The sequence below is a fragment of the Neolamprologus multifasciatus genome, chromosome 22 (genome assembly GCF_963576455.1).
Source record: "Neolamprologus multifasciatus chromosome 22, fNeoMul1.2, whole genome shotgun sequence".
Lineage (NCBI taxonomy): Eukaryota > Metazoa > Chordata > Actinopteri > Cichliformes > Cichlidae > Neolamprologus > Neolamprologus multifasciatus.
In genome coordinates this window covers 11,899,506-11,954,376 of record NC_140459.1, presented here as the reverse complement: position 1 = coordinate 11,954,376, position 54,871 = coordinate 11,899,506, and the positions used below count along the sequence as shown (strand labels likewise).

At 40.4% G+C, this 54,871-nt stretch overlaps 1 protein-coding gene across 3 annotated transcripts; it reads left to right on the top strand.

Moving 5' to 3' along the window:
- The first annotated feature begins 3,517 nt into the window (after positions 1-3,517).
- med30 (mediator complex subunit 30) lies at positions 3,518-51,200 on the top strand. Of its 3 annotated transcripts, XM_085149422.1 has the most exons (6): positions 3,518-3,631; positions 4,182-4,465; positions 6,508-6,666; positions 12,326-12,433; positions 48,649-48,732; positions 49,545-51,200. In XM_085149422.1, exons 2-6 carry the CDS (start codon positions 4,280-4,282, stop codon positions 49,614-49,616), a joined length of 609 nt encoding a protein of 202 aa, XP_085005548.1. In that variant the 5' UTR covers positions 3,518-3,631; positions 4,182-4,279; the 3' UTR covers positions 49,617-51,200. The 3 variants fall into 3 exon arrangements, 2 of the variants coding, with proteins under 2 accessions (XP_085005548.1, XP_085005547.1); XR_014872089.1 differs by lacking the exons at positions 48,649-48,732; positions 49,545-51,200 and adding an exon at positions 26,185-44,908 and having other exon boundaries at positions 12,326-25,846; XM_085149421.1 differs by having other exon boundaries at positions 48,649-51,200.
- Positions 51,201-54,871: the final 3,671 nt, after the last annotated feature.

The following is a 54,871-nucleotide window of genomic DNA, read 5'->3' as shown; positions in this document are numbered from 1 at the left end:
AACGTGTGAAAAATGAAGAGCTGAAACTAATCAAAGGCAATGGGACAAGAGAGGTAAAACTAACTATAAAGCACAAATGACTATCAAAACAGCACAGGAACCAACATGACATAAAAACAAGTACCACAAAGACAAGATACAAGGGAACATGGGGGTACCAGTAAAAACGGAAAATAAACTACATCTCTAACCGCAACAGTCTTACTTTAAAAAAAGGTACCAAAATTAAGAAACTTAAAGAGTAAACTGAGAAAACAATTAAGGAAATTATACTGGAAATCATTCAATCATCATTCAAAACTCAAAACGTAATGAACACAGAAGTCTACACTCGCCTAGAACGGAAGCACAACTAAGAACAATGAAACTCATCCCAGGACCTACATATTAATAGAAAACCCTTAGACAACAGCCACAAAACCCCAGGTCCATGATAGTTTGTGTTTCTATCTTCCTCTATGCTCCAAGGCTCCTGGGTCTTTTTAGTCTTTTTAGGACGTTTGCAGCTCAATAAAGTACTCATTTTTTCTAATGTCTTACGCCTCAGTGTCCTACATTTGGGTCCTCTCTTCTCCTTACGTAGCTTTTTTATTTTCTGGTCTTGGCTCTGTATGATGCCACTGAGATGAGATACTCCAGATCAGCTCATTTCAGGCACATAGCTCTGGCAGTAAAACCTGCTTACTGTTTGCACTATCACTGTTTAAATATTTTGCTTCCAAGAGGCAGCCAATCAAATGAAAACAGCCTTAAAGGGAGGGTGGCCTAACAAGGATTGATTAAAGGATTATTATTTTGAACTCTAAATCATCAAAACTATTATGGCAGAATCCATAAAATATATATTTAGATGGAAAAGAGAGTACCCCTTTAGATTGTGTTTACTCAAAGCTCTTTGTGATGTGTCTCAATCAGCCTCATGGTAGCAGGATACTGTACAATGTACTGGCAGTTTGGGATTCAGTGTGTTTCTGAAAGACACTCCAGTCACCAACCCTGTCATTGACACATAACCTACTCGGCCTCCTTAGCCACAGGTATTGTAATACCTAATGAAATGGCATTGGTAATAAGACTATAGCTGCTGAGTGGAGTGCTTCTAACATGCCTGCTTTGGCAACCTCACTCACACCCATAAACTGTCCTGCCTCTCTGCTCTTGTAGCGCCGAGTGTACTGATCTCATTCTTTGTAAGTGAATTTTCTGAGAACAGCTGAGTGGACTTTACATGCTGCTGCTTTCAGAGCAAGCCATTCTACTCCCTGCTCTCCATCTGAACTTAGCCCTGCAGGGATCAGATCAGTGTGCATTTAATTAAAGCATAGGTAATGCACGAGGTGGATAGGTAATCCATTTTAGTTACGATACCCCCTCCACTCATAATTATTACACTGTTTCTATTTCCCTATAAGGGGTGATCAGGTCGCCTGTTGGCCTTCCTCTCCACTCTATCTGTCTCCATCTTTCTGTGGTGCATTATCATCAGGCTTCTGCAGAACTGACTACATGATGCGGTACTGCAAGCCTGTCGTCACTTTCATGGTAATCTGTGCTGCTTGATTGTGTGCTGTTGCATGTAATCAGTCTCAGTTGTGTTTTCCGTGAGTTTTCCTCCTGCTGCTCATCAGTGACGGTTGAAACTGTTCAAACAAACACACAGTTGAGCAAATACAAAGTTGTTAAAATTTCTGAGAGCCATGCCTTATGATGAATGAAGGTCTTTTATATTTGTTTTGTTGCAATGAGGTTTGATTACATCAACAAGAGTGGGCCCTTTGGAATCAATACGTTTTTCATCAGCTCGTTTTGATGTGATCAATACATTCAGCTGTTTCTCTATTCACTTCGAACAGTGAGGACAGATGAGCTCTTGGTTGGTCAGGGCCTGGAGACAGCTGTCTTCTTTAGGATTTGGGACACATTTACGTTATACAGTACTGTGCAAAAGTCTCAAGGCACCCTTGTTTTTTGTATTTTGCCAGGAAAGTGGGAAGGAGCTGCAGCAGTCACAGTCAAACATACATGGAAAGGTTGAAGGTCAATATTTGGCGTGACCAGCTATATTCTTCAATACAGCCTGAACTCTATTAGGCAAGCTTTCTTGTCATTTCTTTAAGCAGTCTTCAGGCTTCTTGAAGGATTTTTAAAGCTCATATTTGGATGTCGGCTGCCTTTTGTTCTGTTCTGTGGTGGGATGATCTCACACTGCTTCAATAATGTTGAGATCTGGGTTCTGCCACTTCTTCTTTTTGAATTTTTGTTGATTCAACTGAAGAAATAAGAACAAATGACGTGATTTTAAGACAAACAAAACAAGCAAAAAAAAAAAAAATCTGTCTCCTCTGAAGCATAATATAAAGAAGTAAGGGCCGACTCAAGGGTTTTGCACACTCACTCACACTTTTACATTTTCCATCCTTCTCCTAAAGTTGCATCGTTAATCAGCAACATAGCAATATGGGAAAACGTATTCATCTCGCTACCTGCCTCCACCCACTCACCATCGCTGCTTCCTCTTTCCAATTAAGCTCACCAAGACATGCTGGATGATTATGGAGGAACTTATTTCCAAAAGGCATGCCTCAGTTAGTCTGGCACTACAGCAGATGGGGATTGTGAGAGTAACACTCATTCATCCTGGCAAGCTAACCAGCACTCTGTCTGCAATTAAGAAGTTGTGGGCAGTCAAGTGAACTCAGTGTTTTTCGCATCAGTATTGCATGTTGCTGCTAAAAAGAGTGGGAAAAAAAGACTCTGGGTTACCATTACATAAAGTGTGTTACTGATAAAAGAAAATTGAAATCCAGCCCATGGCCCTAAATTTCAGTGAATGGTGTATATTAAGTAATAGCATCCTAATCTACTTTTTTCAGCCTCATTCAAGCCTAAAGGTAAAACCTTTCCTTTTTTTTCCTTCTTTTTAAAAAAGAAATAAATAAAACTCTTATTTCTAGTGTCCGTAAGTCACTAGTAAGGGCAGTAATTCTGCAGCACATGCTGAGGAAGCAACCTTGTACAGCTTGCTGTCTGTTCGTGACACCTCTTGTATTTCAAATTAATTTGAATTCTGATGGCTCAAAAAACAATCCAAGCACAACTGTACAGTAGACTATAAATAATGGATGGGTAGATGCACTGAGGGATTTAATTTAACACAGAGTAAGGGAAAGAGAATGACCCATGAGAAGCAATCATGTGGCGTAAATTGGCCCGGGGGCTGATGAACTCAGATGTGTGGTAGTGATGCTGTTATAAAAAAAATGAGCCAGTATGTGTCGCTCTTACCCCAAGTAGCCCAAGCACATTTTGGTGTGCGCGTTGCTTTACCGTAATGTTTTCATGCCTTAGAAGCACTCAGAGGGAAGCAGTAGATGTCCAAAGGCATATTTGATATTAGTACATGTCAGTTATAACATCTTATTCTCGTTAAAGTTATACCAAATTTAAAAAAAAAAAAAATTATATATATATATATATATACATTTTCACGTTTCGCTTCTATTACATTATTTACAACCCAAAAATAACGGCGTCAACTTAAGACTTCTCGCGATAGTTGCAGCAGCAGCTGAGATCCCTGGAGCAGAGGGACTTAACATGTCAACAAAAGAGATAAATTATCACCACACAGGTAACCTAACATGTTGTAATTGTGCCGGTGAGCAAACATGAATACTCTCTGTGACATGATGTGGTAGAAAAATTATATATATATATATAAAAAAAAAACAACACAAAAATAAACGTAGAGAAAGCGAGAGTGTCGTATGGTGTGACTGTCTACTTAGCTTTTGTGACAATCACTGTACTTTTACATGAGCGATGATTAACCCGTTACTCTATTTCATGTATCTGGGTGTGTCTTTTAAAGCTCGGGGCGGCATTTGAGAGACTTGTACTGATGTGAGTTATCGTTTAAATAGATTCAAACCCGCGTAGATAACTTATTTTAAAGGCTATAGCGTTAGCACAGAGACTAACGCGTTGTTTTTGTTACTTTTTAGCACTTGTGAAGTTTTTATATAGCTGAAAATATGTTTTTATCAAACTTTAGCCTAGCTAAAAGCTAAGCTGATATTGCTAAACTCTATGCTGTTGAGTATTCACAAAGCAAGCGCAATGACCAAGTTTAACTACTCTAAATTTCCTTCTCTTTATCCCCTTTAAAATGCTCCCTAAAGGCATGTAAATGTCTCCTGGTGTGGAATAACCTGACAGGGAAACACGTGAACCCCCCTGCAATCCATCCTCTCCATCAGCATCTTCACCTGCAGTCTCCATGACGACCCCTCCTCTCGTGTCACCTTTTGGCGGGCAGCCGCCACCTCAGCAGCAGCAACAGCAGCAGCAGGCTCAGGCAGCACGGGACGTCAACACGGCCTCGCTGTGTCGCATCGGTCAGGAGACGGTCCAAGACATCGTCCTCAGGACCATGGAGATCTTCCAGCTCCTCAGAAACATGCAGGTATGGTCACGTTTGTAGCTCTAGAACCAATGTGAGACTCTTAAGTATGACACAAGATGAGTAAAATTAAAGGTTTGGACACGCTGTCATGAAAACAGACCAGCCAAAAGATGTGAGGGGGAAAAAAAAGAGATACTAACATAACATGATGACTATTATTCTAACAACAAAGCAAATGCCAGTCAGGAAGGCAGTTCTTTATCAACACATTTTGATGCAGGATTTAAAAACAACAGGATGCCTGCAGTCTTGATGGTAAATGGGAGACGACCACAGCCACCAAGAAGCGCAGTGCAGTTAAAAGGCCAAAATCACTTGATTTGAGAAGCCTGCAGAGGCAGTTTAAGGTTCATTAAAATAATATGGCATGTAGATTGTATTCTGAAAGAATTTGGCAGAAAGTACAAAGATGTAAGGAAACTTTTAATCAGTGTCTAGGCTCCAAATATGCCTTTTTCAGAAATTACATTTTGACAACTAGGAGCAGGAAAAGTACACGCGCTTTTTTATGCCTTCAATCATTAAGGCAGGGAAAATACATATTAGCATAAGGCAGTGGCTCTTAAATCTGGGGACAGGAACCACAGCATAAAACTGAAGTTAAATTAATATCACTTAAATTTTTTTATTTTTTTTTTACAAAATAAACAAGAGTTTGCTGATGCGATTCCAATCACCTTTACTTCCCAATTTTCAGTTGTTAATGATAAAAATGAGGCATGTGGGGGCCTGCCACGCAAAAACTGAGAACTGCAAGCAGATCTTGTTCGTCTTTCTTGAGATAGGAAGTTTCTTTTGGTTAATTTAATTGCTCAAAGTTCAGCTTACTGTCAGGAATTTATGACCAAAAGTGCATTTTTCCATGCAGCAATGTGATATGACAACCATTGTCAAAGTGTTTGCGATAAATCCAACACTGGCTAAGCAAGGATGTTGCCTTTGTGTGATTTCCTCCTGTGTTTGCAGGGCTTTGTTTATGTTGTCATAACAAAGAAGGAGAGCTCGTAGATAAGACTCATGAACTCATCCTACATATATCATTGAGCTGAACGTATTGCTTTTATGTCAAATGTGTTAGTGCACTTTCCTTCCAAATGTTTTCTTTTATTTCCAAACAGTGCATCAGTCTTTACTGCATTTAAGTGCCAGCGGATGCTTGTTATTATTCCTTGAGATCATTTATTTGTGCATTAGCTTGGTCTGCAGTTCACATGTAGTTCAGCTTTGACCTCATCTTAAAGATGCAACTGGAATGAGTTTATCGTGGATGTCTGCCTGCTCCTCCGAGACGCCGCTCCCGCACCTTGTTAAGATCACAGCCAGCGAGATGGGCCGAGCGAGCGCGACCTCAGCTGCAGAATGCACAAACAGCATTGTTGTGACTTGTTTTTTTTAGATCACAGGCCGCCTTTATACTTGTAAAAATTCCTCATGTGTCTTCTCCTCCCTCCACTCCTTCCGTCTCTCTCTGTCTGTCTCCCTTCTGCTTCTCTGTGTGTCTCTCTTCGCTTTGCTTGCCCTCAAGGCAGGCTTGTTTCATGCTATGCAGGATGTTTATAATCAGACAGTGCTGCTCCAGAGGCTTGTCGATCCTCTCAATAAAAAACATGTCATGCTGCTCTTTAACACCCATTGTTGTTGAAAGCCAGTTTTGCAGCCTCAGTATGGGAGTGAGTGGGGAAAAAAAAAAACATTCAAAGAGCTTGAGCTGAAGCTGTTTATCTTTTGATGCTGCGCAGTTTATATTTGGTGCTTTAAATTGTGATTATTAAAACCACATGCCATATTGTTGCAGGATCACAAATGTGTTAAACACATTTTAAAGTATCTTTTCAGACTGATGGCTCCCGTTCTTAAGTAGAAAGAACACTATCACTTTTTTATCCGAGGATTTTCTAATGCTTTCTTATCAGCTGGGGAACAACAGAGGCTTCGTGATGCTTTGGCAGTCAGTGAGGATCAATAAGTTTTGCTTTTTTATTAGCACTAAGAAAATTCTAGTACTTTATTTAACACAGAGTTTCCCCTTTGGTTCTTCTTAGCTGCCTAATGGAGTCACTTACCACCCCAACACCCACCAGGACAGGCTGGGGAAACTCCAGGAGCATCTACGAACGCTTTCTGTGCTCTTCCGCAAGCTGCGCCTCGTCTACGATAAATGCAACGAAAACTGTGCCGGCCTCGACCCCATACCTCCAGAGGTGAGACATGAGAACGCTAAGAAATATGCTAATGACAGCTTTCTCTTACTGACGTTATTGAATTTCTGTTAAAAGTTGGTAAAATAGTCAAATTTGTGAAACTTCCTTCCATCCCTAAAGGAAACCCGCTGTGCTTTCTGTCATATATATATATATACACACTGTTATATTAGTTATATTATACCACCAGCGGTGCACTTTCCATAGTTATTAAAAATAAAGTTGTGAAGTTTATTAATGAAATGTTTTTGCAACATTCAGCAATACAAAATATTTCAGAAGAAACATGTAATAATGAAGAATGTGTCAAAATACAGTCATACAAACGGGGCAAAAAAATTAAAGAATATTAGAAAAGCATAAATGTAAGCTCCAAATGATTGAACAGTTGGTGTATTAATATAAAACAGAGTCATCAAAATGCGGCATCAAGAATGAAAATACAGTGCAACTCAGTAGTTAACAATAAAATAAAAAAGCCTTAAAGGTTTAAAAGAAAAGTAAAAATTTATAAGGAAGCCTGCCGATATATTTAAATCTTTAAAAGAGGTCTAAAAGGAAATGGCAGCAGTTCGTTACATAACAGAGGAGCTCTAACAGCTAACGCTCAGCCGCCTTCAGTCCTTTAAGTGTGAGGTGGGAACAGTTAGCAGGTTCTTACATTGGCTGGTTGGTTAGGTGCACAACAAAGTGCACTTATAAATCATAAAAGGATTGACGAGGAGGGAAAATTAATCGTAAGATGAGCCTGACACATAAAAAGTGGAAAACTTTGAACTTTCCAGAAGGGCTTCTAACGTTTCTTTGATCCGTATTTGCTGCACACACCGGTCCTGTTGCAGAGAGTGAAGCAATATGACGCACGCCTACAGTGGCGGCACGCACTGGTTGCATAACGCAGACAAAAGAAGCAGTTGGGGTTTGTTGGCTGTGATGTGGAGGAGAGGTGATGATATTGGTGCAAGTTGATTTAAGTATACAAAAGATTGGCGTGCACCTGGGAACACTGAGATTTAATCATGGGTTGATGCATGTCAGTGCACTCGGGTAAAGTTAAGGTAAAGTTAGCTGAAGAGCTCTGTCTGATTACACACATGTACTGCTGCACTGAACTTTCCAATGCATTACCAGCATGGATGTGTGTGAGGACATAAATGTCAGACTCAGTTGGACAATAAATAGTTTTTAAGTCATTAGCTCCATATTACAAAGTCTGTGTGATATGTGATATCAGGCTATGATCTGATTAATTCACCCTGAGTGAGCGAGTGTAATGTGTCCGGCTTCCTGCAGGCTCTATACAGGCACCACCCTCACCAAAAGTAAATAAAGTATTTGCAGTAGTGAGACATGTTGATCGTGGATTTTGTGTGTTGCTGACATACTGTCCGGAGTCCAGAGTCCACCCAGCCATGCTCAGCCTTAGAAATAACTCCTCTCCCCACCTTAAAGGCTGAGCCCGGCCAACCTATAAAGAAAACTCATTTTGGCCTCTTGTATTCGTGGCCTTACTCTTTTGGTCATTACCCAGAACTCATAATTATAGGGAAAGGTTGGATTTGTAGGTTGACTTGTAAAGTTCAGCTCTCTCTTAACCACGGCAGTCCAGTACAATACCTATATTTCTGCTCAAACCATACCAATCTGCTGGTCCACCTCTCACTCCGTCTTCCATTCACTCATGAATAACATACTCTCCCCCTCTTCACAAAAGATTAATGAAACAAACAAATAAAATTCTCCCTATAGTGGGTAACCAGGCCCGGATCATGTTACAAACATTCTGCTTTGGATTTGGTTAAGTATTACATGCTGAAAGGAGATTAAATGAAATACACATTACTCCCAGCTTAATATAGTTGTTACCTGATAAAACACATTGTATTATACTTTGTATTTTACATATTTTGTCCATTTGTTATTACTTTTAAGATGCTGTCTTACCTCAAATCAGGTCATGCTTTTATTATATAAAGCACACCTGCAACTGCATTTAGGTTTTACATGATAAGCGCGGAAGTGCTGATACTACATTTTAAGTTGACTGATTGATCTTTTTAGATGTGAACGTCAACAAATGCTTTATGTGCTTGTCAGGATTTTTTTTTGTGCTTTCAGCCGTCGCCTCACATAGTCCGGCTTTTCGTAAAAGCTGTCTGCTAAATTAGGAAGCTGTTGGTTTAAAGGAAGTAGGCCATTGTAACTTCCATATCCCCTTGCTCATGCACACACACACCCTCTCACAAAGCTGCTCACACAAACACACACATATTTACCCTGGGGAACTCTTATCTCACCTACTCCCTCTAGGTCTGTCTTTTCTCTGCCTGCAGCAGATTCATTGGTCGTTCCAGGTGAGTCTCCAGAGCCTCTTTACTGCTGGTTACAGTCACCATCCACCTTCAGGAGCAACAACACCACTTTGCCTCTTAGCCCCGCTCCTTCCCTGCCTGCCTTCACAGAATGATTGCACAATTGTACCCGCCCCCCCCCCCCCCCCCCCCCGACACAAACACAAATGTACAACATAAAAATGCAAGTGGTGCAGTGTAACTTGGCACAATAGCATGTTTTCGCCACATGTGCAATTCCACGCGCACTGGCTCGCTGGGGGTGCACTCTGTGAGGCACCATGCGGGGCTTCGGCACGGCTATCCACTACTGTTTGATTGGATTTATGACTGCGGCAGTCCCTTCCCAATTTCTACAGATTGGCTCGAAGCTAATCTTTCTCACCAGACTCCTACTGAGGATAAAGGAGGATGTGGGAGGAGACCAGTCTTAAATTGGAACAAATTTGTGATGGCTGCCACCACGTACGTTTTCTGCATTGAGGAGTACAGTCAGCGAGAGGCATTTCGAATAATCTGTTCAAAGTGACTCTCGTGCGCAGTTGTGCCCTTAAATCAAAGCCGGTGACGGGCTTTCTTTGACATTTTCCTTTTGCCGTTCCTTCATTGAGTCATTACACCATCTGGCTATTTTTTTTCCTCCCCCTGCTCATTCCACCTTATTTAAATGTTTATTCATTCCCCCCCGAGGCTGAGACCCAGTCCGGTGCTGACCAGCCAATAGCTCCTCTCACCATGTTTGTCTGGGGCTGAGGGGTTGTTGATTTTGGCCCAAGCATGCATGCCATTTATCATCCTAGAGAATTCAGGTGGCTGCCTGACAGCCGCTCACTATTGGCTGCCTGAAACAGGAAGTGGAATCAATGACTCGGGCAGCGTGACCTCATCTCAGCCTAATTAGCAGCAGACCCGTTTAATGAACAGCTGGACCAACTGCACACGTCAGCGCTTTCCCCCCTTTTTCTTTCCACTTGTCGTTCGTTGCAGCTTTTTGCTTGCCCCTTCTCAGACTTTAATCTGCTTTCTTCCTTTTTAGATGCATTTTTCTTCCTCCTCCCCACATTTTCTACCACTTTCATCTTCTTTTCTCTGATATCTGCTAGATATTGGATCTCTGCTCATTTCCTTCTTTCTCTCGGGCCGGTCTGTTTGTCCTCGTTGGCTTTGTCTCTCTGTCTTTTTCTACTTTTCCCATGTTGTTCTTTCCCTGTTGTCCCAAGTCTTGCTCTCCTCTTGTCATTTCCTGTAGTGAACAGCCATGCCATTTCATTTCCCTCTCCTCTTACACATTCACCCTGCTGTTTTTTTCCCAGTCTTTTTTTACCCTTTTCTTTTTGTCTCACTGAGGCAACCTGGAGAACTTCATTAGGCCATTCTTCTCTGTCAGCCAGGAAACCACATCCATCTTTCTGTGGAAGAGGCAGGGGTTATGACTCACACTTTGACGTGCACGTGCTGCATAGCTACACGCACACACACACACACACAAAATACACTCTCCATCCATCTCTCCCAACCTACTCAGCACATTTCATTTTCCCCCCGCGGGCTGCCAAACTGAGCCCACCACCTTTAAAATGTGATATGTCGTTGGCTTCGGTCTCAAATTATCTAATGAAAAAACTTTCATCTTTTCCTGCTCAAAGTTGAAGGCGAGCTCATAGTTTGTCTGGTATAATATCCTGCACATGTCCTTGCTGTCTTTTCTCCCTCCAAGAGTCAGAGTTTACAGTTTGGCGCAGAGCTAAGCCTGGAAACTGACAGGAGTAAAGAAACTTTTTCCAGACCTTTATGTCTTTTTGTCATTCTTTATTTTCTTCTTTGTCTGCCTTTCTTTTTCCTGTGCCCATTTTCTGTTCTCACCTCTCTCTGGCTCTTTTCCCACGACTCTTGCCCTCTTCAGTGCTATCCTACTCTATTAGTCTCCTCTCTCTGTCTGTATTTTATTTTATTTTATTTTTTTATAACTTCCTTTGTGCTAGTCTTGATATTGTCTGGCTCCAACTCTACTCATACACTAGTCAGTCATTGCTTCCAGATGAATCAGGTTACTTAAATCAGCCGTCGACTGTCTGCAGGGCCTCTGCTCCAGCTGCACAACACGGGCCAAAATCTGTAGTCAGTCATAATTTACTGCGTTGCCAAGTCATTATTGGAGGAAGGTTTGCTATTCCACCATATGGGATATTTTTTTTATTAGCTAATGTTGCTTGGAGACTGTCCTACCTAATCTATGTTTGTGATCTTGTCTGGTATGGCAGTATTGTTTTGGAAAGGAAAACAATGTTTTTCTAGATGTTTTTTTTATAACAGGAACTTCTTGCTTCCAGTATTACAAACCATAGCAGAGTCGTCCACAGCCTTTATTAAAACCCATAAAATGTCATGCTATATAAAACTGTTGCTGTCTTTTGAGAATATGAAACTCAGGTTTGACTCCATTTTCACTGCGTGTGCTTTATAGTCTATTATTTTGTTGTTGACAAAATTCAATTTTGTGCAGTCGCTCCGCAAAGATAGCATAACATCAATCACACATTGTCAGTGCAGGTCTTTTATATCCTTGCTGTCTGTGTGTTATGAGGAACAGTGTGTTCTCAAGACATTCATAGATTACTTGATGTGTGACTGCAGCAAGCCTCCTGCTCCCCTACCCACACCGAGGTGGCCACTAGGGGGCAGTGCGATGCAAAGCAGCAGGCAGTGACCCTGTCGGCTCTCGGGAACGCTGCCTCGCCTGAAGGCTCTTGCACATCAGCCTCACTCTAGTGTCAAGCAGACAAGGTCAAGCACACAGAGCGTTTAAAAATGAATTAATCTCCCACTCGCTTTTCCCTCTCACTCTTTTCCTGTCCCTGTCTTTCCACGTCGAAGAGAGTGTTCGAGAGCTTACACACAATCCCCATTTTCACCACTTCGTGGGAACAATCGTGCGAGAAGGCATAGAGATATGTTATTATAGCTTAGTTGAGATCTCCCATACACATGTAAATGTGGCCTATAACTGCGCTCAGTGGGCGTATAGGAAAGATGTGACTAGGCAGCACAATGCTTTTAATTTATTTGGACCTTAGACGTTAGATTGGGGGAAAAAATAGAAGTAGGAAAGAGAATAATTGCATCAGGAGGTGAATCTTTAAACAGATTTTACTGAAAAAACTATGATATGGATCTTACTGTGCGACTCCAAGCAGGGGAACACGATCCAGTTATCTGAATAAGTCAGCATTTTGGGAGCGATCCTCTTACGCTTGTCTTGCTTACAGTAAGTAATACAGCCACATTTTTTTGTTTGCTGTCCCTTCCAGCAACTGATACCCTTTGTGGAAGATGACGGCTCCAAACATGAAGACCGATCAGGTGGCCAGAGCCGCTCTGCTAGTGAGGAAAGGAGAGAAATCCTGGAGGTCAACAAGGTATGGTGTTCTGGATGAACAGCACAACACTGACAGGCTTACAGGTTTGATTTCCAGCCTGTAACAACACGAGGAGGAGAAGCTTATTAGAGGAAAAATGGGAAAGGTTTGAAAAGGCTCACAGTGATATCTCAGTCTCTTTTTATTTCAGCTATAAACATGGTGTTATTTCAGTGATGTTTCAGGATCATCCTACAGACAAGAAATGATAATTAGGCGTGCAATTTATTCCAGATGAATAATTTTACTCAACATCATTAACCCGAATTTTTAATTGCAGGTTTGCTCTTATTTGAATTGCAACCATCCAGGTTGTACAGAAGGTTTGTGCAAAAACGAAAAATTAAGAGGCCACACTTGATAAACTTTGTCTGATGATAGTGGTTGTGTGTTTAAAGGAGGTCATGATACCACTGGGAAATCCTATTAACCACAAATACATTTTCCTGGGGACTAGATTCATCTTCAGCTATCTTTTTTTTTTAGTTTAATTTTTTATCAAAACCTGAATCTCCTGGTCAGTCGGGGAACTTGAGGAGCAGTTTGAAGACCCAATATTTGAACCTAATGATATTTTTCCAACTGTGCAGGAGGAGCGTACGGTTAAAATGAAGGAGACTCATCTCATATGAGGTTTACTGTTGATCTTATTGAACCGAGCAGATATTATGTTGTGACTGATTCAAAATGAACTCAATTTGATATGTTGTGCAGCTGATTCTGTTTTAATGCGCACCACTCAAGCATCACCTCCACATTTAATCCAGCACAGTGTGGTATACAGATTTTATTGTAGTAATTATTATTGTTATTATTATTTTTGGGTTTTTAAAAATTAATTTGAAGTTGTTTAACTTAATTCCTAAATTTTTGAAAAGGCTTTGTAGTCGTGTTGCACCTCGGGTGTCTGAGAGTCGTGTTCGATGTTTGTCTGTCTGTATAAAAGTGTTTAATATTAGTTTGAGTGCAGCACCTGGACTGGCTGACTGATTCTTACCATATTAAATGAAGAGGCGGATGTAATTCCAACCTCAGCTTTCCAAGGAAATACAGGGACTTTTGGGAGTATTTGTGGAACATTGGAGTGCTGATATAGACCAACAGGCATGTGATCCTTATATAATCATCATATTAATAATAAGTTTGTTGTCTTTGTTGCCAGTGGCAGGGATATTGAATAACACATGATGTCTTCCAGGGGGCATCCCTGAGTTTTGCTGACAATGTAGTTCTGTTTAATTGCATTTTCCATGTAATTTTTGCCAATCTGGGAGTTGATTATAATGTAACTTATTTAAATGAGACCTTGGCTGAGTTGCAACTTCCTGTGAACTCACCTGTATGTTAAAAGACATGCTACCGTGTGCCTTACCCATAGACTGTACCTCAAAGATGGATGTAAACACTGCGACTACACCCACTGGTTACTGGACTATCATTTTAAAACCTCGCTATGCTGATTAATTTAGTTTATTTGAGCCAGAAATCCCCACCGCACAGCAAACTGCACTATTTTCTTGTAAAATCCATTAAAAATGCTCATACATCAAAGGCGGTGAAAACATCCAAATGAGTGTATGAAATTAGCAAAGGTGAGATCTGAAAAGCAGCTGTCAGCTACAGCTTCCTGTTTGGCCTTATCAGCCATACGCTATAACTTTAAGCCTTATTCCTCAGATGGATGAGTTATAATAAAAATCTGCCCCCTGTACTGTTTTTATGGAGGAGGAAACTATCCATAGAGGCCAAAATGTTTTGGGCTTTTTTGTGCTAAGCTGTACATATACTTTTTAATCCTGTGCAGTTTGACATTTTAACATGGGAGTCTATGGGGCATTGACTGCTTTTCAAGGCAGCCTCAAGCAGCTGCACTGGGAGCTGCAGTTTTCTGCACTTGCTGCTTCTTAAACCCCAGAGTTTGCTACTTGGCTGTGCCTCAGTCACTCTTTGCTGCTCCCCCACAGTGCAAAGCAGTGAGTAACACTAGCTAATGTTAGCTTAGCAATAGATTTCACTAATGGCTACTTGTTCTCAGTGCATCACTGACTGCAACACAAACTCCAGAGACAATTTAATTTGTATTTTGCTACTGACAGCGTTAGCAAGGAAGCAAAGTAAGGTTGGACACTAGCTGCTATGTTGGGTGGGTAGAAGTTTGTCTGTGTTAGCAGCTATGTTAACATTTGGTAATGTAAGCCAAAAAAAGCCATTTTATGTGATCATCCTAGCCAAACGGTTTGTGACCAAAGTAACATAAACAGGTTGTTCCATCTGTGGAGGGATCTTGGCCTCTGCTCCAGCTTAGGGATTCATTAGCAAAGTTCTGCACATCCAGTCATAGTGGTGATATTTGGATTTGTTGTGTTTTGGTCTCAGTGTTCATCTACGGTCATGAACACTGACATTGCTAAAGTGTTTGCAACATATGAAAAATAATTAAAAATAATGGCGGTAATAAATCAAAAAGCAGCGAAAATGCTTATCAGCTTTTTAGACACCTCTGTAGTATATAAATACATTTTAGATCGCAGTAACAGACTGAGCTGAGCTGACCCTCAACTACAAAGAGCTGTGTGGGGAAAAATAGTAGCTGGAGGTGTTTTAAATATTAACAAGAAGAAAGAAGAGATGACTTGATTTTTTTTCCCCATATCTTGTGTAAGATGTTCACGTTTGGTTTCAATTGTCAGACATCAAACACACCTAAGAGCTTTTTTTAAATTTATTCAGTGTCAGATAACTTTTTGCTCAGCTGTGGTAGAGCGGCTATTTTCTAGCAATCTGAAGTGCAGTGCAGCTTTTCTTCGGACTGACATGCCAGCGTCAGTCAGGACTGAAATGTTGAAGGTAGATTAGATCCCAAGTCACGACACAAACAAACGAGTTGAATATGAGAAGTCAGTTACATGGAAATGTGGGCCCTTATATGTTAATTAAACAAATTGCACAATAGGAAATGTTGTGGATGAAGCTTTGAGAGGGAAAAGGCTTTTTAGTGTCATCTTATTCTTAAAGTAAAGACCCATCCTGATTGATTTAGTAAGGCCTGTGGTTTCTTTGGTAACAGCAATTGCACTGTCAAAAATGCCAAGAAGTATTACACTCATGTCACATTTTGCAGACAAATGTATAGATTGGTTTTGACCTTGTGGATAGATGCACTAAAATTTCTGTGACAGGTTCATAATGGTGTGTTTCGAATACATTTTTTTTCTGAAGCAATAGCAGGAAATGTTGGACCCACTTTATCAAAGATTTAAAGTGATGATACTTCATTCAGTGTGGGAAAATAGACCCCATCGCTATGAGTGAAATCTCTGTAGCTACTTCAGAAAATTTAGGCTAGTATAAAAACAGGGTGTGATTTTAGTCTTAAGGATTTGTAACTCCATATTTTAATTGCACAAGCACAGCGAGATGTCAGAGTGGACTGTGTGGGCGTCTCCAGGTGCACTTGCTATTTTGGTGTATGTAGATCAGCATGTAAAAGAGGAGGATGAAGCTGGAGGCTGTGGTGGTTAATGAACTTCCAGTCAGTTTATTTAAAAGAAAAAGAATGGTGAACTTATAAATGTGCCTTGATTAGTGTGTAATCATGCCTTCCAACAAATTAATACATTGTCATAAACGTAAAGCGAAAAAATAAAGAGTGAATCCATTAAAAATTCTTGTGAAGGGGTTGCTGGTTTGTGGAAACCGCTATCTTGCCCCCCTGTCGTGTTTTGTGTATGTGGCTAGAAACAGGCCACATATGTAGTATGCCTTATATAAGTCCCATTTGTGACCTTTAAACTATATATAACCATTTAACATGAAAATAATCTCAATCTCTTCCTCCCTGCCTCAAACGTCATCTCCTGAACTCAAATCAGGACTTATTCCCGATATTGTTACAATTACTTATTGTCAGCTTTTTAGACATGTGACCCTCCCATCTCAGCTGACAAAGAACTGGCTAAACAACTACAGACAAATAACAACAAATAACTTCATCCTACTCAGAGTTTTTATTGGTGAAAACTATACATAGAGGCCAAAACACTTTTGGTAACAGGTTCTAAACATGCTTGTTTCCCCTGTAAAGTTGGGCATGTTAACATGGTAGTCTAAGGGGATTGACTCCCTTTTGGAGCTAGCGTCTAGTGGCTGCATGAAGAACTGCAGCTTTTTAACACTTCCAAATAGTTTTGTTTTTCAGTTCCACAGGTCCAGGAAACATCACAAAATTTATACAGAAAGAGAGAGTCCGTCATTGCCAATTGAATCTGGTTTTTAAGACGTCAAACAGAAAGTGAGATGAGATCTCACCAATTGGTTCATGAATTAATACCCAAATTGGTGTGTGGACAGTGTACCTCTTACTTGAGTTTTGGTATGATTCTTTTCTTTCAAAGGTGGTAGCGGCTTGTCCGTTTCTTTCAGTGTAAACCTTGTGTCTCCTTTTTCAACTCTGACATGTTTTTTTTACTCTCCCACGTCCCCTGGATCTTTTTAGGAAAACGTAACACCATTAATCATTGATTCAGTTAAATAAATAAATAAATAATAATAATGGATTGCATTTATATAGCCCTTTTCGGGGCCCTCAAAGCGCTTTACAATGCCACTATTCATTCACTCTCACATTCACACACTGGTGGAGGCAGGTACAGTTGTAGCCACAGCTGCCTGGGGCAGACTGACAGAAGCGAGGCTGCCATATTGCGCTATCAGCCCCTCTGGCCATCACCAGTAGGCGGTAGGTGAAGTGTCTTGCCCAAGGACACAACGACCAAGACTGAACCGGGGCTCGAACCGGCAACCTTCCGGTTACAAGACGAACTGCCAACTCTTGAGACACGATCGCCCCGGCGGGGAGGATAGAATCAGTGCTTACAACCACAGATCAAGTTGCCGTGGCATCTGTGCCATGTTGAACTGCTTTGCGATCTTTGGATCTGGAGCTTCATTTTCAGTTCGAGTTTTGTCTGTAATGTTATGACAGAAGCCGGTGTTTTTACTAGAATTCCAACAAAGCCTTACTTGAATGGACCTCCCACGTTTTTGCACTTCTTCTCCTTCCATGTGGTCTGTACTTAGTACCAAAATACCACCTAGATCCATGAAGTGAAATTCAAGGTTAGGAAATTACCAAACAGTTGAATCACTACTTGTGCTGCAAAACGAAACAAAAGGGGCAGGGCGAGAAAAACCACGTCAGTATTATTAAGGTTGACGAGGGTAAATGGGTTGTTGGTTTGAAAGGAATAGGTGCTTTTACATGGCGTTTGTCTGAACTGGGCGATGCGATATGAAGTAGGTTCTCTAAACACTGACAAACCCTGCTCTGTGATGTTTTGACATTTGTCATAATAGATTATTTTGAGTCCTGGATTAGGTTTAATCTCTACCTGGGAAGCAGGCCCATCATGACGACAGCAAAGCACTACATGCAAATATCCGCCCTGGGTCGATGAAACCTATACCAGGGAGTTCGAGTACGCAGGCAGCAGCCACACAGAATATCTCCCATATCTCAAGTGAGCATAGTGGTTATTAACAGTGGAGTATGGCATAGATTTAGGTAAAGCACACTGTGCGTTATTTAGGATGACTTTTTATTTCCCCTCGTCAGTAGGGGATTTGCTTTGTTTGTATATACAGAGTGTGTGTGTGTGTGTGTGTGTGTGTGTTCTGAGTGAGACAAAGAGCTCTTAGTTCTTTCTTCAGTGAGAAGAGATTGAGTTTGCTTTACTCATGTTTCCAGTGTGTGTGTGTGCTGTCTTGACGCCCTGCTCTTCTCTGTTTCTTCTCTTTGTATGTGCATTGTACTGGCTCTGTACAGATTGAACATGCCACTCTGTCTGCGTTTGCTGCAATGATAATGGTCCAAGGTCAGAAGTGTCTACAGAAGAGATGAGCAGAGCTCCCCTGGCTGCTTTTTAAATGTTAACACTACAGTGAAACATTGCAGCGAGCCTTCTACTCGACTGCACTCAGTCTTTTCACCTTTGCACACAAAGCTGCCACACCCACAAGAAGAACATTAGAAGCCTGCTGGAGCAAGTGCTTAATCCAATCCTTACAATTCTGGAGCAATGCAAAAAAAGAAAGGGAAAAAAGTATCGGATCTGTGTGTTTCTCTCACATTAAACACAAGAGCTGAAAGTGAATAAAGTTTAGACACCTTTGTATCGAAGTGATAGCCTTATTTGTGACGTGACCTTCCTCTTATGCAAAGCATTAGCATGCAAATCGATTTCTGTCAAGTGATCCGAGTATATACAGATTGGGAAGACAAGCTGTCCTAATGCGCTCTGGGAAAGCTTTTTTCACATTCTGCAATCCTCAACACTAGCAAGACGTTATTATGGAGTGATAGGTTTGTAGCTTGAACCTATTCGCTGGAACGTTGAAGACAATGTAATTACACAGCAAAGCAATACACGAGTAGGCAAAGTTCTTCATGTTTCTTGGACAAATGCCGTTCCTTCGCTTGACCCCAGTTGCTCTCGTCCGCTCCCCCGTAACACTGCTATTTTATTGAGGTTACATGAATATGCATAGGTTCATTAACATATGACATCTACATACACACAAAGAGTACCTTGCCTGTGTGTGTGTGTGTGGGGGGGGTCAGAGTATGACCCCATAAATTACTTCCCTAAACCTGCTGATCTGGAAGTCCAGCAGTTCATCTAAACAAAAGGCAAACAGATATAGATACGTTTATCCTACCATAAAACAATAAGAGAAGGTACGACCTCTCCCATGCGCCCAGAGTGTGGGTGTGAATGCCAGAAATACTCTGGAATGCGCACAAAGCCTTTGCAGACTATTAAGGATCACACATCCTATCACTACACAATCGATTATACACCTCTACCAATCTAAAACTAATTATAAAACTCTAAGCATATATAAGTAGATATTTCTAAGCATAAATGACAATCAACATTACAAAACCTAACATGGAGTATAAATAAAAAAACGCTCTTTACACTGTACAAAAGATATGTTATTTCATACTTATTTTTTTAGTTTAGGGCTTGTTGTTGACTTAATAAGTAGGCTTATTTAAGGCATAATTAAGATTTTAATTCATCGTTCCTTTGCAGGCGCCTCCTGTTGTTTTCATGTGGACAAGTAAAACTTTTGTTTACATTAAGTGCTTCTTACCAAACTCTTGTGAGTAACCTTCAAACATAACAAACTTGCTGTGTGTGTGTGTTTGCTTTGTGAAATATTTGCAAACCTGATTTCCATAGAAGCTTGAAACCTGTATTGTTTAAAGTCTAATAGTCTTCCCTTTTCTTGCATGTGTTGGTGCATTGCTGCATATCTCTGAGCTTTACCGTCCCCTGTGGATCAACTAAAAATGCGAAACCACTGGCAAGAATGTATATCACGTCATCGGCAAGCAAAGTAGACACCCATATGGCATTACTAGTTGTTAGAAATAATACCTTTTAAGCTTTGACTTTCCTACTTCAGAAGCTGAAAAACACCCAACAACTGAATATATTTAAGTTATAAACCATAGACTGTGTGTTTTGTATGCTCTGTGGCATGCAGGGTTTATGTCAGTGTATTACAAGCTGTCCAATACAGCTCCACCCTTCTGTCAGCGGACAAAGAACAAAAGCAACAGGTCTTATAGAGCAACAAATCCAAATTTCAAGTGTTTGGTTCAAATTGTCAAGATATTCCAAAATGGTCAGGAGAGAGGTTTAACAGTGAGTGTCTACAGCCATCTGTCAAACATGGTGGAGGCTCTGTCGTGGTTTGGGGGATCTTGACAGCATTGATGGAATTATGAACACAGACAGCAACAGCTTGATTTTTCCCAGATACATTGCTAATACAGTAAAAGCATAGCTGGATAAAAACACAGACACCACCAGTTGTGGATTGACCTCCCTAGAGCTTGAATCTCAACATTATAGAAGCAGTGTGAGATCATCTTGATAGAACAGAATAAAAGGCAGCCAACATCCAAATAGGAGCTTTGGGTGTCCTTCAAGAAACCTGGAGCACTATTCCTAAAGAATACTTAAAATAATTACAAGAAATCTTGCCTATAAGATTCTTAGGCAACAATAAGGGTAGTCATACCAAATTTTTGACTTTAAAGCTTGTGAGGGTTCTGTAGACTCTGTTTTTTTGCCTTTTCTGCTTTATTTTCATGTAAATTTGTACATATGTTTGAACATTTCCACTCCCGCTTCCCATTTCCTATCAAAATATAAAGAAATGAGAGGTGGCTCGAGGCTTTTGCACAGTACAGTACTTGTGTTTGCTCTCATGTTATTTTCTTTCTGTCTGTACTGAGATGTATAACAGTTGTTTGCTTGTGATCCTTTCTGTTTTTTATTGTATTTTTTTTTAGTTCTATTATTGAAGAAGTTTTCTACCATGATGAAGTTTTTTAAACTTGAACTTTTCAGACATTTCCAATCTGGCTCTTGGATTTCTGGTGTATGCCTCATGTGTTTGGAAAAAATCGTGTTTAGCTGTGATTCTGCCCAGGGTGCCCAGCTGTGCGTTAAGGCAGCAGTAAGGACACCAAGCTTTGGGGAGTTAGAGCAGTTAGCCTGATCAGCAGAGTAGAGATGCAGCAGGACAGGGGGAAGCAGATGTTTGCAGCCTGGCTACATCTGCTGCACTCACTCCAGCCAGATAGGATAGTTCTGGATGAGAGGGGGAGGAGGAGGGTGCGATATCAGCAAGCACAGAGAGATAAAAGAAAAACAGAGAGAGAGAAGAGATGGGAGAGAGAGGGCTAAATGGCAGGCAGTGAGATATTATGAAAAGGATAAAGAAGTGAAAGATGAAAGATTTGTGATAAAGAAATAAAAGAAAAGTCTGGGAGCAAAGCTTTCTCTGGAGGAAAAGAAGAGAATGAAATGGACCGCTCAGGTGGGAAAGGTGTTTGAAGATGGATCACCAGACAGATAGCCATTTTGTCATGTTGAGGATAGATGTGTGAAGCAGAGGGAGACAGAGGAAGACAACCGAGAGGGGGGGAGGGACACAAAACAAAGCAAACATGTAGCAAAGTGCAAGACATAAAAGCATTCCTGCATTGCATTTGTGATGGATCAAATGGTATACAACAGTAGCAACGAATCAGGGACTCCTTGATGTACAGAAAAGTAGAAACAGGTAAAAGATGGATAAAAGGATGGATTGATAGATGTGTAGACAGCTGTGAATTGTCAGAGCTAAGCCGCTCCCATTCAGATAGCGTCTTCAAAAGGAATAACAGAAAACTGATGAAACTAAGCTGCAGCGTTGAAAATAGGAGGCCTTCTTGTAGCAGGATGCCGACACAGGGGGAAGATTGATGCATAAGTGAAAAGATAAGTCCAAGCTTGCTGCAGACTCTCTGACTGATATGTCACAGTGGTTTAGCTTCATATTCCCCCACAGAAATGCCAAAAGAAGATTTTTTTTTCTTTGTAGAAAAGATGGCATCTATCAAACTTTAAATTCACTCACTGCTGTAAATAATGAACAATGGCGGAATGTATCGTCATGGGATGATAGGATGGCGGCCTAACAGAGTTCTGAATGGGTTATTTTGCATGCTCTGTTCTCAGTGAGCTAATCTCAGAGCAGAAACTATAATGGTTACCGCTCGACAAAAGGGAGTGATCTGAGGGAGGCCGTTGAAGTGTGGTTAGTTTTATACAAAAGGAAATAATTGAAAGTAAAAATTTTAGCACAGCTCTTGTAAGGACACACAGTCATGGTTAAAAGAAAGTAAAATCTGAGGTGTTGCATAAGTTCCTGAAATTAGGTAAATACAACCTGCGATGAGCCATTCTAGTATTACTCCACATCATCATTCATTAAACAAAAAGAACCACCTTTAGCAGCAATGACTTGAAAAAAATCATTTTCTAGATAATTTTCTCAGTGGGTTCGCTCTCTTTCCTAGCGTTGCACTAATTTATTGAAGTTTTTGAGAATTTGCACATATGCACAGCTCCTTTGAGGTCCAGCCACAGCATTTCAGTTGGTTTGAGGTCTGCAATTTGACTGAATCATTGCAACTCCTTGATTCTTTTCACTTCCAGCCATTCTGTTGTTGCTGTTCTGCTTGGGATCATTGTTCTGTTTCGTGACCCTGTTTCAGCCAGACTTAAGCTGTCGGACAGATGACCTCAGATTTGATTCTAGAATACTTTGTTATTCAGAGGGGTTAATAGTGGACTCAATGATTGCAAGTCCTATGGCTGCAAAACAAGCTCAAATCATCACCGCTCCACCACCATGCTTGACAGTTGGTATGAGGAGTTTCTGCTGTGCATTACATAGCTTTGCTCTCGTCTGCGCAAGGGGCATTATTCCATAGGTCTTGTGGTTTGTTCAGATGCAGTTTTGCAGGAGGCTTCCTCCAAACAAGCAAGCAAGTTTTCAGTCTTTTTAAAAAAATAATTGTTCTAGCATGAATTGTAACATCTTACATGCTAACTCAGGGCTGTAGCCTGAGATGTCTGACCTTGGCATGAATTTGCTGGGATGTTCTGGAAGACTAGCAACTCTTGCAAATCTTGACCCTAAATTTGTTTGGCCAAATAACCCTTATCAGATTGATAGGCAGTAGCAGTTGATGTCTTTCCTCCTATTAACACACACCTGAATGCACCAGACCAACAAACTGACACAACTTGAACTTTTATAGAGGTGCTCATTCTGGCTGATGATCAATTAATCAAACGTGTTTGAACAGCAGCAGCTGGCAACTACGTTCCCTCTTAATTGAGCAATAAAAGTGTACTTAATTTTTCACACACTCCTTCTGCATTTTGGGGTTAGTTTTTGTTAAATAAATGATGACACGGTATAATATGTTATGTGCTGTTGCTCACTGAAAGTTGTGTTCACCTCATTTTAATGAAAAGAAATGTAAAACCTTAGAATTTCAAGAGTGTTTACTTTCTTGTTGCCTTTTTAACCATATAGTTGACTATACAGATGTTTGTTCACTAGGTAGATATCCAGTTTTTTAATTTGGAGTTTGGATTTTTTGCTAAAATTCGTTCGTGTGTGTTTTTTCTTTAATATGGAAGTTTATTTTTCCAGCCAACATCCCTCTCCCTCACAGCAGTGATCATCACGCTTCATTTCACCAAAATTGCTAAGGTAGTAATTTTGTTACTAAATTTAGCCATTTTCCAAGCCCCCTTGGCAGGTTCAGGTTGAGATTACTTTGTTTGTACCCGTAGGTAGATCTGGTCTGCAGTCGATGAGTCACCCATCCTCTCGTGCACATTTCCAAAACACACACAAACAACAGACAAGGGTAATACAACATAATGATGAGATAAATCATGTGTCATGTTCATCTGGGTGATTGCTGCTAGAACAAGCTGCTTTTACACAGTGTTGCTGCGCACTCAAGGGACACGAGCCTTCGTCCATAAGGAAGAAACTGAAACTCGCTGTGGAAAGGGTGCCAACGAATTGGTGCAAGTGTGATTTAGGAACACTGGGTTCAGCTCTGGCTCCCCAACTATGTAAGAATCTGACTTTTTATTCTTTACAGAAACCATAAATATTCAAACAATGACGTTAAGAATTGGGATAAAGCAGACTCAATCAAACACGATATAATAAAATCATCATAATTTTGTTAATGTGAAAATAAGAAAGCTTCATTATACAGAAGAGTCATTCAGTTTTAATTAGTAATTGTTCCAAAATGTTTTTATGACTGAGCATGTCACACCTTCTTGAATGTGACCCTTTGTGTATGAGTATATGTGATCATATCGTTTGTCTTAAATCCCTTTCATTGAAGATGGGGTTCATCACTCTATATAATAAAATCATCAAGGACTGGTCTCATTGTCATAGAGATGAGTAATAATAATAATAATGATAATAATAATAACAGGTCATCTGTATACTTTAAAATTGTCCTGTTTTCACATCTGCTCTGACATGTATTTGTGTACAGGATAGATAATAAGGGCATAATTTGTCAAGCTAATTAATATTAGAGTCATTTACCCTAACTCTGAATTATACTAGTTAAAAGTCAAAACTCACACTGCTCACAAAGTTGTTATTCAGGCCAAACTCTTTCTAAAAGACTTCTGATTAAAATATGAGGTTGAATTGTGTTAAAGGCCAAAGAAAGACCAGTGAACAGTAGCTGAGCCCCTCAAAGTCTTTAAGCTGGGTTAAGCAGGGTTGCTGTGGCATCTTCCGGTCTTCTGCCCAGCCTGTTTTTCCTTTAAAACGTCAGTTTTCACCAGTTTTCATCACAACAGCTGTTAAAGCAACCATTTGGAAATCCTTCAGAGTTTTGGGATGGCTTTAATTAGGAACAGTGACAAAAACGGCATATTTCCGTACATTAAGTACATGCTGTGGCTGTAACCACAGAGTTTTTTCCGTTAAAAAAAAAAAGTTATACCAAAAATCCTGCTGTTTCATCCTGACACCAGCAGTTTCTCTTTCACCAGCATTCAGTGGATAAACAAAATAACTGCAGCATTGGCATCATCTGTCATGTGTGCATGGAGATTCTGTTGCAGTTAAAAAACTTGACATGAGTAGCTGTTGACAACCCCCCCCCCCCCCCCCGCCACTACCACCACCACCACTACAACCACCACCCCTGCTAAACAAGCAAGACTTTGATTATTTGCTGCTGAATATTAGTATAGCCACCCCCCCACCCCACCCCCGAAATAAATAAATAAAAAAATAAAAAATGGGACAACCCTAAATCATACCAAACTAAATGGAAATGGAAATCCAGATAAAACATATTGGCATACAGTATCTTCTGTGGTGTAAGCCACATGAGGGATGTGGTGAAGCCTGACATTGGTTATTTTAGGTTATTGTATCTGAAATTGGTTAGAGGTGTCATTTTTGGTAAACCAATCAAGTGAAGCTGAGAGACATATTAGTTTATGCAAACATGTCATTTAGGATTAAAATCCCCTTAATAGAACAACCCACCAGGACAGTGTTAAAACTGGTGATATGCAGAGGTTCCATCATCACATTTGCTGTGAATACTGCAAATGTGATGCATTGAGATATGATAGCTGTGGTGCTTCTTCTTCCTTCCATAATGTTTGTGGCAAAGAGATATATTTTTTTAGTCCACAGGGGATTGTAAGTTAATTAGCATGTGATTAAAGTGCAGCTTTAATTCAAGGGGTTTTACTAATATTGTGCATGAACTGTTAAGAATTACAGCCATTTTTATACACAGTCCCTCATTTTTAGATGTTGGAAATTAATGAAATAAACCTAGATGAAAATCCTTCGTAGTCAATGACTGCGGGAAATCTTAAGCTCATGGACATCAGCAAATGTTTCCCCCCCTTAGTTGCTGTACTAGACCTTTACTCAAACTGCCTTCAGTTGCTCCTCGTTTGTGAATCTGTCTGCATTCAGGGTTAGGTTGTGGAAAAGCATGCTGCACTGGTTTGCGATCAGGTGACCGATTTGGTCATTGAAGAATTTCCCATTTATTTGCCTTGAGAAACTCTTGGCTTGCTTTTTGCAGTTTGCATTGGTTTGTTATCCAGCCTACTTCATCCTGCCACTTCTATCAGCAGCCACATATACACTGGTCACTGGCAGCCATGCATAACCATGGCATAACACCATGTTAGACTGATAATGTGGATCCTGAGCTGCTTCTCTCCTTCTTCATACTTTTCTCTTCTCATCATTCTGGTAAATGTCTGTTGGTTTCTTCTGTCCAAGATTTATTTTATTTTTACATAACTATTCAGGTTTTTTAGATGTAGAAGTCTAATTTGACCTTATTGTTCTTGAGTGTAATCAGTGGTTCGAACGTTGTTGTAAACCTTCAGTCAAACTTCCATTCTTGATGCACCCGACTCTCCAGGAATGTTCTTGACTCAGTTAGATTATGTTAATTATTTTTAACAATGTATTAGATTTCTGATTTGTCCATTTCTAAAGTTTTTTCTGTCTATCTAACAGGTTTATATGGAATTACAGTCTAATGATGGCCTCCCTTACTTGCCTCTTGTTATGTAAAATTACACAAAAAAGCTATAAAATACATACTCAACACTTCTAATGTTATTTCTTTCCTTTATTTTTGGAGGACTGTGTATAAAAATGGGTGTAATTCTTAAACAATTTATGGTATTTAAAAGAAATAATACAATAACAATTAAGTCTGCACTTCAATCACATGTTGATTGTTTGATTTATATTTCATTGTGGTTGTGTAGAGAGACAAATCTACTAAAAATGTGCTTTTGTCCCAGATATTATGGAGGCCTACAGCATAGATATAATGCAGACACATAATTCCCACGCAGGTTCCACTGCACGTCATCATTTATTTTAAATTAAAGCACTGTATTTCAGGCAAATGTTACAGTTTTTATCAGGATCAGAATTCTTTATAAATGCTTAAGGCAATGATGTGGTTACAGTTGCTCCAAGACAATATGTACAGTGACAGACTGAACTAAATTAAATAATACGATATATTACAAAGTTACAAAATATAAGAAATAGTTCTTTTATATACAAACAGCTCAATTAGTCATCTCTAGAACATGGATTAAACATAGATAGATTAACAGAGATGAAATAAATATGATTGATATTTTATTCTAAACTGTATAACTTTGTTATTTGTTATTTTGACTGTAGAGGATGTGCAAAAGAGTGTATTGGATGTACTGTGCATTGGATGGAGGAGTTGTACAGGGAGATGGCCACAGGCAGGAATAATTTCCTGTGCATTGGTGCATTTGGTAATCTCAGTCTCTCACTGAACGAGCTCCTGTGCCTGGCCAGCATGGCATGGAGTGGGTGGGTGGGTGGGTGGTATTGTCCAGCATTGTCCTTATCTTGGACAACATCCGCCTCTCCGACACCATCTTAAGGGAGTCCAGCTCCGTCCCTACAACATTACTAGCCTTGTGGATAAGTTTATTGAGTCTGTTAGCAACCTGCTGCTCCAGCATGCAACATCATAGAGGATGGCAGTGGCCACAAAAGACAAAATCCTGAGCATTGTCTGAAAGATGTTAAAAGATCTCAGCCGCCTCAGAAAATAGAGACGACTCTGGCCCTTCGTGTAGAGTGCAGCAGTGTTTTTTAACCCAGTTCAGTTTTTTATCTATGTGATATATTTATAGTCCTCCACAATGTCCACACCGACTCTCTGGATTGAACCAGAGGTCACAGGTTTTCTGTTTCTCCTAAAGTCCTCATTCAATTCTTTGTAGCATGCAACATTATAAGCGCTTTGTTTCCATTGTGATTGATTTTTATTTTGTTTTTAAAATTTTATTTCTGTCTCTCTAGACCTTTATTTGACAGAACTGTGTAGAGCAGAAAGGGTGGATGAGGGTGAATGCAGCTATGGTGGTTTTAAAATCTGGGCTTCATGGGGTATATACTGTAATGCCTGGGAGCTACTTGGCTGCCCCATCATCCGTCCCTTTTCTTAACCACTTCTCCAGCTTAGGGTCACGGGAACCTATCTGAGCTGTCTGAGGGTGTGAGGCAGATTACACCTGGGATATGTTGCCAGTTTGTAACAGGTGAACTGATGTGTAAAGGCAAATAAAAATAGGTAGAAACCATAGCCTATGGTAAATGGTAAATTTTTGCCTTTACCATCTTAGCTTTTTGAAAACGCACATCACAAGAGAGGCGTGGGTGTGACTGAAACTAAGCGACACTGCTGGGACCCTCCTTATGGACATCAGAGGTGACCCTAATGTACAAAACGACCATCATTTTACATTAAATAAAGATTGAGATCATTAACTCATCAGCTCCTGGTTATTTAGAGGAGGTGCCCCCTGTTGGCCATTAGATAGAATGCAAGTTTAATGTGCTTGTGCATTAGCTTCACATTTAAGACACAGAAATCATATCCATTATTCATATACAATATGTGATTGAGACACACATATTAACAATACCTGTAGATGCCTTTAAAAGAACTGCATTTTGAGGTAGTAATCTTGACTCTTGTGGGTTAGCTGTCACTTTCCATTTGGCCTCAGACCTCTATCCTACCTTCTGTTCAGCTGAAGCCTAAAGCCCACCCGTAAAGCTTGTGGCGTGAACAGGTAGTAAACATAAAGATCAGAGTAGGATGCAGTGGAAGCAGAAGGGGGATGGGCAGAGGAGAAGCAGATAAATGACTCCTTCATGGTAATGTCTGGCTGCTTTATGGGGCGTCCTGGCTGTGAGTGATAGCCTTGCTCTCGTTATCTGTCGATTGGGGTAATTGCTGTTTGTCGGAGTCTGGCTGACGGATGGTGATGCAATCTGCCCAGAGCTGGAATGGGTGGAGGGGGAGGTTACGTTCTCATCACTCTCCACAAGTGTTTTTATTAGGAAGCACATTGTGTGACACTATGTGTTTTAACTTAAGTGTCTTTGAGTGTGTACATTCCCTTCTATACATGTGTGCGAATATGAATTTGTGCCTTTTTGCCTTATGTTGAAGTATACAACCTATTTATTATCTTTTAATGCTCACTCCCATGCATGCAAGTGTAAGTCAGCTGCAGTCTTTGCATATGTTTGTGAGAAGAAGCAAAGTTTATCTGAGCGTGTGCAGAAGTCAACAGTGTTTGCATAAATGTTTTAGATGCAATCGTCATAATTCATTGAAGCCTAATGGGTTGCGATTGCTCAATCTCTGTGCTGCAGACCCCTGGTAGCAAGGAATGTGATTGTGCATATCAATTCAGGGTCCCCAGTCAGCCACATGTTTCTGCTCCAGTAAAAAAAATAAAATAAAAACAGGACTGAATTATCTCGTCCCCAAGTGACCATAAATTGCAGCCATTCATTACTGGTCACACGCCAATTAATGGAGGAAAACTAGAAATATGAGAAATAAAGTAGCCAGCAGCTCATTTCTCAGAGTGCGGATTCAAATACAGCTTTGTGATTTGAGTAGCTTTCACTTTTGCCAGCTTTCTGTAGCGAGGGGTGTCCAAGTCTGAGGGAATCAGCCTCCTTTCTGCCCGCCTGACTGACTGATTGGCTAACCGATTGACGGACCGGCCGGCTGTCTGGCTGAGTGACGGTGCATTTTGCAGAATGGAGTAAGAATGATTCATTGCGGCTCTCTGGACTACTTGATAATCATTCCATCTGGGGCATGGGACAGGCTCTCTTGTCGTTGGCACATCACTCATCCTTACTTCTCTTCATACAACCCTTCCCTGTGCCATCTCTCCATCCTTCTATCCATCCCAAGGGCCTTGGAGATGACCATCCACCTTGGAGAGGGACTGTAATGCCAGACCCTTGTGACATGGCAGAACCCAATGCTTTCTCTACTCCACCCCCCCCCCCCCACCCCCACCCCCGCCCCACTCCACTGCTGCAGCCTGCCACTGCCACTCGCCTCGCGTTTGATTTAATACCAGCCTAAGTGTGAATAAATTCCTGTCACAGCCCATTAAGGAGGCCTCGGAGAGATCTGGCCTGTTATTAATTCTCCACAGCTCCTCTCTTCCTCTCCCCTCTTTTAGTTACTATCTCTCCCACTCTGCTGCTGCTTCCTCCCATGCCCCCTCACCCTCCTCCTCTTCCTCCTCCTCCTTCGCTCCCTCCCTCATTGCACACTGTTTTGCTTTTTTAATACCCCGTTAATTACCGTGTCTGTCCTCTTTATTCAAATAAGAAAAGGAGAAATTAAAAGCAAGGGGATGTTTGTAATTTCAAATAGAACAGGCATCCACTGTCTGGCTTTGCTCTTCTCTCCTCTCTGGACCTGTCTGAGCTTGCTGCCGGCTCGGTGTATATAATGAATTCTAGTGTTACTGGTGCTTAGTTTTATCTAAGAGCAGGCGCGTATTCTGCCGAGGCCTGATGATAAACAAACGCAACCACCTTACTGTAATAAGACCAGGAGAGAGGGATACTGCTTGGCTGGCAGATGTTCTCGCTGTGTTTTTCTTTTTTAATTTCTTTTGCTTTGCTCCGATTCCCCGTCTCTGTCCTTTTTTTGTCTACCTTTCCACTCACGCAGACATTACTCCCCCTGCTGTGCTCCACTTTCTCCCCCTCCTTTTCATACCTATTTCTCTCTTTTCTATCCCTCTATCCCTGTGTCCCTCTATTCCCATGCTCTCCAGCTACGTTCAGGGTCCAGAATTAGTACGCTGTGCACAGTGGGTGTCTGTACCTCTGTCTTATTAGCAGCCTCATATGTGGCCCATTACTAGCTCTTTGTATGCCGAGGGCTTTTTAATTGTTTTGCTGGGGTCAGAGGGGCATTGTAGCCGCAAAGCTCTTGCGGGGGTGGTATCAGAGCGTTTATTTGGGGAGGGTATTTTGCAGCATTTTGTTGCGTTTAGTTTCAAATGTAACCCCAATTATTTCTGTTTTGTATTGCACTGTTTAAGGGCTATGTAAGCAATTAGAGAAGCAGAGTTTTGCTGCTTTTGTTTGACTGCTGTTTACTCAGACGACAGCCACGAGAGTTGGAAAACCTTGTTCAGCTTGTATTGTGCACATAATTTGCACAGGTTACTTGTTTAACTAAAAAAAACACATTAAGCCTTTTATATTTTTTTGTATGCTTTTGAAGCTAATTTTAGCATAAACTGGAAAATGTAGGATGCGCGTCAGAGGTTAATTTGTGTGAAAGAGGTTTCAGTAAAGATGAAGCTGGTCAGTAAAGAGAGATGTCTTTAATTTAGTAAGAAGGAGACTAGTGCTGGGGCACTTTCAGGTCACAAGGCTTTCACTAAGAGTCTGAGTAAAAGTTTCAACTTATTTATAATGTAAGAAAAACAAATCCAATCTTTTAAAGTAGATTTCTGTAGAATTGTTGATTGTTGCAGACAGCATTTATGTAACAAAATGCATGTCTCTTAAAAGACTTAAGGTTTTTTTTTGTTAAGGAAGTTATTTGTATGGTAGTGTGCTCCTAGGTTTTCTCAGTGTAGATTATAAATAATAGCAAGGTACAAGAGAAGGTTGAGGATATACAGATGTTTGAGGACAGAGGTTAGGATCCTGATGGCCAAAGGAAAGAAACTTTTTCTTAGCTTCTCGTTTGCATCAAAAATAATGGCAAAAAAAACAGGACAGCACAAGTTTAAAATAGATTCTTTAATAAAGATTCCATTCAGTTTTTGCCATATATGCTTTCAATCAATGTTCAAGTACATGTGGGAGGAGGTCAAGTTATTCTAGCAAGCTGCTAGGCTCCATAATATATCAGAATCCAGTCTACAGTGCATCATGTCTATCTTCTCTCTTTATCATATTTCATATTAGTGGAGACTGCATGAAACATAATGGCTGAAACGTGGTGTTTATGAATGAGGTGGTAGGAGTAGTAGATAATGTGTAGTCCAATACAATAATGTGTAGTCCAGCTGAATGCATCATGCATAGTTTAAAGTTTTATGTAGAAAAACTTAAAACTAAGGTGTATGGTAGATGTGCTTGAGTTTTAACAAATTTGTTCTGTAAACCTATGACTTACTAATCAAATGAAAAAAACACAGCCACATCTCTGTGACTCTTCCATTCTCCACTTTTCGGCTTTCTGTTCTCTTCCACTGAAGAAACATGCGTTGTTGTTTACTATTTGTGTTTGATCTGTGCATCTTTGTTCTCCATTCCTTTGTCTCTTTGCTTTTGGTTGCCGTTTTCTTACATCTTGCATCGGGCTGTCAAGTTTTATTCACAAGTGCAACTTTGGATCAGACGTGTCCTAGTGGCCAAAATCCACAAAGTTATTTAAAGTAAAGGTAAATGATTGATCCGTTTAACTCTGCATCTTGCTCTGTGGCAGGGGTTTGTAACCTTTACTATCAAAAGAGCCATTTAGTATAAAGTATAAATTAGCCCATCAACATAATTATTAGGGGCAAATACTTCGTGAGTACGCAGCAGTGGGTTATTTATGATAATTTGGTAGTTTTAAGTGGATTTTCACTACAATAATACAGGTTTTTAAAATTATTTTTATTGCTGCCAAACTGAGAAGTGGAGGTAAATAAATATCTATTAGCGTTTTTTAACAGGCAGTTTTAGAACGGGAGGAGATGCGAATCTCTTTATGGTTGCATCAGGAAGGGCATCCAGCATTAAACTGGGCCAAATCGACCATGCAGAGCTACCCATTGTGGTGACTCATCCATAGAATGTAGCGGTTAATGTAACTTTAGGTATACTTTGAGAGATAATTCCTGTAAGGCTATTCCTGTAATCTCTGTTTGTGCAAATTAATCAGATTAAAACTAGATAACTTTGATAATAAATTAAAATTAAAAGATTAAAAGCTTTTAAAATAGTAAAACCAAAAATTGTCTAGCCACAAATCAAGCGAATAAAGGAATCCATTTCTCTTGAATCCTCTATTTTCCTCTACAGTGTTTATTTCTTGAAGGGACTCACTCTGGATACATCCATGCTAACCACTGCTATAAAATATCAACTAAAGTATAAGTATAGCAAACAAACTGACAGACAATTAGGTTTAAAACCTTTTAAAAAAAGACGGTGTTCTGTTTTCTTATCCTGCCAGAAATCAATAAGCTTACACCACTGCGAGGTGTCTGTTGTCTGTTCACCCCTCCACTTTTCATAACACTTGCTACTCCTCCTACAATATTGATCAAAGTTAATCAAAATTACAAAATGACCACCTAATGGATCTTTAAATTTTGCTCAAGGTTACATTTGATGCTTCATCAATAATAGCTTGTAAATTGTGATGGATGAGGAGCTGTATGGATGAACGTGTCTGTCACTGACGTTATGCGTGTGTCAAATCTGGAGGTGGGAAAAAGAGCTATGTTTGGTTCTGGAGCTGAGTGGTTGTGACCTCCTGGCCCCTGCAAACCAAGAAAACGTGTCAGTTCTCTAGATTAGATTATTGGCGTTGAAATTATTAGAACACCAACTCATTTGAGATCCAACAGGTCGATGTTGAGCAGAATGAAGAATAAGGTGCCGAAGAGCCAAATGTAATTTCCCCCATGCATGTGTGCTGGGATTGGCTGGGCTGGGAAGTTGTTTGTTTTTGATTGTTTTGCAATCTACTGTACAGGGTGAGTTACAGTATAAAGGGCAGTTTGTGTGCGCTCGGTTCAGAGCATATGGGTTTCCAATTCAGCACTCAGCAAAATATGGCAGCTAATATCAGAACCACAAAATCGAGGAGTAGACAACAAACAACAGCAGCCTCTCCGGTGTGCTGTGTAAGGGATGCGAATGGTTTGATGAGGTGCATTTGTTTCCAGATTTAGCTGTAGTCAGGGTTTGTTGTCAGGAGCTGATTGAGGATCTGTGCTGTGACTGCCAAAGGGCATGTTACATCACCCGAAGGCCTGCTATGTTTTGTTTTGCTTTAAACCCTGTCATCACTTTCCATTCCACTTTTTATTTAGTAAAGGGAAAGCTGCTTGCTCAGGAGCTGGTAGAAATGTTTACATTTGAACTTCAGAAACTGCTTTCTGTGTATGTGAAGAGTCTATTAGAGTTTTGATGAGGGTGAGGCACAAGTAACAGGCTGTTGCTCTTTTGAAACACTTCCCTGCACTCAGTAAACAGCATCTCCTGTCAGTGCATTGGAGGCTTTAAATTGAAATTACCTCTCTTTTATCTTTCCTGAAATCTGCCTGCCTTTCTCTTTTTCTCACCCTCCCCACACTGCTTCTTTCACTCTTAAAACGATGGAGTTAATTAGAACCGATATTACTTTTTGGAGACGTGCCACAAAAGAGCTGATTTTAAGTGTATGTGAGTGATTGTGCCAATTTAACACATCACTGCATCACATGATGCTTTTCATGTATGAAGAACTGTTTTTGGCACCTGAAGAACGTTTTTTTTTAATTTCGGAGGAATCCTTTCCTGCCCATTAAAACCCCTTGAAGTATCATGTTTACTTAGAGTGTGAGAGGAGGTGTCCGGCTTGGCCTCAGATGATACAAGCTCCTGACAGACATCTGAGAGAGATGAAAGAAACAGGTCCTGTCTGCTCTGAGATTGAGACGGCGGGGTATCGCTCTTCAAATACTGGCTTCAAGCTCTCACTTCTCACATGTTCACACAAACCCATTAAGTGCCCATAGCATGAGCAATTTATATGTTTGAGAGGTACAAACAAACACTAATAGGTAAATAAACAGAACACTCGCACATCATCCGCTGCAGCAAGCCTGCAGAGCCGGTGTCTGCTCTCCGAAGCTACTTCCACATTCAGCTCTCCTCTTTAGACCGTGTCAATAAGCTAGCTAGTTAGCAGCACAGGTTCAGCTGACTGTAGCTGTTTACGTTTGTGTCTCCAGGCAGAGCCTAACTGATATTGATCAGACAAAACAAGTCAGTCTTTTTGATTGCTGTTAATATGGGAATATTATGGGAATCGATATTAACATGGGAATTGTGAATATGAAAGCATAAAATGGCTGGATGGGTTTCTTCCTTTTTTTTTGTTTTGATGACAGTTTATGAAAGAAAAAAGATAAAATATCATATATACAAAGGTGAATACAGTAAATGGCAGTACAATATATGCAGTCATGTGACAAAGAGTTTTCAGAGGACTCTTTGCAAGCCTCAGTTAGCGTGTTACATGTTAAAGTTCATGACAGTCCAGTTAGAAAAACACTGAACAAGCCTGACTTGTTTGGAAGGATTTCCAGGGGAAAACGTCTTCTCTCTAAAATGAACATGGCTGCACTGCTTTGCTAAGATGCAGCTTAACAAACCACAAGCCTTCTGTAACAAACACTTGGACAGAAAAGACCAAAGTGGAGATGATTCACCATAATGCACGGCGACATTCATGGAGAAAACTAAATATAAACAGAAACACTTCATCCCAGCTGTCAGGCACGGTGATGGTGGGTGATGATTTGGGCTTATTTTGCAGACACAGAACTTGGGTGCTTTGCAGACAATGAGTCGACCCTGACCTGTGTATATCAAAGTATTCGAGGGTCAAATGTGAGGCCATCTGTCTCACAGCTACAGTTTGGCTAAAACTGAGTAACTCATATTTATAACTGTATATTTACAGGATTCTGCCTCTGTATACTTACCACCCCTCTTTAATAGGTACATTATCAAGATGATTGCAAAGGGGAAAAATGCTTAGAAGCAAACAAAGAAGAAAGTGAAGTAATTGGGTTTTTCTACTATGTTCTGCAGAATGTTTCAGAAGCGTGCCAAAAGCTTCTCTCTCCTCTACTAAAAACATACACCTTGTCTATTTTTGATGTGAGTCATGAAAAGCTGCACAGCACAGCTGGAGAACAGGGGAGGAGGTCAAACAAAAGAGCGGTCTAAAGAATATGCTCAGGCTTCTAAATAAAAACATTGCACAGACCAAGCAAAACACAGACTGTAATGCATTCGTCCCAGCATGTCTCTGCCACTATATAAATACAGTTAAGTGGAATTTAATATCACCCACCATCATGTTTTAAAAATAATATGGCATTGTCCCTCATAGTCGTGCATTTGTTATGTAATGTTAATTTTATGTTGTTTTCTAATCTGTTTGCATTCTCTTCACACTGCAATCTGTTACAGTTAGCAATCAATTCAGGAGCTCACATGAGCTAAATATGACAAGAGAAGATATAAGAGTACCGTGCATGTGCATTTGTTTGAAAAACAAGAAAATGAATTAATAATTATTCGGTGAAATTTTGCCAGAGGTTAAGTTGCTTGCATGGATGCCCATCAGTAGTTTTAAAGCAACAGCACTTCACCCGCTCAGCCCTCATTCATTATTTTTGGGAACCAAATCACAGAGGAAGGCCCGATCGATGGGGCTACCTGGCAGAGATTCAACTGCTTTGGAGAGAGCGAGGAGGCGACTAGCCTCAGATACTGAATCGATTGCAACCATTCTGCATCAGTCGGCTGACACTGCAGGCTTTCCACCTCAATGCTGAGGATGTATTGAAAGAACCCCGTTGGTAGGTGTATGCAAGGATGACAACATGGCTATTGTATTTCTGCCACTGCTGGAAGAGAAAGCTTTTATCTGCTTTCAGAATCCCTTTAAAGGCCTTTACTCTCCTGAGACAGCCCATGCTAAACACAAAACACACTCGCACTTAAACCTTCCCATTGAGGAAAAAGCCATAAAGTTTATAAAGTCAATTAAGGCTTTTTTTTAACTGATGTCAGGCAAATTAAAGCTGCCTGGCCTCGCTCCCCGTGGGTATACTGTCAGATGGTAAACCAGGGCCCATTTAGCGTCACGGGGTTCCCCAGGCAGGGCGCAGAGCAGTAAGCCTCTTACTTACCCCCAACTCACTTATGCTTTTTACAAGTTCCTGTAGAGTGGCAATTTGTTTTTGTTTTATCAGGGAGTGACATTTTACTTTGGTGGAACATTTTTAATACACATGGACTCACATCATCAAGTGCAATCTGGAAGCATTCATGTTAAATTGTTCATTCAGAATCGTATACATTAATCAGCTTAGGGGAATTTACTGCAGCAGACTTTCTAAAGCGGCGCTAATCACTGTGAAACAAGAGCTGCGATGTCTAATTTGGACAGCAGAAATCAATGAGTTTCCTGCTGTGTCTGCCCAACGTATTGACTCACCGTGTATGTCCAATATTTGTGAGCTCAAAGCGATACGAGAGCAAATACATCATATATATACATTATGCATATAGTTTAGTGGTGCAATGTGAACTATATTGTTTATGTGTAAAAATTTCCATCGTTAATATTTTCTATTTGGCAGCATGTGATACAGTTGTGATGGTCTGTGTTGTCATGTTTGTGCTGGCGCATACCATCGAGGTTGCATCATGAATATTCTGTCTGCTCTCCAAATGCTGTCAACTGGACAGCCTCTGGCTAGGAGGCAGAGATGCACAGTGGCTATGATATTAAACAGATGCAATAGCTGAAACTAGACTGTGCTTTTGAATCTTGAATGCTTTCTTAGGTAAAAATACATGCACAGGAAAAGGTAGGAGAGGGTCTGCGCATACAAAAATAATCAACGTCTCACTTTTTCAAGAACTGATAAAATGTGAAAGTTTGTTTTTTTTACTGTGAGCTTTCCTTTAGTACAAACGGGCATGGAGTCAAGCCGAGCCTGTAATTCTGGCACATCAGTTGATAGCTGATCTCAGCGCCAGTTCACAACAGCTGATGGCTCAACTGATACCCTCCTGCACATCCTCTGGCTAATCTCATATACTGTGTGCTTTTTAAGTTCAAGCTTTAGCCTGCCTACTGCTGCCGTGTCCTCTGCAAGCTGCTCTGCCACCCAGCCCACCCCCTCCTCCCCCTCCTCCTCCTCCACTGAATCAATATCCTATTTATTATAGCCTCAAATCTATATCACAATTTTGCAGTGAAATTTGCAATGATATTTAACATGATATAGAAAATGAATACTGACCAATGTTTTCTGGGTGAGTGCCGGTTGCAGGCAGCAGCATTTACTTAGTGCAAATAAATGAAGGTCTTTTTATCCGTCATCAGTGAGCTAGTGTTAGTGATGTCAGTGAGTTTAAAGTATAAATCTACTGAAACAAGGTGCCAGCAGGTGAAGCATTATAGCATTATGTACTGTAATACAGCATGAGCCCACGTAGTGCTTTCCGTAAATATTTAAAAAGAAGTATTACAAATAGCTGCTTAATAGTTTAGTTTAACAATAACTAAAGTAACTTAACCTTCCACAATATTGTCACATAAAAAATGATTAATGAAAAATATTTTCTACCTTTTGGTCACTCCGTTGCCATTCTTTTAGCAAGGTCAGTAATTTCCATCCACTGTTTGCTCTACCTGTCAAATGAAGTGCACCTATCAGCTATTGCATTTGATTCTATGTTTTTGCCTTGAGTGGTAAAACAAGCTTGTTTTTTGTAGCTCCCTTTACAGGTAAAAAAAAATCCTTAGTAGGTGATGAAATGGGGTCTGGCTTTCCAGCATGTCTAGGCTTGCCTCATTGTTTTGGGAAAATAAAAGCGTGGTGTTTCTATGTCAGTGATATTGTGATGTTACAGTTTATCGCATTAAATGTGATGATATGGCATAGCCATTATCTGTTATTACTGATGCCTGCTCTGTTCCAGACTGTGGGTCCTGCTGCTGGGACCTTCCCATACCACAAATAATAAATTAATGCAGACAGATTAAGAATCGCTTTAACTTTTGACTTAACTGTGTCTAAATGAAATATAATATAACTCACATTTAAGCAGCTATAACAGAAACTGTGTTACTAGGTAATGAATTCAAACAAAGTATTTGTCTGAATGTTACAGGAATCTTGAACAAAGCATGAAAAGATTTTTTTAGTTAGTTTAGTTTTTAGTTTTTAAAAACTACATTTTTGATAAAGGTATCATTTTTCAAGTAGTCCTTGAATAATTTCCTTTTGGCTTTACAAGTAAATATCTCGACTTGTTATTTTTATGCACATAAAATGCAATCAGCAATAAAACAGTGTAGGGAAATTCTCGTACCTTACTAAACATTCTAAGGTGAGGTAAGGAATCTGCAGCTTCAGTTATGCAGTGATTAATGATATAATCAAAAGGACAACCCATAGCCTTATTACACTCACGTTTTCAGTCACGTTACTGGCAGTTTGCCACATATCACCAGTGGACTTAGTCTGTGCGCCACTTTTAAACTAAGTTCTTAAAGGAGTTGGTGACTGCAGATCATTGCAGCTTATTTTTACTCATGCTGCATATTCTGTGGAACAATCTAAATGATTGATTACCCAAGCCATTTTCATTCACTTGTAATAAATATGCAAAAGTTAGGTTGCGAAATAATCAGTAGAAGGTCCCGAAAAGATTTTATGCTCATCAGCGTTATGGCTGCATGGACAGAGATTATAGCACTTTAAGAACAGAGCCTGGAAGCTTTTACTGTAGACACTCTCGATGCTAAAAGTGTTGGCCCCATGAGTTTGCTTTGTCCTAATTCTTCTTCCTGAACGAGAGTTACAATTCCTTGAGGAAATGAGTCATTTCTACATAATTTAGGGGATCACTGGATTCTGGGGGAAAAAGAGCACCTTTACACATAGCTGTGGCTCTTCTCCATGTTTCCTGTCACGCTTGTTATGAATAATAAAATTTAATTAAATTTCACTCCGGCGCAGGCACCCAATCTCAATCTCACTGTCTGAGGATAGCCAGGGGGTTTGCTTTAGCCTTAGCAAACCTTGTGGAAAAGGCAGAAGCTGTTTTTGTTCACTTTGAGTTGGGGGTTGGGCGATTAGACGAATGTGTATCAATGACTGGCTAAACCCACTGCTAGCTAGACTGTTTGGGTCATTTTTCTCATGATTTATGTTGTTTTATTTTAAAATTTATAGTAATCTTCAGTGCTGTCAATAATTACTTTATAAAGCACAGTTACTGAATAGCCACAAGGTGGTGCCTTCTTACTTTTTAATGTGTTAAGCTTTAGTTGACACCGCCCTGACACCGCATGGTCAGTTTACTTTACTGTAGAACAAAGCACCAGTCTAACTGCCTTCACACCAGTGTTGCTGATGAATTTCTGAGCTAGCAGGCTAGCCCATGCTAGGTAAGCTAGCAACTTGTAGGTAGATGGGTTTTCCCTTCCTTTATGTCTTCCTACTTGCTGGTTTTCTGTGCTTTAAAATAAATATTTTTTGTTATCTTGGTAATTTAAAAAAAAAAACATTCTGGCAGTATTATGGTATATCATTATATTTCCTTTATATAGGTTTGCAGTGCTCTCGCTGGCCACTTCATTAGGTACACCTTGTTGGCACTGGGTTAGAAACACTTTTAGATTGACATGTCAGAGTTACAAAGTTGCTGTTCCACCACATCCCAAAGGTGCTCTATGGGACTGAGATCTGGTGCCTGTGGAGGCCATTCGAGTACAGTGAAGTCACTGTTGTGTTCAAGAAAGTTGTTTGGGAAGACCTGAGCTTTGATACATTACCTGGTTGGGTAGAAGATGCGTACACTGTGGTCATAAAGGGATGGACATGAATGATGTTCTGTTAGTACTAAGGGATCTGAACAAAAGCAGATATTGAGACTCATCAGACCAGGCAATAATGATCTAATCTTCTATTGTCTAATTTGGGTGGGCTTGTGTCAATTGTAGCCTCAGTTTACTCTAGATGGCCGGAGTGTCACACAGTGTGTCGTCTGCTGCCGGGTCAACATGTTGTACATTCAGAAATGCTTGTCCGCATACCTAGCGATAGAGTCGGTCCCTAAAAGGATACCTGCTTTTGGCTTAGATTTAATGTCACTTTTGTTGAGGAATGTTTTTTGACCAAAGTCAAACACAAGGTTTGTTGGTTCTGAAGTGCTGCTTTGACACAAACTCCATTTTGACTGATTCTTCCAAACCACCTTAGTCTTGAGTAAAACCTTTCTGTATCTTTAACTCACGTGGTTCATGGTGTGTGGAGGAGCTGCCTGAGCCCTGTCTGCAGTGAAAGCTCAGTACAGTGTTAGCACAACCAGATGGGAAGCACAAGTCTCTTTTTTTAAACCAAGTGGAAAACCATATATTTGGAAGGCAGTAAATTATGATTGGAATATCATCCAGTTCTGGTTAAACAAACAAACAAATAAAACAACCCCCAGAAAGTGATTTTGCATTATTTTTTCGAAGGAGTAAGAGCATGAATACCTGCTGCTCTCTCGCTGGACTGACAGTGTTTGAAGGTTTTAATTTATTTTATGATTTATAATGGCTGATGTCAGGCATGATGAAAAAGATCAAAGGATTTTGAGCGTGTGGATGGTAATAGTTGCAAATGATGATATAGAAGCGGTCATATGTCATGTAAAATCATTCATATGACTGTTTAAAAAAGGGTAAAAAGGTCTCCCATCTTCTCTTCTCTTCTCTTCTCTTCTCTTCTCTTCTCTTCTCTTCTCTTCTCTTCTCTTCTCTAATCCCTTCTCCTCACTCACAGACACTTACACTTGTAATTCCCAGCCAGATCCATTGGAGTAAAAGCTGTGATTTGAGTTGCCGGCGACAGGCCGGATTAGCAGAAGAATCCTGAGTGAAGGCAGGTTTTTGCTTCACTTGCTACATTCCTCTGTGTGTGTGTAGTATTATTTTTTTTTAATTGAAGTCTTTTCTTTCCGGCCCTTCATCAAAAAGCCCACAAGAGATTTTAATGTGCTCAAAGAAGTGTGGTGGTCGTGTTTTTAATTGCAGATGAAACACGGTAAATGGTTAAAAAGCAGGTGAATACTTCATCCTATTCACACAGTAATATAATTGTCAGATTAGCTTGATTTTTCTGTAATGTCTAAGGGATAAAAATAACCCCTCCCCAGTCAGCTTTAACACAGAAATAATGCAGCAGAATTAATTCATATAGAGATGGCAATTATCAAGCTCGATAACCCTGGAGACGCCCTGTTGTTTGATGGCCTACATTCGACAAATCCCGAGTGTTTACAGATTTAGGTTTTGTGCTGAGTTGTTGCGCCTGACTGTTGATGAATGCCGTATTGAAGGTGCGGAAAGCTATTCACTTTAATCGAAAGCAATCTCCAGTGGGCCTACACTGATGTGAATGTATGAATATATTTGTCACTAATGGATTTCAGGTCAGGGAATGTCCTTTGGTGGCCTGAGTCAGAATCTGTCTTGACATGACACACAGATATAGTCATTAGAGCTTCTCTTGTGGCAAAGTTTCAGTGGAACTGAATTTTAATGTAGTGATTTCGATGAAAAATTCATTTTTTTCCTCCCCTTTTACTTCTGTCTTTCACTCGTCTACCGGGGACAGCAGCTTTGATCTAGTTTGGACGAGTCAGGCAGATGGGGAGCGTGATGTAGGAAATCAGAGAAAGGCAGACAGGGATGGAAGAGACAGAGAAATATCCTTCATCCATTAAACAAACTGGTAACCAAGACCTCATGTGTCCACTCTCCATTTCGTGTCCTTTCTTTGTACATCTCATCATTTTCAGACATATTCAGCCGACCTCTGAATAATCAATGGTCATTTTCTCCATGAGATCCAAACTGGTAGTTTTTTTTTTAAGTTGGTGGTGAATAAGGCACCAGATACTGTCTTGATAAAAGCTACAGATACTGATGGATCTCATCAGTGTGTGGCTCAGAGCATGTATAGGATTTTTTTTTTCTTTACAGAGCAGCAGCGTACAGTGACACAGATACTGTAGCTGCTCGTCTTATCTGTGTCACTTTTATATCAAAGAACAACGCGAGAATCTTATGAAGTGTCTGAAGTATAGAAGGGAACATGAGCATATTATACAGTAGCCCTGGGAGGTCAAACGCATTGGAACTTAACGAAACGCCAGCAAATAGAAAAATGCGAAAACGCAATAAAACACAACGTAAACAGAAATAACCCACAAAACAACATAAAGAGACAATAATATGACGTGTGTAATGATTTAACAGCTCAGCTAACAGCTAATAGCAAACATCTATAGTATTATATGTCCTCCACTCAGTCCTGTAAAGGTTAATATACTACATTATAGATATATCACTCCTGCACACACAAAGTCGCACTCTTTAATATTATATATAATACAATAATGCTTTTGTTCTTTCTTTTGGTTTTATTACTCATTTGTTCTGCTGCATGTTCTGTCTTCTTCAAAATAACGTGTTTTTTTAAAAGTAACATTTAACATAAGTAACATTGGCTCTGGTTTCTCCGTCTTCATAAGCATGTTTTTTTCTTCTTTTTTTTTTAAATAGAAATTTGTTATTACTGTGTATAAATCAGAGGTAAAGTACAACACAGACAGGTACTCTGACATGTTTTTCATACTTAGTGGAGGTTACAGGGATGGGAATTGGATTTCTCCCACTGCTGCCAAAATGTTTAATCTCTTTAGATGATGTGTTCCCAAAACTGTGTCCGATAAACAGCTCTGTGAGTCCATGTGACTTCTTTACAAGGCTCATTCTGCGTGCACCTTGCCTGTGCTTTGAAAAACACATCTCACCCCGGCCTGTCCTCTGCCCAGATGTTCTGCAAGTGCACCTGAGAGCGTCCTGCAGTTGGACATTAACATGACCTTCTCTTCCTACTCTCAGATTCCACACACACACACACTAACAAATTCACTCAGTTGGGTACCCATACTAGCGATGCACTGACCTGACTTTATTCTCTCTATAAAAATCATATTTATTTGACCTTTACTGAGTATTGATTCACTCTTTTTCCAAATCTAAAACCTGTCAACCTCTGCCATATTCCCCTTTATATGCAGTAAGATGAGGCGGTTGTTACATGGTTTTGGCTGCAGTGTTAATATGTTCAAATACAGAACCTGCAAACAGCACCGAGCTTCTGTGATAAACGGTGATCGCGGCTGCAGTGGCTTTCTGTCCGCACAGCAGATAAAGTAAAAGCCTTTTTTTTAACGTAACAGCGTGACTTGCGTTCTCCTTTTGAATCATTGATTTCTGCAAACCACAAATGTCTTGATTCAGATTTTTAATGTCCATGCTTTGTGGTACCTTCTAATAAGAAATGCATTCTAAGTAAAAGCAGTAAAAACTGTGGATAAATCACCTGCACGACAGAGACTGATGCACACAAACACACCCTTATCCTCCCACCCTTTCCATGTACAGACACACACGCACACATCACAACCTAAACACTTGTTCTGGACCATTATTTTCACTCCCCTCATCTCGCTGCTTCTCTCTGGGCGTGCCAATCACAGTTTCTATCTCAGGTTGCTGTTCTTTTGAGCTCTTTCCTCCATGAAGCCGCAGACTACTACCAGTGTTTCTAGGTTATACGAAGCAGGTAGGAAGTCTGCCAGTCTGCAGGAGGCCCTTGGAGACAGGACTCAGACAGTGGTTCCTTGTTTACTTTCACGAGTTGTTGACTGGCCACCCTGCAGCGGGCGATGGCCTGTCAGTGCTCTTGCTGTGGATTGAAAGGACATCAGAACATTATTGTGGGTCCGAACATAGAGAAACGAGGGAGCGTATTTGCTGGATTCCTGAAGTGTCTGCAAAAAGCCTGGTAATTCAGACAAAGAGGAGACAGTTCAGAGCTCCATCCCGCTTTGTTCTCTATTGTAAACCCTTTCTCCAAATATTGCATTATAGGTGTGAAGGATTAGAGTTCCGCTAATTATGAGGTTATGAATGGAATTATATCTCCCTGAGGTTGCCGAATCATTACTGTGATAATAGCAGTCTTGTTATTCATATATCAAGATATGCCAGCGAGCCTTTTATAATAAATGTGCTGTGAAGGCTTTGCTGCCTCTATAGTCTTATTTCCACTGTGAAAAATGTATAATTTTATTGCCTGCTTTCAAAGAAAGTACAGGGCACAATTTTGTGGAAGACTCTGTATTCAAAAGCAAAGACAAAAAATGCATCTTTGAAGCCATATGTGGCTGTTTTATTCTTAAAAAGCAAGATGAAAAACATATTTCTGAGTGCAGCTCCTTTTTTAAAGCTTCATGGAGCAAAAAGTGTTTCACTTTTTTTTTTAAAAAAAGGGGAGCAACGTTGTATTCTTGGAGGGAGATTACAAAGACTCTGGGTATCGTCTCATTAATACGTAAATGACCGAGTTATTTCAAGACTTGCTTGTCAGATTAATGAGGCGTATCCCTTTTAATACACACTCACTGCCATCTTCTTACACACACACACACTTAAGACTCAAAGTGTAAGTTGGAGAGATAGAAGGTAGGATGGAGTAAGAGAGCTTGAGATGCTTTTAGAGCCCCCCAGAGAGAGGAGAAGAGTGAGGGGGAGAAAGACTGGAAGGCTTCCAAATGTTCCACTGTGGAATATCTTCAAGGACAATCAGCTAAACAGTTGATATTAAAAGAGCTGTGTGAAATCGATTGCTCAAGGTGTTATCTGCGCTGCAAAAATGGCTGGTAATTAGTCATGGCTAAAGGAGTGTTAGCGAGAGAGTGAGATGGATTTAATCTTAATAGATTTCACTGCACTGCAGATACAGTAGCTCCTGAGTGAAGGAGCTCTCCTCCTTCTCTCCCCCTCACTCACTCTGGATATCTATCAGAGGAGAAGCGGCTGAGCGAGTCGCTGTGATGTACTGCTGCTGCTTGATTTGCCCAAACCTCCAAATGGCAGAGTTATTTTTTTCAAAAGGCAACGCACATTTGGCAGCTGTACTCACTTTTATTCTTCTGGCTCTCCAGCAACAGCAGCTCAGGAGCTATTATTTGTTTATGTATAAAGCTTGGGCAATGAGGCACTTCAGTCCATGGCAGCTGTTGACTTAGAGATCTTGGTGCAGCATTTAGAGGCAATCAGCGAACAAAACCCTGAGTGACTAACTGGGAGATTGTGTTGTTTGCTGCTCTGTGATGTACCGGTACCCTCCCGAAGCAGGCCAGATGTGTGTGTTAGTTTAGCGATTAGTGGGGCGAGGATTGATGAAGTGAGCTGAAGCAGGGAGTGTTTGGGAGAGATGTCAGCAGGCAGGTGAGGAAACTTTGTTTATTGTGTGCGGGAGAAATACCTGGAGTTATATGTGGCTTTGAAGCTTTTATTAAGCCTCCTGCCATACACATTTCAGAAAGAGGAAAACAAAACACATTTCACATGTTCAGTCCATTCACAACGCTCTGCAGCTAATTTCCTCAAGGGACCTCAACTGGGGTCTAATTCTAACATTTACTTGTACCAGTAGCAGTTCAGAAAAAGATAAAGAGATAAAAATTAATATGAAGGTGAATTTAGTCCGTTGGGATGGCCCTCCGCAAGAGTCCCAGTTTCCCTTGTAGCCCCTTGGGAATATTATTAATATTTGTCCACCCCTGATGGTCCAACCCTGTGTTGATTTTCCAGTCTGGTTTCTGACAGGAAACTAATCTGAACAAAAGCAGAAAGTCAGAAATGAAATGCCATTACTGCTGGAAGCTTTAACATGGGAGTCTGTGAGGACTGGAGCCAGCCTCGTGTGGCCTTTACAGAGACTGCACTTTTTCGCTTCATTTTTCAGCCTCACAGCTTTGTTGAAACCTTTTTAATATTTGAGTTATAGATCAAGCCAGTGAGATAAATGATTTAAATGGCTAAATTACCTCCTCAACATATCTTGAAGGTCTCCAGAGGCAGGTAATGAACTAATCATTTGATTCAGGTGTGTTGACCAGGGTGAGATCTAAAACCTGCAGGACTCCGGCCCTTGAGGCCTGGAGTTGGACACCCCAACATAAGTTGGTTTGTGAATTTGCTTCCGTTACATGGTTGTTGAATTATGTGTTGGTTTCATCTTGACCACAGTTTTATTTTCACTCAATGAAAGTGACATTTTGTGAGTTTTGTGTTTTTTTTCCTCAGGTTTTCTGCCAGTATATTTTCAGCCCGGTAGCTCACTTGGCTTAAACCGACGCACTGCTGGGTCTAAGCCAGGGGTGGGCAACTCCAGGCCTCGAGGGCCGGTGTCCCTGCAGGTTTTAGATGTGTCCTTGAACCAACACAGCTGATTTAAATGGCTAAATTAGCTCCTCAACATGTCCTGAAGTTCTCCAGAGGCAGGTAATGAACTAATCATGTGATTCAGGTGTGTTGATCCAAGGTGAGATCTAAAACCTGCAGGGACACCGGCCCTCGTGGACTGAGATTGCCCACCCCTGGTCTAAGCGAATATGTTTTTTGACATCAGCTACCAACCTTACATTTCCTAATGTATTTTATTCAATTCTTCACTTAATGCGGTTGATTATGTATTGTTCAGTTGACAGTTATAATCACCACTTGAGCAGCTGTACATCTGAAGTCTAAATTAGAGAGAGCAGCACCTACACAGCTCTTCTGTTTCCACAGACTACACCGTATAGTGTAGAGTTGTAGTGACTTAACAGCTTTTCAGGTGAAAAACAAGCTTCTTATTCTGCGCAGCTCAGGAAACAGGCAGTTGCATTTAGTGCTGATTTTTCTCCACAATCCAGGACGAATTCTCACAATCAGATGTTGATTACCTACACCACTCAGCTTCACAAAGGAACTGATGCTAATTAGTAAATGTGAGCATGTTAATACACTAAAGTAAGATGTTGAACAAGGTAAACGTGATGCCTGCTAGATATTGGCACTGTTTGTCTTAGCAATAAGATTAAAACCACCAAAATGTTTAAGTACAGCAAGGATAATTTTTAACCAAAAGGTGGGGGCTCCGTAGTTTATGACAGACGGGGATTAAATGGTTCATTGTTGGAGACAATCTTCAGCTGCAGAGCAATGCACATTTTTTATTTTGCCGATCATTTATAGCAGCAGGATGGTGGAGGAACGATTGACTCGAATTAACCCTCTAGGGTTTCACCACATACAAACAACCAGAAAAGCACTCAGCTGTACTTTTGTTTGTCAGAGGCCAAGTTTGAAGAAACAAAACACTTTATTTCATTGAAAGATGAATAAAATATTGGAAATTCACTTTCTACCATTTAAATTATTGATAATGTTATTTTGAGTTTACCGAAGCATGGCGTGCTTAAAAAAATTATATCCGCAACCTGCTTGTGTCTTACGGTGCAGATTTTTGGAGGAATCAGTAAAATACAAACAAAGCCCCTCGAGGGTTAAAGCGGGTTGTTTATCTTAATTAAGGAACAAGCTGCACATTGCCACCATGTGACTCATTTTGTAGGAACAATTGAGCCCTGTAGAACGGAGGAATAAGTGACGTAATCCTGCGCCTTTTACCGTGACGTTTTTCTAAACCACTCCCAAATCTGGCAGTGATTTTTGACACCAGCCCAAGTATCAGCAGTGTCCCCACTAAAAGCCTTTCCCAGTCAAAAGTTGTGTGTGTGCGTATTTTAACATTTTATTTGCCTTCAGAATAACTGACTAATACTAATTTCGAAAATATTTGTCGAGCCAGACTTTGTGGTTAGAACCTGCTTGTTTTCTAATGGGAGCGGCAAAGTGGCAGCGTCATTAGGAGCGAGATCACATCTGGAATGTATTTTTCTTCAGTAGCGTTTGTTAAGTAATTTATGTTACAAGGATTTACAGTGTTATAGTAAATGGTATAAATCAGGAGGGTTTGTGTTGTTGTGGGTAGTAGCTGCAAACAAATCTGTAATTATTTGTGTGTATATATAATTGCTTCGTTGATTTTACACTGTTTAAGCAGGCCTTTTTTTCAGTAACCAAACTGCTCTCACATTTGTAGTTATTATTGCTTTTGTATCTAAAACGTGCTTTTTCTCGTCTCTTTTCTACGTTTTTCCTACAGAAGCTGAAGCAGAAGAACCAGCACCTGAAACAGATCATGGACCAACTCCGCAACCTCATCTGGGAGATCAACTCCATGCTGGCTGTCAGGAGCTGAGCCACACACACAAACACACGTGTACAAGGTGCAATCAGAAAGTTTAGAGACGGTATCTATAAAATCTTTAAAGTAGTCTTTAGGACAGGCTGCATCTCATCCACAGCTTCCAAATAACAGCTGTTTTAATATGAAGCTCATTTTGTGAGCAAGGATGATCTAAGCAAACAGCTTGTAGGGACTTACTTGTTCAGCAACAACACGAGGCATAGGGTGGGTAGTGGGTGTGTCAGTGTGGCCAAAGAACCTGTGCGATGTCACCACGAACCACTGAGCTGCCGTCGTGCCAAAGTTTGTGTTTGTTGAATCTTCTGCCTCAGGACGTTGCTGCAGACCTCATTGACAGTTTGACACTGTGGATGAATTCACAGTGCACACACTGAATGTTGAAGAAAACAATGCAAAGCATGCTCTTTGTTCTGCACTTCATGCTTTGGCACTTTAGGTTCTTCTCCTGCAAAAACAGCCTGTTTAGTTGTTAAGGCAAAGCAAAACAGCCAACTAAAATCGATGATCTGCGAGACAGATTTTGGCTCATTCTGGAGTCTGTTGATAGATCTGCTTGCAGACTCTGAGACACTGTGCCTGTTTCACCTGCACGTGGATACAAAAATATCAATGACCCCCGACTCACAAAAGTTAATTCAATCACCAGGTTCACGTTCACATAATCAATGTCTCAGTCGATTCTTTCTCAACAGGCACAATCTCAGATTTTTTTTGATTGCACCTTGTATGTAGGACATCCACAGGTACACATGGACTACAGATAATGGATTGGTGATGGGGATGTATGACAGGTTACCACAGACTGGCTGAAGCAGTGCTTTACAGAAGGAAGTGGTACTTTAGCAATATCAAAAGGCTTCTAAAAGAAGACATTAAAGAACAGAGGATACACGGGAGGAGACAAATGAGGGCAAGACATCCCATGGAGGAGCCAGGGGATGGAGGGCACCGGTGTCATCAGCATGGCAGAAAATATTCTGTCTACCTCGACATTCAACATTACAATCAGCATTTTTTTTCCTTCTCTCAGTTAATCTGAAGAGTTAATGTTTTATCTGTCTGTAGCTGCTAGCTCAATAGAGGGTTTATGCTTGTAGAGAAATTGATATATTCTATTTAATCCTTATATTGTGTTACATGCTTATGTTACAAATGTATATTGTACCTGAGAACTTCAATAAGAAAAAACACTGTGGCAAAATCACGAGTTTTATTGTGAATATGTTGATCTTTTTAAAGTGGATGTTAGCTTGTATTTTAATCCAACCGATTATCTGGTTCCAATTTGCATTTTCTTGTAAATAATGGGGACAACACATGTTCAAGAACATTAGTATGCCAAACATTTAAAGTGTAAACACTTTATGCTCTGCTTCTGCGTAAAGTCCTGTTCACCATTAACGTTTTATAATTATTTGAACATTTTCAGGAAGCACCTCTTTTTAGTATTTAGATTTTAGTAAAACAGCTTATTTACATCCATAATCCTATAACAACTGAACTAAATCTTCCTGTGATTTTATTTTTTTAATCACTCTTTTTTTTGGTTTATGTGTTTAATCTGTATTTTCGTTAAGCATTTCCCACAGTGTTGCTGTTTTAACACTGAGGGAAGCACAACTGAAGGTTACTAATGGATCCTCCTCACACTCTCATTTGTGTGCTTCTGCTGGACCTCAGTACAGCATTTGATACCAGTTTGTGGATGTAAATGAGGAATCTTTCTCACACACTTAGTCATGGAGTTCCTCAGGGTTCTGTGCTGGGACCTTTAATTTTTATATTGTACATACTTCTCTTAAGTGGTAGTATTACAAAACACAACATCCATTTTCATGACTAATCAGATGAATCCCAGCTTTATTTATCCATGCAGTCACTCAAATCAGTTGGTTAAACGAAAGGCATTTCTTAAAGGCCTGGGTGAGCTCTAATTTCCTGCATTGTTGAAGTCAACCCCAGCTGCCATAGAGTAAGAGGCAGGATACACTGCCTGTAGGGCTGTCACAGAGAGACAGACAGCCATTCACACCTGTAGGTAATTTAGAACCACCAGTTAACCTAATCCCACAAACTGCATGTCTTTGAACTGGGTGAGGAAGCCAGAGTACAGACAGAGACAACTTGACATAGGAAGGCCCCGGCCAGATGGTGGATTTGAACCCAGTACCTTCTTACTGTGAAGCAACAGCGCTAACCACCTTTACAGTTCAGACAAGAGTGAGGTCATTATATTTGGCCCTAAAACCTTAGAAATGTGGTGTATGTAATATAATGCTTACTATGGATAGCATTACCTTTGCCTCCAGTAATCAGGAGATGTCATTCAATACATATATAACATGTAAGACTGCTTTCTTTCATCTGCACTGTTTTGCCCAGTTTCACTGACTCCCTGTTAAATCCAGGATTGAATTTAAAATCCTTCTTATCACATACAAAGTCTTTTCAAACCCTGTTGAATCTTAAAGATCTCTTAGTATGATGAGATCTTCCAGGAGAGCACTCTCAGCTTTTAGGTCACCAGTTCATCAAAGGTTTAACACAGAAAAATGAATCATTCACACCTACAGCTGATTAAGATTCACCAGTTAACCTAACATATGATGTGAGGAAACTAAAGGGAATCACACAGAAACAGGAAGAATATCGAAGCACATAGAAACGACCTGGTTGACCAGTGGAATCAAACCTGGGACCTTCTTGCTGTGAGGTGGCAGTGCTAACCGCTGCATCCTTTGCCTGTCATTAGGAGGAATGCAGATCCAAAGGCACTTAGGCATTTGCTTCACTTATCAGACCCGGAAGCTACATCACTTCTTTTTATATGCAGTCTGGTCCAATCACTGGACCGCAGCGTGCTTTTACTGTGACAGAATTTCTCCTCTTTATAAAAGTCCAGTTGATATTTCAAATCATCTGGTGAATTATTACAGGTGAGGCCAATTATAGCTCATCTACCCACTATTGGAAAAATGTCACTCAATATAACTACATCTTAGGTAAAGGTCAGCTGTCAGTAACTCTAAACCAGAGGTTTAGGCCCTCTGCACGTGCGCACATATTTGGAAAATGTGAACAAGGGCATAAATTTTAGTGTTTTAACTGTAATTTGATCAACTACAGTATTTCTTACAGTGCTGATAGATTTTTTTCCCCATTCTGGTAATAGAGCAGCATTTTTGTGCTGTTGAAATTGCACTTCTTTTTCTTTTCTTACAATATCTCAGTGTAATTTAATTTCGGTAAACTTCTTTACATCACCACTCTTAAAAAAAATCATGCAGCTCATTTTTCGTTAATTCGCTCCAAAGAGTTTGGAAATAACAAAAATATCTGCAAAGCTGCACCAGGAAAATAACAAAAACACCGGTTGTGATTGGAATCGAATCAAAGCTGCATTCACTGAATGCTGAATCTCCCACAAAGTCCATAAAAGAATTCCTCATTTTAATAAGCTTTAAGTCATTAATGACATGTGCCTCAAGCACACGTTTCAGCCTGAACACCATCTGCTTGTGACTCCAAACATGTTTGCACATGTCTCAATCTCTCATAAATATTAAAGAAGATAAGAGCCATTTCATATAATGTGGGTTTTTCTTCTTAGAAGCTTAAAGCGCGTCACTCTTAAAAACTTTCGGCCAACTAGAAGTGATTTCTTACTGTGAGATGCTTGATAAATAAAGGCCCTGCTCTGATAAGAGGAGCGCCAGATCAACTCGTCAGAGCTTTTTGGTCTCTGTTGGTGTCCTGTGATTCCAGCCTCAGTTTAAAAAAGCCTCATTTATAGATCAGAAAAGAAAGAAGCAGTGAGAGGAGAGGGAGAAGAACTCACAAAGGGCCTTATTCAACCAAACATGAAACATGAGCTTAAATCTGAGTACATGTTCGTGGCAACAAATCCACACACACACACACGCACAAATACGGCACTGCTGTCAGGTCACAGATATGCATGAGAATATCAGTGTCTGATATGGGTGCTTTTAATAATTCAGAGCAAAGCTGGGGTCGTATCTTAGATGTGTTATGAGGCTATTGTCCTCAGGGAGACGCAGAAGGACAGATGCAGCTTTGGAGCAGTGAGAAGGCTTTCAGCATTGTGGGGGGGATCAATGCTCTGAGTAGTGACTAATGAACCCCTCCTCAGTGGTCTAATACCGGGGTGGTTATTATATCGCAGAGGGCAACACAGCATTGAGGGACTATTATTACTGTACAAATGGAGTGTGTTCACATTCAGCTGAGGCAGAGGTCAGGGCCTGCGTACTTGTCCGTGCACACTCTGTCACAGATGATGAAATTAATAAAAAAAATGTGCAGGGTTGCACTCGGCTGTTGACAACGTGTGCACAAAAGCAAGCACAAACAAATCATCAGTGTTGTTGCAGCGTCTGTTTGGGAAAAATTAATCCTCAGACACTGGGACATATAATATCCTTTATTACGTCCTTCCTGTCTGGAAGATGAAAAGTAAACCTTTTTGTCTTCCAGAGGAATTAAAGCATCGAGGTGCTGCTAATCAAAATGACTTGACTAACTGTGAGCACCTCTGTAAAAGAAGTTTTGGAAGTTTGCGGGTCTAAAGCATTCAGGTGTGTGTTAACACAACACCACGGGATTCCCAGTGGAGGTTCCAGCAAATTCACCCCAAGGTCAGACCATACAATGCTGAGAGACAACAAAAGCTACAGGCCTCAGTGAACATGTTAGATGCTAAGGTCATGACAGTACAATTCAAAAAAGTATGGCTAGTTTGGAAGGGTTCTCTCTAAAATGACGTCATTTGGACAGACAAGACTTAAATGGAGCCGTTTGGCCACAAAGCACAGCATTGTCAGTAGTGAAAGCCAAAGAACATATCAGCACAAACACCTCATATAAGCTGTGAAGCACAGAGGTGGAGAGCTGATGATCTGGGCACCTTTACAGCCACTGAGTCGACCACGAACTCCTCTGTATCCCACAGCGATCCACAGTCAAAGTTGAGGCAATCTTTCCCGACAGTTTAGTCCAAATTGTGTAATGTAACAGGACAATGGGCCCAAACACAGCATGGAATCTACAACAGAACAGTCTTGATGTGTGCTCAATCATCCAGGTAAAGAAATCCCCTTTTTGTACCCAAAAAGTCAACTTTTTGGGTACAAAAGGACAGCTCAAAAAGAAAATCAAGGAGTTGCAATGGTCCAAAGTCCAGATGTCAACCCGAATGAAATGCTGTGGTTGGCCCTTTAGAGAGCTGCGCATAAACTAAAGTAAACCTCAGAGAACTAAACTGCATACGGTCCTGTGAAAACTGCACACGACTCTATTTGGGTTTTCAACTGCAGATGGATGACATATTAAAGAAAAACCCAACGTTTCCTTCTTTCCACTTCCACTCAAAAAGGTCAAGGATCACTGAAAATGTCATATCATTTTCAGTGGGTTTGATACTGATCCACAGCTATTTCATTTCTTCCATGGTGCCTTTGGGGACCCACCCCACATTTCAAAATGTTTTAAGACTGAACTTTGCTTAGCTTAATGAGCAGAAGTCGGGATACATTTCTCTGGAAGAAATTTGTGAGGAATTTCTTGTGTTAGCCCACATCTGTGGCTCCAACTTTAGACTCGGCTATTTTGTGGTACGTTTTGGATCACGGCGTATTGGCACTGTTTCTCCCAAGTCCCGGGAATTTAACTGGTTACATTTTTTCTTTATGTACTATTCTCTGGCTGATTGAAGTGTTTCGTCATAGGGTAAAGGTGACCACTCAGAACAGCTTTGTATTGATTCAGAGTGACTCTTCCAGTATAAAATACAGGATTATGCTTAGTTAAGCCTTATTGTTACATTTGGATACCATGGATAAAGACTGATGCTTTTTTAACCCCAACTTTGCTTGAAGGAGCCTGTATGGAGGAGTCAGCACCTCGTGTAACTGGAAAAGTAGAACCTCGGTATAACAAAGCTATCAGATCTTCTTCATAGGAGGCTTTTCGAAATAATTTGTCACCATTTTGTGCGCTCGCTTGAGGTCCAGGATGAGCTGCCTGGCCTCTGTTGGGTTTTGGTATGTGCTTCAGGCTCTGGTGGAGGCCTTCTTCTATGTTTCTAGTTGGTGCCCAC

What these genes read in the sequence shown, in the direction of transcription:
- med30 (XM_085149422.1), top strand. Translation starts at nt 4,280, where the DNA reads ATGACGACCCCTCCTCTCGTGTCACCTTTTGGCGGGCAGCCGCCACCT. An exon ending in TCGACCCCATACCTCCAGAG is followed by an intron (nt 6,667 to 12,325) that starts GTGAGACATGAG and finishes TGTCCCTTCCAG; the next exon opens with CAACTGATACCCTTTGTGGA. An exon ending in AGATCAACTCCATGCTGGCT is followed by an intron (nt 48,733 to 49,544) that starts GTCAGGAGCTGA and finishes GATGTATGACAG; the next exon opens with GTTACCACAGACTGGCTGAA.